At 37.9% G+C, this 72,089-nt stretch overlaps 1 protein-coding gene and 1 long non-coding RNA gene across 11 annotated transcripts; one reads left to right on the top strand and one right to left on the bottom strand.

Annotated features, from left to right (window-relative positions):
* Positions 1 to 34,946: 34,946 nt before the first annotated feature.
* Positions 34,947 to 50,166, top strand: LOC110926514 (flavin-containing monooxygenase FMO GS-OX-like 4). 2 transcript variants are annotated; one of them, XM_022170289.2, is made up of 7 exons: positions 34,947 to 35,710; positions 47,995 to 48,069; positions 48,714 to 48,863; positions 48,935 to 49,017; positions 49,374 to 49,507; positions 49,594 to 49,769; positions 49,882 to 50,166. In XM_022170289.2, the coding sequence occupies exons 1-7, from the start codon at positions 35,189 to 35,191 to the stop codon at positions 50,011 to 50,013; spliced, it is 1,272 nt and encodes a 423-aa protein (XP_022025981.1). In that variant the 5' UTR covers positions 34,947 to 35,188; the 3' UTR covers positions 50,014 to 50,166. The 2 variants fall into 2 exon arrangements, with proteins under 2 accessions (XP_022025981.1, XP_022025982.1); XM_022170290.2 differs by lacking the exon at positions 47,995 to 48,069.
* LOC110926515 lies at positions 36,303 to 41,271 on the bottom strand. 9 transcript variants are annotated; one of them, XR_004885812.1, is made up of 8 exons: positions 40,927 to 41,271; positions 40,718 to 40,785; positions 40,213 to 40,515; positions 39,813 to 39,920; positions 39,256 to 39,349; positions 39,063 to 39,123; positions 38,796 to 38,975; positions 36,303 to 38,458 (listed from the first exon to the last, which is right to left on the bottom strand). It is a non-coding gene; the product is annotated as an uncharacterized LOC110926515 (long non-coding RNA). The 9 variants fall into 9 exon arrangements; XR_004885815.1 differs by lacking the exon at positions 39,063 to 39,123 and having other exon boundaries at positions 36,303 to 38,014; positions 38,101 to 38,458; XR_002585276.2 differs by lacking the exon at positions 39,063 to 39,123 and having other exon boundaries at positions 36,303 to 38,014; positions 38,197 to 38,458.
* Positions 50,167 to 72,089: the final 21,923 nt, after the last annotated feature.

Below are 72,089 nucleotides of genomic sequence, written 5' to 3'. Positions count from 1 at the left end.
CAAGATAACCACGACTTAATCCCTGTAATTATAACACTTTGAAAATACTTTGAGGTATTGTAAAACAGTTTGATAAAAAGAGAATGACTCACATTGCAGTTTTAACGGGCAAGGTATAAGCCTACTGATTAGCCTTGATTATCCCTGTTTTGCGGCAGCACTTCGTGAACAGTGTGTGTTTAATTGTAGTAAAATGATCTTAACTCGACGTACAGACAACGATTTTACGTCGTTCCAACTCCCAGATTCAAGTCCCAAGGCCCTGTATTTATACTGAAAATTGGCATCTCCTGCGTGTCGCGGCAGAATTCGGGGAATCTCCCGCTACTCGCCTGGGAAGTCATTTTTAGGGTAGGGTAGGTACGTGTCCAACTAGCTCAGGTGAGTCGACAGTTTTTATAAATTCAATTTCGACAGCGTATTATATGGATAATCGTAAGCTAGGGTTTACCCCCCCTGAGTTTTAGGGGTCCTGATCCTGATTCTGATTGTTCTAAAAATTTTAGGGTTAGTGCAGAATTACTTGGGTTTCTCAATTAGGGTTTTCTTATGGACTAATTATCATCCTAATTATTAATTTTAATGAGAGTTGTTACATCCTCCCCACCTTAATAAAAATCTCGTCCTCGAGATTTACTGGAATAGATAAGGGTACCTCTGTTTCATTTCTGATTTTAGTTTTCAAATATATTCGGGTTCTTTCTTTGAGTCCTACTAATACTAGTTGTTTATGTGTAAGAAACTTGATTCTTTTATCCGTAGCGGCTTTTCTATGAACTTTAACTTTTTATTTACTTTTTCCCCTTGAAGAGGTATTACCAGAGATTTGTCTGCTAACTATTGCTTGAGATTGGATATATGAAATATATCATGTATTTTAAATAATTCTTTTGGTAGTTGTTGATAATAAGTTACTGGTCTTATTTGTTGGATTACTGGAAATGATCCTACGTACCTTAGACTTAGCTTTCCTTTCTTACCGAATCTAATAACTCTTTTCCAAGGAGATTATTTTTTATAACATTTTGTCTCCAACTCGAACTCCAACATCTTTTGTTTATAATCGTCTCCAGTGATACTAGATATTGCAGTTGTATTTACTTAGGATTTTCTAATTCTTGTTGCTCAAATATGTATCTTAAATTCTTATGACCCATATAGATAATAAACTTACCTCTTTTCAGATAATGTTTCCAAATCTTAAGGGTAAATTTATGGCTTCTAAATTTTAGATATAGAGGTGGAATTGCTTTCTTCGTGCTTTTGCAATTGCCTTGATGCATACACAATTACCTTTTTGGTGTTGCATTATCATATCTCCGAATTCTAGCTTTGAGGCATTACCGTATACTTTTAAAACCTTCTGTTCCTTCTAGAATTGGAACCCTTGTTAATTTATACTGTAAAAATTTTAAAGGCTTCTTTTGGTTTAGGTTCTTATTCAGTCTTAACTGTTTTAGCTTAGTTTAGGGATATATCCTACCTAGAAAAATATTCCAAATAAACTGTCTACAGTATCTGTCTGAATTTACATAATTCCTAATTTCTCTTTAGGGATTGCGGAATCTTCCATTTAGTCATTTGCTGCTATCGTAAACAAAGTTATCGTAAACAAATAACTTTAATTCCCTATAATTGATACACCTTCTCCTTGATCCGTCCTTTCTATTAACACGGAAGCTTTTATTATAGAGAATTCGAGCAAGATTAGTTTATTTAACCAATCTATTCCTATAACATCGAATCCGGCTAATTTAAAAAAAAAATTTACGTCTTATTAATTCAATATTCGCAAAATATTAACGAAATCTGTGTCATCTGTAGAAGTCAGCCTAAGGTTTGGTTAAAAGTAAATTAAGGATTTGGCAAAAAGGGAGTATTTGTAAAACTTTGGTTTGTACCAGAATCAAATAATACTTTTGCCTAATCGTCGGGAACTAAAACGTACCAACTAGGATGTCAGGAATTAGTTCAGCTTCCTGAGTAGTCAATTGAAAAGTTCTTGCGTTTCTCTTGGCAGTCCCTTCTGCAGGTTTCGCCTTTTCGTTTGCTGGGTTGCCTAATTTCGGGCAGTTCGTTCTGTAATGTCCAGCTTCTCCACAATTGTAACAGGTTATTGCCTTCTTTTTCCTGCAATCCTCTTCCCGATGTCCTGGAATTTTGCAGAAATTGCAGCATCCTTTGCATTTTCCAAAATGCTTTCCCTTGCAGGTATCGCAAAATGGAATAGTAGGAAATCGCTCATTTCCTCTTTTCCTGAGATGGATATGACTACCTATGTGAAATTCTTGGGAAATTTTCTGGGCTAAATCTTTCCTCCTATTTTCTTCCCGAGTGCGTACCAGTCCATCAGTTAGAGTGTTGGCTAATTCTACCGCATCGTCAATTGTACGAGGTCTCGCGGCTTTAACAATGTCACGAATTTCACTAATCAATCCCCAAATATAGCGAGATATAAGTACCGGTTCTGGCGAAGCCAGAGTAGGTACAATTCTGGCATACTCAAAGAATTTTGAAGTATACCCTCGACAATCTACGTTCACCATTCGGTGACTTAGAAATTTATTTGCCATTTGCTCTTTCTCATATTCGGGACAGAATTTTCTTTCTATTAATCGCTTAAACTCTTCCCAACCCATGGCATAGGCTACGTCACTTCCTTTGGCTTGTAACACTGTATTCCACCATTCTAACGCTTCTTCCTTGAAAAGGTGCGAAGCATACATAACCTTATCTTCCTCAACACATTTGCTTATTCTGATCACTGCCTCGGTTTTTTCTAACCAACGCAGTGCCGCAGTTGCCCCTTCATTGCCTGCGAATTCTACAGGTTTACAGGCAAGGAACTCCTTATAAGTGCAACCAGGTGTTGCAGCTTTCCTTTTCTTAGGGAGCGGAGCTTGTCGCGGTTCTTTATCATGATTAACATGATCATTACCTTCGTTTACGTTATTATTGAAATTATCTTCAGAAATACGTTTGCTAGCAATGATTTGCTGTGGTTCTACGGGATTTTTAACAGCAGCAACAATTGCTGGAATAGCGTTGGCTATCCCTTGAGCAATTATTGTTGGAATAGTGTTGGCTATCCCTTGAGCAACGATATTTTCTATATCCTGCCTAGTCATATATTGACCCCCTGACTGTTGCTCAGATTGATTACCCTCGTTAACTGGTTCGTTATTAGCGTTTTCCATTGGATAACTGATTTATAGATAAATAATTAGTATACAAGAAATAATCCAATGTTACACTTAATTGCACATAATCACGTGAACCTAATTCTGTAAATTTTCTAAGTTTTTCATTATATCATGCTTCTATATACATCCGTTTTATTTTACACATACTGATTTTACTTATTACTATTACATAATCGTAATTTCATAATTCCTTTATCCTTTTGTTAGATAATAGTCTAGTAACGGTGTTTCCTTGGATCGTAATTCCAGGAGATTTGTTTCCCAATCTCTTGGATTCTATTTCCAATATTCATTAGTTCTTGATCCAAGTAGTGAAGTCTAGTTGTATTCTCGTTACTCTTTGGTGGATTTGGTAAAGGTTCTAGATTGAACTGAGGAAAAAGCTTATAGGGATTGTTCTATAACTGTATTTCATGAGTCAACCATTCGTCTATGTCGAAAGGTCGCGAATGTATTGAAAGGTTTGGAGTAGCTGGTTCTAAGTTCATTGATAGTTGTGTTTCATTAATATTCTTGATAGTACTATCGTCTGTTAATGTAAGGTCTAATTCTTCTTGAGATGGTAACCCTTTAATTTGCCTAGAGCTTTCCCCAATGTCTATTTTCTTGGGCTTGGGTTTCTTGAGAGGTGAAGCATCAAATTCTATAGGTTCTTCTCTATCTGGTATATATCTATTGAAATCTCTGGAAACTTCTACTCTTACTGGATAGAGATTTAAATTCTGAAGGGCATCAGACAAATCACTCATGCTGTTTAAAAATACACACACAATTTATTAAATCAGAATTTATAACAGATTTTGATTTTATCTACCAAAACAACTAGAATTTAAAGCACCCTATGTTTTATTTATAAGTTTATTTATTTACGGAATAAAGCTTCTAAACTGTAGATAATGAAAGTACTAAAACTTTGGTTCAAATTTATTTAAAAATTTGTATTCATTGCTACGTTGACTAGTATATAAAGATCTGTCCATAATTAATCAGATAATAAAACACATAATCACAGAATAGCAATTCATAAAATTAAGTATTTTCTAAATATTTGATAGGCTTAAATCAGTGGCTTGATTAGTGGCTCTGATACCACCTCTTTCCTGTCACGGCCCCCGCGCCCGGTTTGACCCGGTCCAGGAGCCGCGGGACAGGAAACACGCGGTAGTCAGGTTTACAGCGGAAGTCTTAAGAGGATCGTTTAAAATTTGAAAATGCCCGAGTATTATTTATTTACATTTCGGGATAAACCCCGTAAATTTCATCATTTCATTATTTTACAAACATGTTTATTTATTAATATGAGCCACTACTTCAAGCTTGATGGTGCTCCGTAGCACGTGTACTGAATTCACAGTATGTCACAATGGCAGTATCTTATTTCATATCTGGTCTTGCCACCCGTGTGACGATGGTCATACCACTATTGGGTCCAGTCACCCAATTAGTGACGTTTTGTCACTGCTAGGTCTTGTAGCCTAACCCCTGTTAGGGCTTATTGCCTAACCGTGAGAAATTAGTAATGTGCACAATACCCCACTAACCAGCGATCAAGATAACCACGACTTAATCCCTGTAATTATAACACTTTGAAAATACTTTGAGGTATTGTAAAACAGTTTGATAAAAAGAGAATGACTCACATTGCAGTTTTAACGGGCAAGGTATAAGCCTACTGATTAGCCTTGATTATCCCTGTTTTGCGGCAGCACTTCGTGAACAGTGTGTGTTTAATTGTAGTAAAATGATCTTAACTCGACGTACAGACAACGATTTTACGTCGTTCCAACTCCCAGATTCAAGTCCCAAGGCCCTGTATTTATACTGAAAATTGGCATCTCCCGCGTGTCGCGGCAGAATTCGGGGAATCTCCCGCTACTCGCCTGGGAAGTCATTTTTAGGGTAGGGTAGGTACGTGTCCAACTAGCTCAGGTGAGTCGACAGTTTTTATAAATTCAATTTCGACAGCGTATTATATGGATAATCGTAAGCTAGGGTTTACCCCCCCTGAGTTTTAGGGGTCCTGATCCTGATTCCGATTGTTCTAAAAATTTTAGGGTTAGTGCAGAATTACTTGGGTTTCTCAATTAGGGTTTTCTTATGGACTAAGTATCATCCTAATTATTAATTTTAATGAGAGTTGTTACAACAAAACCCATTAGAATCGTGACAAGTTATCAATGCCTAAGATGATGTACTTACTATCTTGACAAATGTCTATTTGTTCATCATCAAGAGTTCGGTTTGTTGTATATATTATATAAGTTATATGAATATTAATATGTCATAATGGTCAAGTATGAGGTAGAGGGATAAATCCCCCATTTAGGAATCTCTTAGTATCATAGAAATCATGCATGAGGTAGGAAGAATCAAGTCTTCCATTTAGGCACCTCTTTGTTCACCACTACACTTGTCATTATAAACAACAAGGAGGGTCAAGAACATACGAATAAGAATGAAATAAGAACATCTAATCTATGGAAATCATCAAGTAGTGGGTGGATTTTCAAGTGGAATAGCCCAAGCTTATTCCATAATCACACAATCATCAAGCTTTGAACTTGAACACTACTTGTGGGTAAAACCCTAAACAAAACAGAAAGTTTATGAGGTTTTAACCTCTGATTTTACTTGTCTCAGCCTTGTTTTTAAGCCCAACTTACCATTCAATTGATTATGAGCATAAGGACATTGGTTTGAGATGAGATAGACTCAAGTTTAACTAAGATTAACAAAGTTTAAGTGAAAACAGAAACTTCAGTCCACTTTGGAGCCTTTTTGGTGACATTCCAGACCTTGGTCCATGGAAAACCTGTGGAAATGTCCCTAAGGTCAATCCAAGAGTATAGGAAAAAGAATAAAGACAAAGGACTAAGTGTTGACTGAGTTATGCTCACTTGAAGAACTTGTTGCAATTCTGATTATGTTCTGATTTCCAGCAAGTTTAGAGACTGATTTGAGAGTGCTTAAGATGAGTTGCAAAATGAAAAATGCTTGGAGAATGATGGGTTCTTATAGGGAAGTGTTTAGGGTTGAAGTTTGTGACAACTCGAGTTTCCAGCTATGCACCGCTTCTAATTACATCTCGTCGAACATTATAATTTTCGTGGTACATTATAATTCTGCGCTCGTCATGTAAATAAATAGAGTTGATTAACGTTGTGAATGTTGTGATCGAATCAAAGTTACTTTGGGGTCAGGTGATACAGTATTTAACCAATCGGGTCCTGGGTCGCACACCTCTTGTTTATACCCTCGGCCCAAACTCTAGGAGATAGTGTAGTATTATTGGGCCCAAGTGTGGCCCAATGTGAGGCCCGGATGTTAACGCATGCATATATGGTTGGGAATGGTTTTCCATAATCTTACTAACACTAAATATATCAAACCCTAACATCCTATCCCTCCCCTCGTGACCGACGGCTGCCTTTATCATGCTTGAAGCACTCCCACCTCGATCTAGACACCCTATCTTCCGGTTAGTATGTTAATCACTCTTGTTAATCGGCATTCCTTTTTATTCTTGAAGATGGAATAAATTAGCTCTTTGATGTTTCTTTGGTGTTGGTATGATTAAGATGTAGTAGTGATTGAAAGCTTTCTATGCAAATTGCATTATAATCCGAATTAACATGTAGTGATGTAAGGGCTCGATGTTGATTGATGATCATTGCACGTAATAAGGGTTCGATGGTTTGTAGGTTATTAGATAGGCTGCATGATTAGTTGATGATATGTGAACAATACTTGTTTCGGTCGAATCTGGATAGAGATATGAGAATTCTTGTCTACTAAACTGAATTTTGGAATGATGATTAGGACTTATTTGGATCAATAAAAACTCATACGATGTTCGGATTGTGATTTGGATTTATATGATGTTATGAAATTGCTTGTTAATTGTGTTAATCATGTTATAAAATTCTTGCTAATGATTAAAGTTGTGGGGATGATTATTAATTGAATAAGGTAATGGGTTTTAACATGTGTCTTGGGCCTTGGTAGTGAATGGGTTAATATGGTATGACGGGCCGCACACTCTGGGCCCACTCGCACATCACCTGTTTGGGCCAAACATGTTACCGGGCCTTAAATAGTAAGGGAACCGAGTAACCTGGGGCGGATCGCACACTATGGTTGGGCTGTGTGCTGATTTGGACCGCCTACCGTTACGACGAATGTATGGATGGATGTGTGACATAGGCACTTGATTTTGTGTGAATTAGTGGACTGTGTTGTGATATGATTGGCTATTGTGACTTGCATGATAATAAGTGATATACATGTGCGCCACTTGTGTAATGTGAGTGAGAAACTATGTGGCTTGGGTCTATGTGAACTGATTGGCTTTGATAATCATGCTAAGACTTGATTGATCAACGTGAATACGTAAATAGACATACCGAGCAAACCAAAGGTGATTTCATTTCTCTTGAGCATGCGTCCCGGTGGTTGGGGCAGTCATTGGTCATCCTTGAGAGGGATAGGTTTGGGTAAATCAATTGGGTATTCTTGAGAGGAATACGTCTTGTGGTAAATCTGGAATGTTGGATAATATACTCGTCCTGTAACACCCCGCACTTTCGTGCGTTGTTACTACTCGTTATACTCGTTACGCCTAGCACCAGAGATTCGGATCATAATGCAACTATATCAGATACATCGCTATATCGCAGTATAATTGAATAATTACGCATATTCTATCACTATTACAAAGCTATTTTCACAAATACTAACTCTCACGATGACATTGAGTGAGGACCTATTCTACCCTCCTCGATGGCCGTGAAGTGTCGGAACGTAAACAATTAACGCTAACAAAGACTTTCGGGTGAGTACCATGCCTCCAGCCGTCGTGACGATGATGGCAATACGACTAAGTAGTACCCCGTTAATCATTGTGGCACAACACATCACCTCGAAGAACGCACTCGAAGGCACGCGTAACTCGATCATCGCAGGATTAAAATATAGATACGTATATACGACCCTTTTTGTGATTAATTATAATAAATAAATAAATAATAACTGAATACGAATGAAAATGTGTGCCCAAAATGATCGCAACGCACAAAAACGAGGATCGAGATACCTCCGAACGGACAGGCCGTCCGGACGGACAGGCCAGCCGATCGGACGGGCCATCCGATCCGGACCAGCCTTCCCTCCTTTCCTCCCTCCTTGCCTATAAATACCCCATTGTCACCTCAAGCACACTTGTTGTGACTGTTGCTGTTCGACCAGACGTTCCAACCCCTTCATCTCTCGATTTCTCGCGTTTCTTGTAAGTTTTCAACTCAACTCTTGTACTTCTTTGATCTATATGCACTCCTCCACCTTTCTGTCTTTTGAATCTCAACTCTTAACCGTGAAATCAACGGATTTGGGGGTGTTCTAGAGTGATGTCATCATAGAGTTCTTATGAACTTCAAGTGTTGGCCTCATTCCACCGAGAACAACTCAGATTCGAAGGATTTCCACAAGAATAAACAGCATTTTCGTAACAGATCTACACTTAATCATGAATAAAAGGATTGAAAGATAGTTTTCCAATTTTCTTTCAACTCTTTTACTCTCAAAGCACTCAAAAACGGTGGAATCGGAACTTATACCGACCTTCTACTCATTTCTAGTGTCGTCTTGGTCCAAGATCTGATTCCTAACGATGAGACAACCAATTTCGGGTTAAACATGGAAAAACCGCCAAGAATGGCTAGTTCTGGTGAAACGGGGTGATTCCCGGCCGTTAAAATAAGTCGGGCTTGACGGGATTTCAGTTGTTTAACACGTCACAGCAACGTCTCGACCAAAACCACCGAAAACCTTCAAAATATTGTCGAATACAGCCGGACGGGCCAGCCGATCGGGCAGCCCAACCGATAGGACATGCCAACCAATCGGACAGGCTAACCGATCGGACAGGCTAGCCGATCGGACAGCCCTTCCGATCGGACAGCCCATCCGATCGAACAGCCCATCCGAAGGGCCAGCCTTCTGTCTGATTATCATTTGTTTTTGTGTATTCCGTTATCTTTTAACGCGCCATCAAACGCTCATGTGATCAATCTATAATCACGGCATTCTCAAACATTATCCTGCCAAACCAACCATATACGCACTGTGAGTATATTTGACCCCTTTTTATTGCATTTCGAGTGTAACATACGTTCCTAACAACTCGAACATATCAAATGAATTATTCAATCAATCAATTTATCACTTGTGAATAACTAATATGCATAGATATACGTGATGCTAGTTGCATATGTGCTAGGACTTATACTCGTGACGTCCCACCACGACTAGTATAGTACTATTGCGCCCGACGGGGCCTAGTTTTGCCATCGAAGAATCGAGCATCGAGGACTTAGCTTGTAGTATCAGTTTTGTGAGTATATATGTCGTGTATTACGTTTATGCATGTGGAAATTCGCAGCACTTTTTAATCTATTACGCTACTATATATATATATCAAACCTGTATACTCGCCAATACTTTAGTATTAACATTATTTTAACGTATGTTGCAGGTTAGTCGCAGTCTACATCAATATCAAGCTAGGAAGTCTAGAAACTCACCTAAAAATCTAGGTTGTCAGATTGTATTGTTCGAGAAGACAAGAAATCTATGATAACTTATGTGATTGTATTATTTGTTAGTATGGGATAACGAATGTAATAAATATTATCGCAAGATAGTTGTTATGGATTCTCTTGAGCAATCTGATTCGCCTAGTGCCGCGTCCCGATGATTCCGCCATCGGTTGGGGTGTAACAGATTGGTATCAGAGCCATAACTATAGGGAATTAGGTAAGACTCGACCTAGTCCGGGTTGACGTCTTAGAGATTGACCTAGTCTATAGTCTAAGCACCCACAGGCCGACTCGTATGAACCTAGTAGGGTTTGTATTGGGCCTACTTGATACATTCCATCGAGATTGCTAAAACTACGACTTTGTGTGAACCCCGCCTACTACAGCTTCACACGGAGAAGCCTTTCCTAAGGCCGAAATACTACTTAGCCTTTCCTAAGGCTGACACAATACACATGTTTTCGAAAATACTCGCATCTCACAACCGAGTGATCCAGTCGAGATCAGGTGTGAAAACCAATAACTCTCGATAGGATTGCTCACTCAGCGCATTTTCCTTCACGAGAATCTTTCGTTGAGTTAGGAGTGACATCCATACCTTGACGAAAGCCTCCATTTTGAAATTCTAGTGGAGCTCTCGAATTCATTCGGTGAGCACAACCACAATTGGGAACGAAGCTGTTAAGTCAGGGGTGAAACCCGTACCTTGATGGGTCGTTCCACTCTCTAAAATGGTTTTTTGAAAAAGCTCTCACCAAGGACTCGACCACCACAATGACTCGAGCCACACGATGATTAAGAGGACAAATGCCATGAGCTGCATCCTAGTGGAAGCATAAGTCTTCTAGGTCAACGCGCGTGCACGAACTCATTGAGTATAGTCGGGTTACCTTGGGTAGTCGACGCCTAAACACCCGAAACACCTGAGGCACTCAGATTACTTTACTAAGCCTACGACTCACCGGTTTTACGCTTCAATGAACTTAGCTACATTTTATGTGTGTTTAATTTACGATTATCAATTTTCGCTCCCTGTTTTACAAAACGCACAACTCGCACAGCCATCTCAACCTAAAACAAACACCAAATGTTCGCAACAAAACTAATGTCTAATTGCCCACTTTTCTCTCGCATTCTCTCTCTCTCTCAATGCGTCCTCACGCATTCTAAACCATAATATATGTGTGTAAGTATAAACTATAACTATCTATATCTAAATACAAACAAGTCATCGTGTGAGAACCTAGGGAGTTTCGTGTCTCCTATGTGGCTCCTATGTGAAATCTCTTTTATATTGCACGTTACAAGTTTTGATCGCGCTCAATCGCATCGCAAACTCAAAAATCATTATGATCGAATCTCATTCCAAAAATCTCTCTGTCTAGATGCCTTCCAACAACTCTACCTCGAGACGAACAGCTAGGAGAAGAGCCAAACGAAGCGCCGATAGGAGGATTGCCTCGCCTGTGACCAAGGAAGTGGTCAAGATCATTCCTCAAATTGTCGCTCAAGTGCACTCTCTCAGCAACTCTCGAACCATGGAAGACGTCAATACGGAAGCGCCGCAATCTGCTTTTCTCTACAAACACTTCAAAGCCTGTGACCCGATGGAATTCACAGTTGAAGGAGGTGTGACCCAACTACTCTAGTGGTTCGATTCTATCGACGTTACCCTTCGTCAAAGTGGGTGTCCCGATAGTTTCCGTACTACGTGCGCTACCGGAGTATTTCAATCACGAGCACTCGACTGGTGGACTGTCGAACGCAACAAACGTGGGATCACCGCAGCTTATGCCCTCTCCTAGGATGAGCTGAAGGAACTCATGAAGAAAGAGTATTGTCCTCCTCACGAAGTCCAGAAGCTAGAAAACGAATTTTGGGAAATCAAGCAAGACGAAGGTGACAATGCTGGCTACACCGCAAGGTTCAAACAGCTTAGAAAAAGCCATTCCCAAGTACATCCGCGGCTTGCCTGAGTGTGTGGGTGATTTTGTCGAAGCTGCAAGACCTGCTACCATCGAAGAAACTTATCGCTTGGCTGCAGAGATCAACGACAAACGAGTCTTGGACGGATTCTTCTCCAAGAAGCCTGTCAAACAAGCTCATCAAGCAATCATCATCAACTCTTCTGACGATTCTTCCAGTGAGTCTACCAATGATCCTTCTGAAGGCTCCACTAACGATGTCTCCAGCAAATCACCAGACGAATCTGCCAACGACACTGCATCATCTCAGGAAGCTCAGCACAGCTGTAAACGAAAGACCGTAAGCCCAGACTCTTCAACAACTGGACTGTCGCAACCAGAACCTCTCCGAGCAGTCCCAGTTCAACTGAAACGTGCTTACAATGGGCCCCATCCCCTGTGTCTCAAGTGTACGTATCATCACCCGCCAGAAGCTAACTGTCGTTACTGCGCAAATTGCAATTGGTACGGGACCGCAGCTTTGAGGAAATTCAGCAACAACCACAGTCTCCGCAGAAGTCCTCCACAGCAACGTCATTTTGTTTCTAATGTTGTTGTAATAATACGACTTATCGCCGTTAATCCCTTTTATGTGTAGAACTTGTTTCATCTATCTTCGCGTGTGGATTCTATTTCTCTTATACTCACGCACCATCTAAACGCTAGCACTATGTACTATATAATGTATTTTACCCCCCACAACACTCTTAGAGCGAGGTACGATAGACGTGCAAGGAACGACTAATCGCGGGTGCACACGGGATTATTTTGGTCAGTTCACGGAGATCGTAGTGAATTCTAATGGTGCCATAACGTTAAAAAGCATGGTCAAGCGTGGTGGATACGCCGCTGGTACTTCATATATATAAGCGTCTTGGCCATGTCAACAAAGCGTGACACCAAATCACGGGACATAATTAGTAGGGGTAACGCAAGGTGTGCTTTACCATACTACCAAAGTTTCGTGAAGAAAGTGCCATGTGGAGTTGGACGTTATTAGACCTATTATATTATTATAGTTATTTTCGACAAACTACAAATCGATCGCAAGGCGTAACAAAACTAAATCGCATCGCTACGAGACTTTTCGTAAGTCTGCGAACGCAACGCAATTGCCACATCGATGGACTTGGGTAAGTTCACCCCGAAGAGCAATTGGAGCAACGCAAGACTGGTCGTAAGTCTATATCGCAACTCAATCGCAGTTTTGCTAGATCTATCTCGCAATCTAAATCACTCGTTATGTGGCTCGAAATCGCAATCGCATCTTGTGCTGATCTCGCAATCTCTACCACTGGTTATTGACTATTGTGTGAACCTCTATCGCTTGGTGTGGGTCGCTTATCGTGGATCGCTAGACGAGTATCGAAAATCACTCGCCGCTTTCGCTTTAACGCATTTCGCGCCTATCTCATCACCTTGATACTCTTATCGCGTATCGCTTTCTCTTATCGATGTTCGTGTTATCTGTGTTATGTTAGCACGCACGACCTCGCTTCACGAGACAAAACTAACAGGGCTGAAACATGGTGGTGTTTTAACCATATTAGCAGACTTTCGTGGAAAAAGGCCATGCGGGCTAATATTAGTTAATGTTTGTGGTGTATTCAACTCAATCGAATCGCATATCGCTCGTAATGCAACAATTGTCACTTATCATTCATTAGGTGTCAAATTGCTTATCGCTATTCAGATCATCGCTCATCGCTTGGGAGTCATCACAGTTTGTGTAGCATTAGGGTACATGACCTCGCTTCACGAGACAAAACTAATATGGGAAACATGGTGTTTGCCATATTAGCAAACTCTCGTGGAAACATGCCATGTAGGTTTTTTTATATGGGAACGAATCGAGATCGCATTATTCACAATCGAAATCACGTCATTCGCCATCGCTTATCGATCGTCGTCTATCCCAACGCGCCATATCAATGTTTCGTATGATCGAACTACTCGCACTCGCTATCGACGCTTTGTTTGCATCTGACTCGCTTCTATTTACGACTTGGTCTAGCATCCTATCACTTGGACCGAGGGAAACGAAATTCTATCTGTGCCTTATCGACACACGTGACACCGCCTCACGAAACAGAAGTAATATGGGCAAAACATGGTGGATACGCCGCTGGTACTTCCTATATATAAGTGTTTCAATCATATTAACAAACTTTTGTGGGAAAGTGCCAAATGGGGCTCGATGTAAATTATTTTTCCGTACTATTAAAGAAAACCAATTTTTATAAAATTTTATTAAAACCGTTGGACAAGTGAAATTTCCTTACAACATGGAGAAAACATTGAATCAGCTTAGCTCCATGCCTAATGGAAGTTTCATAAGTCCAGTTTTCCTTAAAACTTTTGCAATAACAAATAGAAATCTTCCTGAAAACGATGGTTCGACAATCGAGTTTCAGCTCGAACCCACGTTATAGGAGAGTTTTTCTTAAAACTAATTTTACCACCGAATTCTTTTAAAATGTATAACTCAAAATCTTTTATTAAACTAACAAAAAGCCTTCTCATAGCGCTAGGTGTGGACATCAATACAGTTAACACTGCGCTGTGAAAAGATTTTCATAAACATGTCTTCATACTTAATCGACTTTTCAATGGTTTGAAACGCTATCGAATCGCTTTTGTGTGTGTTATCGATTTTGGTTGTTCGAACGTATCTTCTCACCGCCCTCGCTTGACGAACCTCCGCGGAATCGCTCGCATACTTTGACGCATTTAAATGCCATACTCTATCGCATCAACTCTCGCGACCCTACTAATGGATTAATTTCGGGACGAAATTTCCTAAAGCAGAGGAGACTGTAACACCCCGCACTTTCGTGCGTTGTTACTACTCGTTATACTCGTTACGCCTAGCACCAGAGATTCGGATCATAATGCAACTATATCAGATACATCGCTATATCGCAGTATAATCGAATAATTACACATATTCTATCACTATTACAAAGCTATTTTCACAAATACTAACTCTCACGATGACATTGAGTGAGGACCTATTCTACCCTCCTCGATGGCGGCGAAGTGTCGGAACGTAAACAATTAACGCTAACAAAGACTTTCGGGTGAGTACCATGCCTCCAGCCGTCGTGACGATGATGGCAATACGAGCAAGTAGTACCCCGTTAATTATTGTGGCATAACACATCACATCGAAGAACGCACTCGAAGGCACGCGTAACTCGATCATCGCAGGATTAAAATATAGATACGTATATACGACCCTTTTTGTGATTAATTATCATAAATAAATAAATAATAACTGAATACGAATGAAAATGTGTGCCCAAAATGATCGCAACGCACAAAAACGAGGATTGAGATACCTCCGAACGGACAGGCCGTCCGGACGGATGGGCCAGCCGAACGGTTGGGCCGGCCGAACGGCTGGGCCAACCGATCGGATGGGCCAGCCGATCGGAAGGGCCGGCCGATCGGACGGGCCATCCGATCCGGACCAGCCTTCCCTTCTTTCCTTCCTCCTTACCAATAAATACCCCATTGTCACCTCAAGCACACTTGTTGTGACTGTTGCTGTTCCACCAGACGTTCCAACCCCTTCATCTCTCGATTTCTCGCATTTCTTGTAAGTTTTCAACTCAAATCTTGTACTTCTTTGATCTATATGCACTCCTCCACCTTTCTATCTTTCGAATCTCAACTCTTAACCGTTAATCAACGGATTTGGGGGTATTCTAGAGTGATGTCATCATAGAGTTCTTATGAACTTCAAGTGTTGGCCTCATTCCACCAAGAACAACTCAGATTCAAAGGATTTCCACAAGAATAAACAGCATTTTCGTAACAGGTCTACACTTAATCATGAATAAAAGGATTGAAAGATAGTTTTCCAATTTTCTTTCAACTCTTTTACTCTCAAAGCACTCAAAAACGGTGGAATCGGAACTTATACCGACCTTCTACTCATTTCTAGTGTCGTGTTGGTCCAAGATCTGATTCGTAACGATGAGACAACCAATTTTGGGTTAAACATGGAAAAACCGCCAAGAACGGCCAGTTCTGATGAAACGGGGTGATTCCCGGCCGTTAAAATAAGTCGGACTTGACGGGATTTCAGTTGTTTAACACGTCACAACAACGTCTCGACCAAAACCACCGAAAACCTTCAAAATATTGTCGAATACAGCCAGACGGGCCAGCCGATCGGACAGCACAACGGATCGGACAGGCCAACCGATCGGACAGGCTAACCGATCGGACAGGCTAGCCGATCGGACAGCCCATCCGAACGGGCCAGCCTTCTGTCTGATTATCATTTGTTTTTGTGTATTCCGTTATCATTTAACGCGCCATCAAACGCTCATTAGATCAGTCTATAATCAGGGCATTCTCAGACATTATCCCGCCAAACCAACCAAATACGCACTGTGAGTATACTTGACCCCTTTTTATCGCATTTTGGGTGTAACATATGTTCCTAACAACTCGAACATATCAAATGAATTATTCAATCAATTAATTTATCACTTGCGAATAACTAATATGAATAGATATACGTGATGCTAGTTGCATATGTGCTAGGACTTATACTCGTGACGTCCCACCACGACTAGTATAGTACTATTGCGCCCGACGGGGCCTAGTTATGCCATCGAAAAATCGAGCATCGAGGACTTGGCTGGTAGTATCAGTTTTGTGAGTATATATGTCGTGTATTACGTTTATGCATGTGGAAATTCGCAGCACTTTTTAATCTATTACGCTACTATATATATATCAAACCTGTATACTCGCCAATACTTTAGTATTGACATTATTTTAACGTATGTTGCAGGTTAGTCGCAGTGTACATCAATATCAAGCTAGGAAGTCTAGAAACTTACCTAAAAATCTAGGTTGTCGGATTGTTTTGTTCGAGAGGACAAGAAATCTATGATAACTTATGTGATTGTATTATTTGTAAGTATGGGATAACGAATGTAATAAATATTATCGCAAGATAGTTGTTATGGATTCTCTTAAGCAATCTGATTCGCCGAGTACGCGTCCCGATGATTCCGCCATCGGTTGGGGTGTGACACGCCCTATCACCAATAAAGTCCCTCCGTGTTGTTTGGTTACCTGAGAGGTAACAAGGAATTAGTTGGTAGCGCTACTTAGGTTTGGCACCCTCACCCCGTACCGGATAGGACGGGTGTGAACTAATGACCTAGTCATGACCAATGCTTTGATAGGAGCATTGGGGAAGGGCAAAATAAATCAGTAGCCGTCTTGTATCCGAGGCATTATCAACATTGTAATTGTCACGACCCCCGACCCCATCTGGCCGGAATCGGTGCCGTGAGCAGTCCAGTGGTACCGGTGATTATTTTGAAAAATATTGCAGCGGAATTTCATCAGGACCGTGAGTTAGGAAAATTATCAGAGTTTTAGAAACACCGGATTTTTATTTAAATAGATGGAATAAATTCCATGTTTTACAAAGGTAGCTTTTAATACGGGATAAACCCAAAAATAATATTTCTTAAGTTGATTTAATTAATAAAATAAGCCACTTCTTGAAGTCCTTCAGTGTCGGATCCAATCCTTACTCCAATCTATTGTAATTACCTGAAACGCGTTTTAAAAAGGTTTTATCAGCGGGGAAATACTGAGTGAATCATTCATTTACTAAAAACGACACATTTGTTATAATTCACAGTGTTAAGATCTTTTACATATGTTTCTGATATCAACCAACTACCCATAGTATTTGTCACTCGACCGGATCTGTGACAGTGGTCATATCACCATTGGTGCCCCAATGAATGACGTATCACTTAATTTTAGGTTCGCCCACCTAATTGTGATAAAAACAGTAGTAATGTGCACAATACCCCACATACTGGCTGTAATTTGGTGATTACATCAACTTAATCACTGTAATTATAATTCTGAAAATAATTTGGGAGTATTGTAAAACATTTAATAAAAAGAGAGAATGACTCACAAATCAGCATGCAGGATTGAGTTAACAAACTTCTTGATTCTATTTCTTCCGATAATTAAGCATGCACTTTATAATTCTGGATCTTCTGATAATTTAATAGTTTGTTTGATTGTAAGGGTGTAGTTGGGAGTATTTTTGGTAGTTAAATACATAGTTTAACAGAATGGAATACGTATTGGTGTAAAACCCAAATCAAACCTTAACGGTAGTCATGAGATTCGAACCTTAACGAATTTCACAAAAACCGGGTTAATGATCAATACAGCTTTTACGATAACTCACGAGATCAAATTCTCACAACGAACGACAAAGTGCGATACTTAAACATTCATCGAATTAATGACGAACGACAAAGTATAACCCTAATGTGGGCGGCACTTAAACATCCATTGGATATATTGATCGGTCGGAAAAAGAATCGTAATAGCGATTGCATGATTATTGGTTAGAACACCAACGTATAGAGAAAAGAAGAAAGAAATGAGCAAAGAAAAATGAATCCTAAGCTTCCTATTAATAGGTAGGAAATAGGAAATTTCTAGGAAGTTTCCCTTGTATTTCTAGGAAGTTACTTACACATCTTCTAGGAAGCTTCCTATCCACAGATATTTATCCTCTTATACCTTCCTAGCACCTTCCTTTGGTATTATCTATTATATTTTTATATATTTCTATTTAGGTGATTAGTAGATCTTACTTAGCTTAATTAATCTTGCTTAACTTAATTAATCTAGTTTAACTTAATTAATCTGGATTAACTTAATTAATCTTGATTAACTAATTAATTAATCATACTTAATTTAATTAACAGATTAATTAATCTACTCAGCTAACTTAATTGCTAAGTTTATTTAACTATTAAGTATTCTAGCAGTTTCCTGATTACGAGTTCTAATTTCTAGACACAATGGAACTCGTATTAGTGTATTAACTTAATTCAACTTTAACGATAATCACGAGATAAAACCCTCACAACGATTTACAAGTGCAATACTTAATAATTCAGCGGATTTACAACGAATGAAAGAGTATAGCCCGAGTTTGGACAGCACTCAAACATTCAAGTCGAAATCTTAATGAATAACAAAGTATAACTCAATTTGAGCAGCATTCAGACAATCGTTGGATAGTTATAATCGATCGGATAAAGTATTGTACCAGTGATTAGAGTTATTACCCTAATAACGGGCAGAGTTTAGGGATTTAGAGGGTAAAATCCCGAGCTATTATTTACAAAAATAAAAGCTTGCCGGAAAGAAAAGAATTGAACAGCGATCGAGTTAATACCCTGATTGCGGCAGCGTTTCGAGGTTTGTGTGTGTTAATTGTGGTAAACAGAGCATAACTCCGTCTAATTTCCGACTTTGTTCGTCGTTCAAGTGCCCAGAATCAAGTGCCAATGTTCTGCTATTTATACTCGATTTTGGGCATGCTTACGGACCGTAAGCCTTATCCCTTACGGTCCGTAAGGGACACCTAAACACTATAGGCTTGCCACGACTGGGACTAGCCTTGCTGAGTCAAAAATTTTGTCCAATCACAATTCAACAACGATTATTTTAGATAATCATCAACTAGGGTTTACCCCCCTTGAGTTTTAGGGCCCTGATCCTGATTCCGATTGTTCTGGAAATTTTAGGGTTTGTGCAGAATCACTTGGGTGTCTTTAATTAGGGTTTCCTTATTGGATAATTATCATACTAAGTATTAATTTTAGTGAGAGTTGTTACATCCTCCCCACCTTAATAAAAATCTTGTCCTCGAGATTTGGACTATGATATTTTCTTGGGGTTATGTTTCTTCTTCTAATTAAGAGAAACAATGTATCGTGGAATGGAATCAAAAGATATTTTGAGGGGTATGAATTTTGAAATAAAATGACTTGGAGAAACAATAGGATTTAATGTCCAAAAGGAACTTACTTTGATCAATTGAGGGAGATTCTGAATTGATAAATATCTATTTGTGAATGGAAGTATGGAAAATGATTTGTTAATGATTATCCAAAATCAATATCGTTTACTTAAAGGGTACTGGACAATAGAATTTTGTGTATCGTAATTTGAGTACATAATTGTACCAAGAAAATGACAAATCAAACGAATGGCGTATGAATAGGGTTTAGCACAGGCTACAATCTATTCGGAAGCTACAAAGTGTTTAAAATGATTGAAAGAATTCAATAAATATGATGACCGAATAAATTCACCGTTTTTGAAATTGAGAGTTTCAAGGAAGCGAATCTAGATATTTCAAAAGATGAGATATTCCGATGAAATGATATAGTTTCCAAGGTGATTATATTCAAGCCAAAAGATATATGATCAATAGATTTTTAAAATGAGTGTGAAGAACTTGTTGGAATTAGTAAAATTCTTTGTCAGAAGAAAACTTACTTGATTGGTACCTAAGGAAGACTTAAGATTGACAGGTTCAAAATGAAATGAAAACATGAAAATGTTTTGTCATATATTGAATTATGATATGAGAAAATCAATGTGCTGAGATGGGTGATTTGTATGAATACATGAAAAGATAATAAAGTTAGTGTATTTTTGTCTTAATCATAATTGTATTAAGATGACTTTAATCAAAAGGTTTGATTAAAGATAGGTGATATTTTGATTTATTAAATTCCTTTTATCATAAAGTAGAATAATAAATAAATATAGATAGGTTTAAAATATCAAAACCCGTGGTAATTTTGACAATATAATGATATATGTTTTATAAATTGGTTTACCCAATATTCTAAAACTCACGATTATCATTTTTAAAATCAAGTATGTTTAACTATAAGATTAGGGTATTTTAAATCATAAAAGTGGAATAATAAATGTTTATTTTAATATCGAGCATACTTAAATATTGGCTTGCTTAAATGACATTTGATATTTTAATATGTATATATTATAAAAGAATATTTCTATAAGTATTTAATAGTTGTGAAATATTAACCAAGATAAAATTTATTTATAACATATCTTATTTATGAATATTTAAATGATTATTTAGATAATTTATTCGTCCCTTTATTTGTTTTATGAAAATATGTTTTCTCTTTATAGTACGAAGTATATATATATATTTCTATATATATAATATAAAAATATTTTTATATATATAATTGAAATTTACTAAATAAGTATGATGACTTAATTTATATATTAAATAGTTATTATCATGGTTGGATATTGGTTAGTGCTGCCTTGTTTAAGCATAGGTGATCAGTCCATGCCTAACTAAGGCTATGCTATCCAATACCTGTCTTGATAATACCCTTAATACCTAAAAATAATATTAATACCTACTATTTAATATTTTATTACAAATATTTACTAAAAATAAATAATTTAAACGAGATTAGCGCAATTTCAAATGTTGTGAAAAATGTCACCACAAGGTGATCGAAATCAAAGAAATGATTTGATGAATTCGAAGACTAAACAAGCATGTTATGGTTCAAGAGAATTGAAGTGCTTGTCGGGACTATTTTGAATATGATGGCTTCAATCCATCATATGGGACTTTGAATTGAATACGTAATGCGAGCAAGTTCAAACAATAGAACTTGGTGTAAACAAAACGAGTTCATGTATTAATAAGAAATTTTGGATATGGTTACAACAAAAACCATGTATGCTAAAGGAAATTGAGTTTTTCAAGAAACTTATTGACTCGATATCAAAGAGTCAACGTTTTGCAATAAACGTGGTTTATAAATGCAAAGATCAAGTATAGTGATACGATATTTGAACTTTTGATAACAAATTGGAATAAAGCCCTCCAGTGGTCTTCATAAATCAAACGAACCACATGCGCAACAAACAATGCATGTGTAAAGTGTGGATTTACCAAGAAATGAAATAGATCAATATTTGCTACTATGAAAGAAATCCTCATGGTATGATGACTATTAGAGGAAGTAGAAACACGAAAGTCAACTCTTTATAGGCAGAAGTCAGAATTGCAACGAAAGAAATATAAGAACTTCTTATCTGGAATTTCGTGTGATAACTATTTGTTAAATGACATTATCAGAGAATGTCGAATGAAGTGAAATGAAATAGGGAATTTGCAAAACTATATGACTTCTTTTGTAGTGCTAATAATTATGACTCAGGTTAGACTATGCACCGATGTTTGTGAAATATTGTTCCAACGTACCTCAGTGAGATTTTGATTGTTTGTAAGATCATGTGACAAATTACCGCTTTTTGATTAGGAGTTCTTTTAGTATTGGTATCATCGTGCCCAAATTTATATTTTTCAAAGGTCTTGCCTTGGAAATTGTATGTGATACACTTTGTTGTCTTGCGGACGTGAAATTTTAGGTTTCATGTGTTTTCTAGTGCATTAGCACAACTTTAGATGTTTCTTACTTGCGTTAATAGTTTATGGTAGTGTATTGGAAATTCTTATATTTTTGATGGTGTTCCAACTTATAGAATTTCCATTTATTATTATCGCATGAGTTACTAGACAGATGATCAAACGAAATAATGTTTGATATCGGAATTAAAGATATATGCGAGAGATTCCTGATAAAGAAATCTATATACATATGCTTGTGCTTTATTCTTAATTGACTTTTGGAATTCCTTATAGATATACATATCTATATTATATATTTCACATGTTGTAATATACATACCTTTCATAGGGTTAAATGTATATAATAGATTCATATTTCCAAAAACCAGTCAGATATTTGGTCATGATACTATTTAGGGAAATCTTGTTACTGGTTTGACATACCATTTATCCCGTCTTATCCGGTTCGCGCCGGAGCGGTAATTTCAGTATATCCGGACAAGCTGGAGAGTCTGCTACTCTATACCCAGGTTTGCCGGAGAGAATTTCCTATTTCCCATAAATAGTATCTTTTCAAAAAGTGCCTCTTTTTTTTATTAGGACTTTAATCCAGAATCAAGAAAATTTGTATTTCCATAATATATCTTTATTCTTGACCAAGTAATACTAATAAACAAGAATAAATAGCAATTAAATGCTATTGCCTGCTAGTCGTTATTCTTATTGAATACCAATTATACTTATTTATACTTATATAAGTAATTTTATCTTGAAGCTTATATTAAGACAAAATTCTTAAGTTCGAGTCTAAATATCATTCAGAGTGCTATCAGATAATATTAAGTTTCTAATTCTCCGTTTAAACTTAGGTATTATTATAACACCTATTTGCGTAAACAAGTGGCTTAGCTTATACTAAGGCATCTTTTCTTATGTTCAAGTCTAAATGCTATCAGATGTGCTACCAGTTAAGTTAATAGCAATCTCCTAACTCTTTTATTTAAGCTTAAGTATTGTTATCACAACACTTATAGGCTTAAAGCAGTGGCTTAGCTCTGATACCACCTTCTGTCACGACCCCCGACCCCATCTGGCCGGAATCGGTGCCGTGAGCAGTCCAGTGGTACCGGTGATTATTTTGAAAAATATTGCAGCGGAATTTCATCAGGACCGTGAGTTAGGAAAATTATCAGAGTTTTAGAAACACCGGATTTTTATTTAAATAGATGGAATAAATTCCATGTTTTACAAAGGTAGCTTTTAATACGGGATAAACCCAAAAACAATATTTCTTAAGTTGATTTAATTAATAAAATAAGCCACTTCTTGAAGTCCTTCAGTGTCGGATCCAATCCTTACTCCAATCTATTGTAATTACCTGAAACGCGTTTTAAAAAGGTTTTGTCAGCAGGGAAATACTGAGTGAATCATTCATTTACTAAAAACGACACATTTGTTATAATTCACAGTGTTAAGATCTTTTACATATGTTTCTGATATCAACCAACTACCCACAGTATTTGTCACTCGACCGGATCTGTGACAGTGGTCATATCACCATTGGCTGCCCCAATGAATGATACATCACTTAATTTTAGGTTCGCCCACCTAATTGTGATAAAAACAGTAGTAATGTGCACAATACCCCACATACTGGCTGTAATTTGGTGATTACATCAACTTAATCACTGTAATTATAATTCTGAAAATAATTTGGGAGTATTGTAAAACATTTAATAAAAAGAGAGAATGACTCACAAATCAGCATGCAGGATTGAGTTAACAAACTTCTTGATTTTATTTCTTCCGATAATTAAGCATGCACTTTATTATTCTGGATCTTCTGATGATTTAATAGTTTGTTTGATTGTAAGGGTGTAGTTGGGAGTATTTTTGGTAGTTAAATACATAGTTTAACAGAATGGAATACGTATTGGTGTAAAACCCAAATCAAACCTTAACGGTAGTCATGAGATTCGAACCTTAACGAATTTCACAAAAACCGGGTTAATGATCAATACAGCTTTTACGATAACTCACGAGATCAAATTCTCACAACGAACGACAAAGTGCGATACTTAAACATTCATCGAATTAACGACGAACGACAAAGTATAACCCTAATGTGGGCGGCACTTAAACATCCATTGGATATATTGATCGGTCGGAAAAAGAATCGTAATAGCGATTGAATGATTATTGGTTAGAACACCAACGTATAGAGAAAAGAAGAAAGAAATGAGCAAAGAAAAATGAATCCTAAGCTTCCTATTTATAGGTAGGAAATAGGAAATTTCTAGGAAGTTTCCCTTGTATTTCTAGGAAGTTACTTATACATCTTCTAGGAAGCTTCCTATCCACAGATATTTATCCTCTTATACCTTCCTAGCACCTTCCTTTGGTATTATCTATTATATTTTTATATATTTCTATTTAGGTGATTAGTAGATCTTACTTAGCTTAATTAATCTTGCTTAACTTAATTAATCTAGTTTAACTTAATTAATCTGGATTAACTTAATTAATCTTGATTAACTAATTAATTAATCATACTTAATTTAATTAACAGATTAATTAATCTACTCAGCTAACTTAATTGCTAAGTTTATTTAACTATTAAGTATTCTAGCAGTTTCCTGATTACGAATTCTAATTTCTAGACACAATGGAACTCATATTAGTGTATTAACTCAATTCAACTTTAACGATAATCACGAGATAAAACCCTCACAACGATTTACAAGTGCAATACTTAATAATTCAGCGGATTTACAACGAATGACAGAGTATAGCCCGAGTTTGGACAGCACTCAAACATTCAAGTCGAAATCTTAATGAATAACAAAGTATAACTCAATTTGAGCAGCACTCAGACAATCGTTGGATAGTTATAATCGATCGGATAAAGTATCGTACCAGTGATTAGAGTTATTACCCTAATAACGGGCAGAGTTTAGGGATTTAGAGGGTAAAATCCCGAGCTATTATTTACAAAAATAAAAGCTTGCCGGAAAGAAAAGAATTGAACAGCGATCGAGTTAATACCCTGATTGCGGCAGCGTTTCGAGGTTTGTGTGTGTTAATTGTGGTAAACAGAGCATAACTCCGTCTAATTTCCGACTTTGTTCGTCGTTCAAGTGCCCAGAATCAAGTGCCAATGTTCTGCTATTTATACTCGATTTTGGGCATGCTTACGGACCATAAGCCTTATCCCTTACGGTCCGTAAGGGACACCTAAACACTATAGGCTTGCCACGACTGGGACTAGCCTTGCTGAGTCAAAAATTTTGTCCAATCACAATTCAACAACGATTATTTTAGATAATCATCAACTAGGGTTTACCCCCCTTGAGTTTTAGGGCCCTGATCCTGATTCCGATTGTTCTGGAAATTTTAGGGTTTGTGCAGAATCACTTGGGTGTCTTTAATTAGGGTTTCCTTATTGGATAATTATCATACTAAGTATTAATTTTAGTGAGAGTTGTTACAGTAATCAATGAACGGAACTAAACACTTAGTAACTAACGTTTTCATAAAACTATGAACTCACCAGCGTTGTCTGATACACGTGTGTGCATGCTCGCAGGTTATAGGTATGTGTGGATGTGAAACTTGCTGTCTGGGAAGTTGGGGTGGTCATGGGTCAAGATACAAGGAAATCATGAGACGAGTCTAATGGTTAATATACATATGGATTATGAAACACTTGACTAATGATTTATGCTTCCGCTGAATACGATGATTTGTAATTACTGTTTGTAACACTTTATATTAATGAATGACAATTTTATTTAAAATCTTGTATGAGTTCAATGTGATTGGTGGCTAGATCCTGATACGTCACACGCCTCGCGGGGGTTTCCGCTTGGGGTACTTTTCGGGGTGTGACAAAGTTGGTGTGTAATTAATGCAAGAAATGAGTTTAAACATCAATTAAAACACAAAATCCCGCTCAAAAACGCGTCTGATCACAAATCTGTGAACTGGGCCACTCTCGCGGGCCGCGAAGATGTTCATGGGCCGGGTCGCGGGTCGCGGGCCGCCAGGATGTCTGGTTGGGCAAAAACTTTGATTTTTGTTCATTTTGGCCCCTAAACTTTCATAAAACGTTACTTTAAGTTGTAATTAGGGTGTTTTTGATACAAGACTCATATGTGAAGGTATGTTATGCAGTTGAATCATAAGATAGGTATAAAACAAGTATAATTATGTTTATTTGTCGAGAAATAGTATCGAATTTGCGTAATTTAGCATATAGGTCACAAGTTTGCAAGTTTGACATTTTTAGCACAAAGTATGAATAAAGTGTCACATGAATAATGTTTTAGTACGTATGAACATGTATGGAGTGTAGGTAACATAAATGTAACGAAAATGTGAATTCATTATGATTCAAGTCTCGGATTTTACATCGATTACAATGAAAGAATGATTTCAAGATTACAAAGTTTCCAAAAATAGGGTTACAAGCAAGGGTTTCCAAATATAGAAAGTATGAAAACGCAGGGCGTTACATCTCATTTCCGTTAATATTTCAACGTATATATAATTAATATATTTACGTCAACACTGTTAAAGTATAATTTTTGTGTTATGTAGCCAACCGTGTATCACAAGGGTACTTAGACTAGTAAAATAATAAAAGGTAATCCACCCTCAAAAATTCCACTAGAAGATGTGAAAATCTTATCTTTTAATTTAGTTTCTCATTACACATAAACTAGGTAATTGGATTTTAATAAGCCTAAGTTTATTAGATTTTAGTTACTCTAAGTTTCACCTATTGGCTGATAATAATCGTAGCTTAAAAAAATTCCATTTAACAGTTTTAACTTGTAAAAAATTGTCCTCCATCTATCATTTTCTAACCGGGTTATAAACCAATTAGTTTTTTTGCTGACGTGGACGATTATGTGATGTGGCAGATGCCTTGGCTGCTTATGTGGCACCACCACCACCTTCACCTCCACCACCACCATTAGTCACCATCACCATCACCAGCCACTACGACCATCCCCACCACCACCTACTACCACCACCATTAGCCACCACCACCATCCCTACCACCAACCCCCACCATCCACCCGTCTGCCACCATCAATTCACCACCACCACCATTAGCCACTACCAACCATAACCACCATCCCCACCACCACCATTAACTACTACCACCACCACCAACCCCCACCATCCGCTGTCTACCACCACCAATTCACCACTAGAAAAAAAACACTATAACCTCCGACCATACATCACCACACCGTCATCAACCCTATCACCACACCAACCCAACACTATATCCGTCCACCTTGTTTGTCCACCAGAAAACTCGAAACAACCATCGGAAACCAGTAATCTACGGCGTTATCAACACTCTCAATCCTCTCCGTCACAACCAACCTAACCACCCACACAATGTTCAACAACAATAAAACCTCCTTCACTCCAACACCACCTATAACCTTGGACCATCCATATAACACCCCGTCAAAGTCAAGATTGAAGTCAAAGGAAGAAAAGATTGCTAATTGCGATCTGTCACTCCTTGCTTAATTACTGATTTGACTTGTTTGACTTGTAACAGAATCTTTATTTTTATCGCTTTAGTCGTATTATGTGGAGTATCTAACAATAATCGAGATTTAATCGATATTTACCGCACGTTTTATCGCTTTATCGCTAATCGCATCGCAATCGCACTCGCGCCTTGATTAATAGATTCTGAATATTGTTTTACGTTTGTGTGTTACTTATGTGTACTTGTGCATGTTTACTTTATGTTTGTGGTGATTAATCGAAACGCAATCGCAACTCTATCGCAACGCAACTTAAACGCAAACGCTAAACGCAAGTTATTTATAGTGATTGTATGTTAAACATAGTATTTGTGTGTTTATTATTAATCTATCACATCGCATAATCGATACTCGCTTAAACGCATCGCAACGCTCAACACGTGAAGCGAAACGCCGAAACTCAAACTCGTCAGACACTTCAATCGAATGGCCAACCAATCGAATGGCCATCCGATCGGATAGCCATCCGATCAGTGCCATCCTATTCGAACACTTATGAACCTTTCCCTTTTTGGCAACCTTTAAATACCCTCCTGTCACATCATTTGTGATGTGACAGCTCTCTCACTCGACCAGCTCGCTCAAGACCCTCTTTCTCTCGACTTCTCGCGATTCTTGTAAATTTTCAACCTAAATCTTGTACTTCTATGATCTACACACACTTCTTCATCATTTTCTCTTTTGAATCTTAACTTTTAACCGTGAAATCAACGTATTTGAGGTGTTCTAGGGTGATGTCATCATGGGGTTCTTATGAACTTCAAGTTTTGACCTCATTCCACCAAGAATAACTCAGATCTGAAGGATTTTCACATGATTTTCACAGCGATTTTGCATTGATCTAAACATTTCAGAGATAAAAGGATTAAAAGAAGCTTTTCCAACTTTCTTTCAACTCTTTTACACTCAATGCACTTAGAACCGATAGAATCGGAGCTCGTTCTGGTCTTCTCCTCATTTCTTAGTGAAGCATCGGTTTGAGATCTGGATCCTATCAACGAGACAACCGATTCTGGATTAAACATGAACAACCATCAAGGAACAGTTAACTGGTCGGATTAGGGTGATTCCTATTCGATCGAACGACTTAGGACTTGACGAAGTTCCGTTGTTTAGAACGTTGTCATACCGTCTCAAGCAAACTGCAAAACTTTCAAAAATAATCAAGTTCAAGACGATCAGGTTCGTTGGGACGGATTGCCGCCCGATCGGATAGCCATCCGATCGGACTGCCATCCGACCGAACTGCTATCCGATCGGATTGCACTTGGTTCCACACTTAAACATTTTTCTTCCAACTTGCAAAGCTCTGAACGTCGAACGGAATGTCGCCCGATCGGATAGCCATCCGATCGAACGACCATCCGATCATCTGACATTTGGAACTTCGACACTTAAACATTTTTCACAATTTTCAAGGATCATCAGTAACTAACGGATTGTCATCCTATCGGATTGCTATCCGATCGAGTGACAATCCTGCTGTGAACTTGTTCCCACTGAGTGTCCTGCCAATCGGATCACTATCTGATCGAACGACCGTTCGATTAATCGACCTGAAGGGTAGAGATACTTCTCTGTTTTCAAAATGCTACAACAAAAACTTCAAAGCCATCGTACCCAAACACATCCTTACCAAACGAATGTCAATCTAATCGAATGGCCATCCGATCGGATGACCATCCGAATGGATTGACATCCGATCGAATGGCCAACCGATTAGATAGCCATCCGATCGGATTGCCACTCGACACTTAGTCACTCTTCACCATTTTACGCGTCGTTCATCGCTTATGCTTATGCTATCGTTAACTGTTCGGGCTAATCTCTCAGCGCTCCCTTTGATCCAAGAGAGTGTTTACTTGTTAAACGCTATCTGTGAGTATACTCGAACCCTTTTTGCTTTACGCATTTTTGGGTGTTACAACTATTACTTATTCTAAATCACAATAGACACACAACGCAAACAATAATTATACGCTGACTGTTATTGCATGCTACGTGTTATTCGATGAATGCTTGGATGTTATGTTAACACAGTGATTGTTCCCTGACACCTTAGCAACGATAGTACTATAGTTTGGACTCAGCACCTGTCGTGGACAGGGGTTGTTAAGGGCTTTACTTCACGTGTCCCAGTGGGGATATGTGTTGCGCATTCTACAACTCGCAGTCACGTCTGTGCATATTTCTCTGTCGATAACCTACTTGCCTTCACTTTGTACATGTTACATACTGGTTATGCGTAAACGATTTTGAACTCTATTATAGTATCAAACTTGTATGCTCACCTTTACACTATGTGTATTGACCTCTATTTTAAAGTATGTGACATGTGCTTAGGATGTTGTGCTTTATCTGCTTTGTGGAATCAAGTAGGAATGAGAGTCTATAAACAAAGACAATTTATTTACTTATTTAAATCTGAGTTGTCGGAACATGTTATTTGTCTTAGAGATATCGATGTCTGTAATAATTGAATTATTTGATGGGTTATGGTATGGGACATAATATTAACTATCCATTAATTTAGTTGTTATATTTCTTCTGGACAATGTGTTTCGCTCAGTGCCATGCCCCGATGTTTCCGTCATCGGTTGGGGTGTGACAATCCACATTAACCACAACTTGTGACCTGCTTCATTTTGTTTAAAGGAGATGGCAGCGGTAGTGGGCGGTGTAGATTGAGGTGAGGTGGTGGTGGTTATGCGGTGGGAGGTGGGTGGCTGTGGTGGGGGTTGTAGAAAGAGAAAGTAAAGAGATAGTGGGTTGTTGGTGGTTTGTAGGTGGCTGGTGGTGGTGATGTTGGAGGTAGTGGGAGAAAAGGGTGAGAGAGACATATCCACATCATCATCCATGTCATCGTATATCCATGTCGGCGTCCACATTAGCAAAAACTATCTAGTTTATAACCCAGTTAGAAAATGATCGATAAGGGCCAAATTTTTACAAGTTGAGATTGTTGGAGGGAATTTTTAAAGTTGAGATTATTATCGGCCAACAAGTGAAACTTAGGATTATTAAAATCCAATAACCCTATAAACTATAATTCTTTTATAACGTTTACTTATTTACTTTTTCAGAATAGTTTATAATCCTAGTCTGCTTTATTAGTAGGGTACAAAGGGTACCAAGGATCCCTCTTGCGAATTATACGGGTATAGCAACTACACCACCGCATGCATATCAGGTAGTGGTGGGTTGGTAAGGCTGTAGGAGAGTAGTCCCCAAGCCAGGTAATGAATTTGGGTGTGTGTTATTTGACCATTGGAGCTTGGAAGGCGGCATGGGGGAGGGGGTAGCTTATGAACACCAACGCAAGTAGATGCTGGTTCTGGTTGGTTTAGAAAGAGAAGTTGAGGTGTCAAATGGTAATTGGGTGATGAGCAGGTTTTTCCCCTTTGTACCCTTAATTAACCACCTAAGCTATACACCTCTTAGACCATCAACAACGCAATGGGGAGAAGGTAAATGCAAACATGCACATGCCACATAAGCAACCCAAAGAAATGCAACCCTACAAAATCATTCTCTCTTCTCTCTCTCTCCTTCCCTTTCCCGAACCACTAAATGCAATGCACTTACTCAACAATGAAATCACTCTTTTTCTATTCCCTCTTACCTTCACATCATCTCTAACTCATCAAATACATTCTAAATACATTTCGGGATGGTCTTAGATTAAGGGGATATACCTTATCACCAACAAGTAAATATAATTTTGAATACTTGAGATGTGTTTACTTTTGTGTATAGTATAAGTTTTATTGCACAATATATAAAGTTTTGTCAAAAAGGATTCGTTTTATTTATATGGATGTAAATACATATTTGTATTGAGAACTAAATCGAATAAAGTGTAGTATATGGATACACGAATGGTCATAAAGCTATTCACGTCCGTATGATTACACGTACCATAAAGCATACTAATATTAAATTGTCGATAGATGAATTACAATGTAAGTGACCAAGTGTTAAACGAAACTACTTATTCGATCAATATAAAAAGTGGTACACTCAGCTTCACAATCATGTCTAGAACATACTCACTATAATATAATAGTAGGATATAATAGTAGGCACCTTCTATCAAAGAAGATTTTAATGTCCCAACATTTTAATATACTATGTTTTATACATGTTTAACTCTTTTATTAAATCTTTTTTTTTATCTTGAAGTCATTCATCCCACCAAAATTATCGTCACTTTTTACCGAGTATGATTATTTTTGACATAATTGACCAATTTTTACTGTTTGTTTGACTGGGTATAGCTATGTTTGACTATTTATGAATATTTTTTACGTGATGAGCCAATTTAAATTGTGTTTGACCAAATATAGCAATGTTTGACTATTTATAGTTATATTTCGGTATTGCCTCATGCGGAATATCAGAAATAGATACGTGAGCCCTCACAATTAACCGTTTCAAGCAACTGAAACACGGCTTAAAAAATTTATTTTAATATGGTTTAAATCTTTTCAACATGGCTTAAGCCTTTTTAGTATAGCAGTTTGAGATCTTTCAATACGGCTTGACTTGCTTTGAGATCTTTTAACACGGCTTGAGATCTTTCAGTGTAGCGGTTTGATTTGGCTTAAGATCTTTCAAAACGGCTTGAGATCCTTCAACATAGTTTAAATAAAACGAATAATTAAAAATAGAGTTAATTACTGTTTTCGTCCCTGTGTTTTGTCAAAAATCACTATTTCAGTCCATTAGTTTAAAAATTGCGATTTCAGTCCCTGTGGTTTCACTTTCGTAATCATTTCAGTCCTTGTGGTTTCACTTTCGTAACAATTTCAATTCATTTATTCTGTAAGTACAGGGACTGAAATGGTTACGAGGTGGACTGAAATGGTTACGAAAGTGAAACCACAGGGACTGAAATCGCAATTTTTAAACTAATGGACTAAAATAGTGATTTTTGACAAACTATAGGGACGAAAACAGTAATTAACTCTTAAAAATATAAATGAATAATTAAAAAAATCTCAATTAAATGTGAGAACTTGAAAATCTCAATTAAAAAAAATCTGAAAGTTTTAACTTGAAAATAATAAATACTTAACTTGAAAATAAAAAATTAATAGGTTAGAACCCCGTGTATTACATGGGTTAAATAAATGTAATTTTTATACTAAATAATAAAAAAGATAACTTTAAAAATCTCGTGTATTACACGAGTTGAATATGTGTATTACACGGGTACAATACACGAGTTTTTTAAAGATATTACTTTTTTACAATACACGAGTTTTTTAAAGATATTACATAATTATCATTTAGTACACGAAATTAGAATTATTTAACCCGTGTAATACACAGAGTTTTAAAGGTATAACTTTATTATTTGGTATATACAATTATATTTATTCAACTCGTATAATACACGAGATTCTTAAGTATATAACTTTTTTTATTGCTTAATATATAAAATTACATTTATTTAACTCGTGTAATACACGAGGTTTTTAAAGTTATATTTTTTATTATTTAGTATAAAAATTACATTTATTTAACCTCTGTAATACACGGGGCTCTAACCTAGTAATTTTTTATTTTCAAGTTAAATATTAATTATTTTCAAGTTAAAACTTTCAGATTTTTTTTTTAATTGAGATTTTCAAGTTCTCACATTTAATTGAGATTTTTTTAGTTATTCGTTTATATTTTTAATTATTCGTTTATATTTAAACTATGTTGAAAGATCTCAAGCCGTGTTGAAAGTTCTCAAGCCGTGTTAAAAGAACTTAACCGAAGCCAAGCCGCTACACTGAAAGATCTTAAGCCGTGTTGAAAGATCTCAAGCCAAGCCAAGCCGTGTTGAAAGATCTCAAGCCGCTACACTGAAAAGGCTTAAGCCATGTTGAAAAGGCTCGACTAAGAAAACAATAAAAATATCTCAACTGGACACGTGACAATCATGAGTGGGTTGACTTGAAAGGATTTCTTTAAGCCGTTTCAGTTTCTTGAAACGGCTCCTTATGAGGGCTCACATGACTATTTTTTGATATTTTGACTAGTTAACGGCTATTTTGGAGATTTTCCCTACTAAAAACTATACAAGCAAAGACATTTACTGTTGAAAAGTTATTCCTACAGAATGTATCTATCGTGTAATCAAATTAGGGTTGAAACAAAAGGAAAGGTTGCTGCCGAAGGTTTGTTATTGATGAAGAATTTAAACAAAAATGTTAGCTTAGTAATGTCCATCTTTATATTTTGGTAAGGTAATTAACTAATTATCTGTAATTATTTCCACAACATTATTATACTGGTTATACTAAAGGCTTAGAGAGTTTTCAAAATAAATTTGATATTATACTTTTAATTAAAAAGTATTTGTTTTTTTTTTACTTTTAATCCAACAATATTCATTTTTTACAAATTTAACCTCACAACTTTTTTACTTTCAACTTGTACTTTTCATGTTTTGCAAATTTTTTATTTATGTTTCACTCGAAATTTTGCGAGTTCACACGGCGCAACGTGCGTATATGGTTCAACGTTTTTACGTTTTCTTCTGAATTTTTCGACTTAACACAACACAACGTGCGTGTGTGGTTCAACGTTTTTACGTCGTCTATTATCTCCTGTTTGACAAGTTCGTCGCAATGTGCGGGTTCTAAATTGACTTAGTTATTACTTTTCATACTTTACGTTTCGGTCTAATTTCTTCGCATTAACACGCTACAACTTCAGTGTTGGTGGTCGTTGTTAGTGGTGTGGCATTGATGCTATATCTCACGGTTTTACACCCTTACCGCAACGCGAGGGGCTTAATACTAGTTTGTGATTAAATAGTATCATTTTCCAATATTTTAAAATGCAACCTCTTACATCAAAACAAGAACAGGAGATTTATTGGTGTTTACTATTTTTGTGTTGATAATATGATTCATGCTTTTACCTGTTTCCTGTTCTATTAATGTATGATACTATTAATATTAATGCCAAAGCGTATAAAAGCCTTTCGTGCTATAACTAGGCATGGAGTAACATAATTTCTTAACATATGTAATCAATTACGCATGAACAATATATATAATTATCTGTATGTTACGATTCCTTTGTACGTTAATTCACCTCGTCTTTTTATCTTTTTTGCATCCTCAAGGAAAAAAACAAAAATAAAGTATCTATCAATGTTTAAAAGAAAACAGTCTTTTATAATGTAATAAATGGCATTGTAGCCGAGTGTTAATGTGTCATCTTAAGGGTGAGATAACACTTATCGAGCATTAGGTCATGGATTTAATTGTCATAAGAGAGTTTTTTCTCTGATTTATTGTGTTTTACTTCTAAGTTGGTGTATAGACATTTTTCTTTAGCGGATATGGATATCGGATGGTTCCGTTATTGGCACGATAATACTACAATGGTTCGTCAGTAATCCAAATTTACCGTAAAAAATAAAAATAAATAAGATTATTACCATTTTCAGGATCTCCCCAACTAATAATTATACCTTTCTCCAAATTTAGACATATGTAAAAGCTAAAAACCAAACAGTGGGATAAGGTTAAACCCAACTCACAGCATTTGCAAACCACCTACCCCCACCATGACGAATTCTGTCAACGTAGCCGTGATCGGAGCTGGCGTCGCCGGCCTAACCACCGCACGCGAGCTTCTCCGAGAGAACCATCGAGTCACCGTCTTCGAAAAATCAGGCCAAATCGGCGGAACATGGGTCTACGACAACCGAGTCGAAGTTGACGACTGTCTCCACCTCAACCCCAACAGAACTGTTGTTCACAGCAGTATTTACAAATCTCTGCGAACAAATCTTCCTCGGCCACTGATGGGCTTCTCGGACTTCTCACTTGAAGAGAAAACGTACGGTGATCCGAGGTTGTTTCCCGGTCATGAAGAGGTTTTAAAGTTTTTGAAGGATTTTGCTAACGAGTTTGGAGTAGGTGAGGTGATTCGGTTTAACTCGGAGGTGGTGCGAGTTGAGTCAGGGGTGGTGAGTTTGTGGTGGAGTGGAAGACGACGTAGGGTGGTTTGGTGGAGGAGGATTTTGATGCGGTGGTTGTTTGTAATGGTCATCATACCGAACCACGAGTTGCCGATGATGTTCCTGGTATGTTCTGAAACTTGTGGTGTATTATTTTTTTCTCAGATTCCTTTTATAATATAACTAGTGCTAATACCCGCGAATTTCGCGGTGTTGATAAATGATATGTTTCTTGTTTTTAGAAAAAAAAAAATACGTTTATACTAATTATAAAGAAACTGTACGTATGGACTTATTATCGAAATCTGAAGTTGAAGATTAAAATACAACGAAGCATCATACTATAGATGTAACAAAACCGAAAATATAAGTAAATGACGGAAATTCGTTTTTTTGTTCGAAATATAAATTGAAAGCCTATTACTCTAATACTTCTACTTGCTAGAGTTTCGTAACCAATAACCTCTGAATTTATTTTTGACCAATTAAAAAAACAATCATCACCAATATGAGTAAATGAGAATCATAAAGAAAATACAGTTTCATAATAATTGCTCATAAAAGAAACTCTTTGTAAGATATTATAACAAATGCAAGTTTTAGTTAGTAAAATGTCAAATTTATTGGGTTCGATTCCCACAAAGGGGGTTTTTCCCAGATTTATTGGGTTTCCTCCTGAATTTGTGTATAGGCATTATTGCCTAGTGGAGATGGATATGATCGGGTGGTTCTGCTGGTGGCACAATGATACTACAGTGGTCCGTCAGTGATCCAAATTTGCCGTTCAAAAAAAATGTCAAATTTACCCTTACAATTAAGAATTCTATCAATTGGAAAATTTACATATATGATACGGTTAAAGGGTGTACTCAGGAAAAAAGGTAATTATTTGACACGTAGTACTTCGAGTATTCCAATGGTTATGTGAACCTTTTCTTCATTGACAAACCATTCATAACTTACTTTGCTAACACTCTTGTATGTTCAAATATTGAAATTCATTCAGCATATCGAGATTGAGACAACATTTACGTTACCACCTAAAACATTATGACCAATAAACAATAACTATATACCTTCCCTAAATGGCTTAAAAAACGGAAAATAAACAATATTAATAGATAAAATACATACTCAATTTAATTTATGACGTAAATCATATTTTAAAAAATATAACATAATATAAATAACGGGTAAGCCCTCCAACCCGAACGGGTTGTCACAAACCCGGCCTGTTTAGCTAAACATGTTCGTCGGTTCAACCTGAAACTTACCCGAATCCATTTAAACTAAACCAAAATTCACGAATTTCGAGTTAGGTTCGTGTCTAATTTACATGAACGATTCTTTATATATATTATGTTTTTCCTTCGCGCATTATTAACTTTGAATAAAGCTCCAACCTGGACTTCCAAAATTTTTAGATGTTTCACTCTAACCTAGGTTTAGAATATGTTCAATACATTAAACAATATGTAAACCTCAAAAGGTAAATAGACAAAAATATTACCATTGAACAGGTTTGCAAGCGCACATGCACACGAGCATACATATAGGTTAGAATGCTATATTCAAGGGCAGGCAACACAATCAGACTTAAATTTCAAGTTACCACAATCAAGCAATCCTAATATAATAAAAACAAAATAGAAAATAATAGTCAAATACTATTTGTTTCTTGCTTCAGCCAACTCACCAGGTTCCTTTCCAAGTTAGCAAAACCTCATTTTCCGGACCTCCAGTATTGTAAAATGCTTGCTTTTTGATGGAAAGAACTGCACATGCATTTGAAGATAATTGTGATGTCAAAGAACGTGTTTTGGAGAGTAAGCCCGGAGTGAGGCACCGTTTTGTCCAAAGGTCGGATTCTAGTGAATGCCACAATGTATCTTTAGTTAAAACCTGAAAAGATGGTGCTCGAAAGAACAGATTGCCTTCATATGGATAAACACAGTCACATCTTAGAGAACTCGGTTTTCGATCAGACCGACACGGTTTGGTCCCAAAATCTGGGAAGCTTGTAGAATATCCCGAGATAGTCAGATAGATTGTCTGAGTCGGAATACTGAGTCTGCTTAAGGGTATTACTGCAAACTGGGTTCCCAAAAAGTCTGAAACAATCCTAAATCTGGTCAAAATTGCACAATCATATAGAGATATTTATACAAAATCTTGTTCATACAAATAAGGATGACAAACATGTCAAATAACAAAAAGTTGCTCGAACTAAAACGGGTCACTCTATTATGTTTTCAAATGATTAGTGTCCTAGATTATTTAAAACCCAAATAGCGCCCATCCGATACTCTTTCATAACAGCCCACTTTAACACACTCATTATTCTTACAATGTGTACTTTTTGTGGGTAGTGCTTCGGTATCCATCCATGTAACTTATTGCTCTTGGGCCGTATCCAAGTATATAATCCACCTACAAAACCAAAACCAATCCAAAAGTTTAGATTTTGATTACTACCCTATTGTTTTTTACCATTTGTCTGCAAGGGTGTTTCTTACCTTGGTCGCAATAATCATTTAAAAAGTTTCATAAAAACTATAGTAGCTGCAGCTGACTTTTATGAAGTCATAATGTATATTATAACTTCTGGGTACCTGAGATTTGCCAAACGCTAGCAGCTCAGGTGGGGTGACTGTGCCGAAGTCAAGTAGTCGGAATAGACAGTAAGTAGGAAAGATGAAGTTGTGAAAAGCTGTTAATTGTTCCATCTTTGCCTGAAAATTAACCCTCTGGGTGTCTTTTGAACATCTATACTACTTTTTCCCAGGCATTAACACATGAAATTCTCTGTAACACGGGTCAAAAAGAGACACTTCGAGATTTTCTCATAATCTTATCTTCAACAACTCTGATTCTCTGGTAGTAAAAAGAAAAAATTATTTTGATATTATTAAATTTAAAAATAATTAAAAATACATTTAAAAAAATACTTCGTATACGTATAACGGTACATATGATTATTCTCTAACAGACTGTAACAGTCCAACTTAATCAGATAATATAAATAGTGAAAACATGCCAAAACATCATAGATCATTTTATTCAAGAAAAATGAAAATACTATAAACTAAAAGTGATTTGGGTCAACCGAATCGAAAGCCTGAATCCATATTGACTTTTTACCCAACTACTTTGATCCGCCCATTTTTCCACATCTACCTATGACTAACATTAATCAGAAGATAATACAAACCTTCGATAATTTACCGAGCAGCTTTGATATCGTCGGGATTCTCTAAAAATTTTAAAACACGTAATGAAAGATAGATGAAGTTGGATTAAACTTCTATGATGATTGCATCTTCAAGATAACCCACAAACACCCATTGATTACTAATATCTTTCTGCAAGCAACAGAAGCTTATAGCAAAGCCTGAAAAAAATTAAACTACTCTTAATAACGAAACTTAAAAGAACATATATTAATTTATATAGACAAATTTTGCGAATAAAGTATCACCATTAGTATCAAAAAGTAAGAATATGTAAGACTTGTGTCATTCCCAACCATAGTAACTAACCTGTATGGATATAAATATATCATACATATACATATATACGCATATATAATAAAAATATAGAAGTTATGGGGATATAATGCATAAATATCTAAAACTTATTATAATATAACGAAAATGGGGAGATAAACTCACGGTACTTATCTGGCATGTTCCTGAAGGAGACGATATTTGAATTGTCCTCTGTCGCCTTCAATTTGCTTTGTAGCTTCCGTATAGCCCTATGCCTCTGCTCCATTTTTCCAATATATCACATAGCAAAATTAGATTTAATTAAGACGCTATGTCAACAAAAACTGACCACATTAACTTAACTGGTTTGTAAAAATGATAATAGTTAATTTTTAAAGTGATAATTTTGACCCATGATAGACTGGGGTTGATTTAGGTTATTTTTCACCTTGAGTATTCAAATGGGTTAAACTAAAAGATTTAGTTAAAAATGGAACATGTCAAGAAGCTAAAAGGCATTAAAAATGAATTTCAATGCTTAAAACCTCCTAAATCTCCCTTTCTTTACCAGAACACAAACCTGTTTTGACGAATGACCATTTATCTGAGTATGACCTACTCATCTAAAACGACCCGAATTATACAAATCCTTAAATACGGTAGAATCGACCAATTATCTCCACAATATACAAACAAAATCTATTAGACGAACATCAAAAACTGACATATCGAAATTATACCTTTGGGCAGACGACATTTGTTTGTCAGAAAGTCTCCTCTGCCACTACTTTTGCAGATAAGAATACATGTCGTATTGTCGGTCACATAAGCTCACATTTACAATAAACCTACAAATCAATTTTTAGAACACAAAAAGAAGCACTAAATTAAATAGAAGCATACAGATTTATAAACCCCCAATTAGGGTTTAAGAATTATTTAAAATTCCCAAATTATACAAAGATTTAAACAAACAACATCATATTGGGGATTTCAAATAACAAACAAACGTCAAACATTAGGTTCCCTGATCTGATGGAAAACCATAAACAATACAAACTGATTCAAAACATACAATTAATCTACATATACAATCTACAATAATATAATATCTACAATGGATTGTTAAATGAAAATTACCTCTTCAAAAGTCGTTCAAGTAACCAAAAGCATCAACAGATCATCGATATTTGAAAAATGAATCTCACAGATCCACAATTTCTTCAACAAAACAACACAAAACACACTTAATCCACACTTTAATAGTTCATTTACATTTCTAATCCTGAGAAGGGCTTCGGCAGTTCTTATAGGGCTGCCAAAGACATACATATAGCGGATAATAATTCAGATCATGAAAACATACCTTGACGATAATCGATGAACAAAAAAAGATTCGATGGTGGCGTCTGAAGATATGATTATTGCAGAGGAACACGGCTGCTGAACCAATTAGGTCAAAATCAAAACAAATAGAAACACATCAATAATCATAGATGAAAGCAACACAAATGTATAATCGGATTAAATACAAATAGCAATGGATGGAATTATAATGCATTTTGAAGAAATTAATAAAAATTAATATAGATAGTCATCAGATCAATACAAATCGAGCATCAAGTCAAGTAATTTTAAATCTTACTATTCAATTAAGCTTTCACGTTTTCAATCTGCAAAACCACAGTGCCACCATGGAAACAAAAATCCCATCTGCGAAAATCGTCAACACATGGAAACTAAACATCCGTAAACCGATTAATCAATCATCAGGCCCTAGCTAAACAAAATATCAAAATAAAAAAAAACACACATAATCAACAAAAATGATGCGAAAAAAGAACAGAAACATACCAAAACAACAATCAGATGAAGGAGAGAAAAGTGGCAACTTGTTGAAATTGGGAGAGACTGAGATTCCCAAAGGTATGGTCCACATTTCTTGGGTAACCAGATGAAGATTCTTGAACCCTAGCGACTGATTTCAGTTTAATCGATTGATCGATTGAATAATAAAGAAGAAAAAGGAATTAATCTGAAGATCTTGATGTTGGATTCTTCAGTGAGAAGAACAAAGAAAAGCTCTAATCGACTTTGCCGTATGCGAGAATTAGAGTATGATGTCGATGATTATCGAGTTGTGCCGTCGATGATGATTTTCTGATGAGAAGAACAAAAAAAAACCCTAATAATCTCAAAGAGTATGAGAGAAGAAGAAGAAGAATGGAAACAAAGAAACGGTTCCTTGTTTTATATATGGAAGGAACAAAATTGACCCAAAACACTAATTCGGATCCCGTGTCGGGTTTAACTCAAGATAAATGAAGGGATTAGAAAAATGGCGGGAAAATGAGGTTTAGAGGCCTAGGAGGAGGACATGTGTCCTCTAATTAAGGCTTTTATTAGGTTGTATAGATATAATATAATATAATATAGGGTAGGGATATGATAAAAAGTGTCTAAAATGTAAGAAGGGTAAGAAGTGTTTTAAACCATTGGATATTTGATCTAATGGTTGAGATCAATAGGGTATAAAAATGTAAATTGTGTTTTAATTAGAGGGACCTTATGTAAAATTGAAGGGCAAGAGTGTCTTTTTCAATGTTTGAAATATGGTAACCATATCATACACGACCAAAACCTCCTACATTCACTCCTTTTTCCTTAAATATAGGAATTAATGATTCACCTTAATTGTAGGAGGTCTTTGGTTACATATTCGTCATACATTATCATAAAGAGAACTGTAATCAGATTCATGGCGTGGTGTTTTAAAACAATTGGATAAAATTGACTATGATTCAAGTCATAGTGTTTTATCTAGAGACATTGTTCATGGCGTGGTGTTTTAAACATCTATGATTCAAGTCATGGTGTTTTATCTGGAGACATTGTTCATGGTGTGGTGTTTCAAACATCTATGATTCAAGTCATGGTGTTTTATCTGGAGACATTGTTCATGGCGTGGTGTTTTATCAAAACAAAACATTCCCAGATTTTAAAACACCATGACTATGATTCAAGTCATGATGTTTTATCTGGAGACATTGTTCATGGCGTGGTGTTTTAAACATCTATGATTCAAGTCATAGATAAAACACCACGCCATGAACAATGTCTCTAGATAAAACACCATGACTTGAATCATAGTCAATGTCTCCAGTTTTTTAAAACACCACGCCATGAACAATGTATGATTCAAGTCATAGATAAAACACCAGCCATGAACAATGTCTCCAGATAAAACACCATGACTTGAATCATAGTCAATGTCTCCAGTTTTTTTAAAACACCACGCCATGAACAGTGCATGATTAAAAGATGTTGCGATTAAAAGATGATAAAGAATATAAAATAATCAGATGTATAATGTTTCCTAAAATTTCTCCTAATTCAAAATTCAATTCAAACCTTAAAAAACTCATCGGCAGTTTTTTTTTTTTTGGCAGTTATTCTTGGAAATCAATTAAATGATAAAAATGTCAAATTACTAATATACCCTTTTGAATTAATTAGGATAAAGGACACTTGTCACTCCCAAATTATTTCTCACACTTCTCACAAAAGTCCCACTTTTTACAGGATCCTCTACCATATAATATTACGTTACGTCACGTCACGTCACGTCACGTCACGTCACGTCACGTCACGTCACGTCACGTCACGTCACGTCACGTCACGTCACGTCACGTTACGTGGTAGAGGATCCTGTAATGTAATGTAATGCAATGCAATGCAATGCAATGCAATGCAATGCAATGCAAAAAAGGGTAACGGCGCAGCTTGTTGGCTGTTTACCAACTATGTAGATGTAAATTATTAGAACTAAAAAGTAAATCTATACTATATAATAAAAGAAACCACTTTTGGGACACTTGTCATCATATTAGACCATCTCCTATAGATAATTATTATTTTAGTTTAATCTCTTTTAGTTAATTATAGATAACCCTCCTATTAAATATTATTTAGTGTAATAACTTATGAATAATTATTATTTAGTTTAATCTCCTTCTCATTTATAATATTATTTATTTGAATTAATTAGAATTAATTACTGTTTTCGTCCCTATGGTTTGTCAAAAATCACTATTTCAGTCAATTAGTTTAAAAATTGCGATTTCAGTGCCTATGGTTTCACTTTCGTTATTTCAGTCCACATCGTAACCATTTCAGTCCCTGTACTTAACAGAATAATGGATTGAAATTGTTACGAAAGTGAAACCACATGGACTGAAATTGCAATTTTTAAACTAATGGACTGAAAGTGATTTTTGACAAACCAAAGGGACGAAAACAGTAATTAACTCAATTAGTTATTACTTTTATATTTATCTATTTACTTCAAATTCAAACTTAGTTATCTAATTTGATCTTAATATATATTTGAACGTTTTGTTTAGTTTGGTATCAAATAGATTTTACGAAATTTGAAATAAAATTAACTAATATTATTTATCATTTATATATTTACGGAGTTTTTAATAAAGGGTTACATTTATTGAGACTTCGTTAACAAATTTTGCAACAACAGAATAATCTATTTTTATCACGAAAACCAAACTTTGTATTAATATATTAAATATTTTTATTTTCACTATACAAAATTACATTTACTCGACCCATGTAATACATGAGGTTTTTTAAGATATAACTTTTTATTATTTGATATATAAAATTAGATTTATTCAATTCGTATAATACACGGGGTTTTTTAAGGATATACATTTTTTTATTATTTAGTACAGAAAATTACATTTATTTAAACCGTGTAATACGCATATTTTTAAAGATGTAATTTTTTATTATTTGGTATATAAAATCACATTTATTCAACCCGTGTAATAAATGAGGTTTTTTTAAAGATGTATTATTTTATTATTTAGTAAAAAATATTACATTTATTCAACCCATGTAATACACGTGGTTTTAAATATATAACTTTTTATTTGTTATATAAAATTACATTTATTCAACACGTACAATATGGTTCTTATAGATATAACTTTTTATTATTTAATATATAAAATTATATTTATTCAACTCGTGCAATAGAGGAGGTTTTTAAAGATATATCGTTTTATTATTTAGTATATAAAATTTATTTATTCAACCCTGTGTAATACACAGGGTTATAACCTAGTGATATAATACAATAACGGTATTTGATGTTCATCTCACAAATGTTGATGCGTCTTTTCAAACATCAAATTAGGTGAACCTTAAAAGTAGATTTTAAGGTGGGGGTGTGTATGCATGTGTTTGCGTTTAAAAGAAAAAGTTCTTGTTATGATATTTCTTGTTATGATAATTAGTATTATTTACATGAAAGGAAATATTTGCTGTTATATTAATTAAGTTTTGTGGTGTTCTAGTAAAGTGCCTCGTTCTTTTTGTAACAAAAAAAACCATTGATGTTAACCAAGCTTTTTCGTTATGCAAGTTATACATGAATGTACATAGTTTTAAAAATAGTACAATAACGTTATTTAGTATTATCCCATCTATAGTCAAGTTATTGACAGGATTTTGGGAGGGTATGACATAGACAAACTTTACCTCTATTCTAGAGGACATAGATATTGCTTCCAGTAAGATTTGCGGCTCTAAAAACCACAACCAAGACATAGGATTCCAGAAAACACACATCTACCAAAGAAAAAGTAGAAACAAAAAATTAATAAAATGCACACATAAATAAAGAAGTATTTCTTAGTAAAATTACGACATCGGTAAATGGTGAAAACCTATAAAAATGCCATACAACTCCTCAAAGAAACTGAAAGTTAATCTCCTAAGACAAGAACCTAAAACAAAACTAGGACAAACTCATGAAACTTCTTAACCTTAATCCTATGTCTCCACGGAGTAAATAGTTTTAAAATAAGAGATATAAATCTAAATGGAACATAATAAATATTGGTTAATATTAAGGTAAGAGGGGTGGGTGCGGCAAGGGTTTGCGGGGACTCTTTTTGCCGCAAGGGGATGTGCCGCCAACACGGTTTTGCCGCGCGGTGAAGGGTGAATGCGGGGAGTTGTTGCCGCATGCGCGGAAGAGGAGGGAGAGGGGGTAATGGTGGGCCAGGGGTCCTTTTTTTAATGCACGAGCTATCTTTGTTAGGATTTCTAAAAAAAGTCTAAAAAACACCCAATTTTTTTTTTATTTTTTACTATTATTTTTGGAAAAATCGCTATATTTTGTTAATAAAAAAATCGAGTAACAGTTATCCATGCACATGTGCATATGTATCATTTCTTTGACAAATTCCGTAATTCATTACAAATATTAGTCAATTGCACTTTCATTTACACTACCACGTGTAATACACTACTTTTTACGTTAACAATATTAGAAATGCACATGTGCATCTATATGTAGGAACATGAAATAAGGTGTTTTGGTACACTACTTTGAATACACTTTCTCTTTCATCTATCATTCCATCCATAAGATTCGCGGCTCTAAAAACCACAACCAAGACATAGGATTCCAGAAAACACACATCTACCAAAGAAAAAGTAGAAACAAAAAATTAATAAAATGCACACATAAATAAAGAAGTATTTCTTAGTAAAATTACGACATCGGTAAATGGTGAAAACCTATAAAAATGCCATACAACTCCTCAAAGAAACTGAAAGTTAATCTCCTAAGACAAGAACCTAAAACAAAACTAGGACAAACTCATGAAACTCCTTAACCTTAATCCTATGTCTCCACGGAGTAAATAGTTTTAAAATAAGAGATCTAAATCTAAATGGAACATAATAAATATTGGTTAATATTAAGGTAAGAGGGGTGGGTGCGGCAAGGGTTTGCGGGGACTGTTTTTGCCGCAAGGGGATGTGCCGCCAACACGTTTTTGCCGCGCGGTGAAGGGTGAATGCGGGTAGTTGTTGCCGCATGCGCGGAAGAGGAGGGAGAGGGGGTAATGGTGGGCCAGGGGTCCTTTTTTTAATGCACGAGCTATCTTTGTTAGGATTTCTAAAAAAGTCTAAAAAACACCCAATTTTTTTTTTATTTTTTACTATTATTTTTGGAAAAATCGCTATATTTTGTTAATAAAAAAATCGAGTAACAGTTATCCATGCACATGTGCATATGTATCATTTCTTTGACAAATTCCGTAATTCATTACAAATATTAGTCAATTGCACTTTCATTTACACTACCACGTGTAATACACTATTTTTTACGTTAACAATATTAGAAATGCACATGTGCATCTATATGTAGGAACATGAAATAAGGTGTTTTGGTACACTACTTTGAATACACTTTCTCTTTCATCTATCATTCCATCCATAATACACAAACATGCACATGTGCATATGTATCATTTCTTTGACAAATTTTGTAACTCATTACAAATATTAGACAATTGCACTTTTATTTACACTACCATATGTAATACACTACTTTCTACATTACCAATATTAGAAATGCACATGTGCACCTATATGTATCAACATGAAATAAGTTGTTTTGTTACACTACTTTGAATACACTTTCCCTTTCATATATCATACCATCCATAATACACTACCATTACCTCCTACCATCCATAATACAATATCATTACCTCCTACCATCCATAACACAATACTATTACCAATATTTTCACTTTATTACATGTATATCAACACCATTTATACCATCCAATCATCATATTACATTATAAAGTAACAACTACAGCCAAACCATCAACCACTAGATATAACTAACCAAAAAACATGTATATGGGTCTATTTTTCCATTCAAAATCACAAACTTTTTGTACCAAAAAATGGTATATCATGGTTATACCTAATGATGCATATGTGCATTTTGAATATTGGTAATGTAAAAAGTAGTGTATTACAGATGGTATTGTAAATTAAAGTGCAATTGTCTATTTCTGGTAACATATTACGGAATTTGTTGAAATAATGATACATATGCACATGTGCATGGATAACCGTTACTCGAAAAAAAAGGGGTTTTTTTTTGGTAACTAAATATAGCGCTTTTTGTTAAAAAAATATTAAAAAAAAAAAAAAAATTTTGAGTGCTTTTTTGATTTTTTTTAGATTTTATTTTGTGTTCACATTGGTTCTTGCGGTTCTCGCAATAAGGGTTATATATATATATATATAGGGAGCCGTTAGAATGAGAACCACCTCGAGTTGTAAGAACCGCGAGAACTACACCCCACGGAGCGCCGTTCGCCATGATTTTTTTTTTACAAGTAGATGTGTATATTATAAACACAGCCGTAAAAAATCATGGCGAACGACGCTCCGTGGGGTGTAGTTTTTTACACCACAAGTTTGGTGAAAAAAAAAAGAAAAAAGAAAAAAAATTAAAAAACACCAAACTTGTGGTGTAAAAAACTACATCCCACGGAGCGCCGTTCGCCATGATTTTTTACGGCTGTGTTTATAATATACACATCTACTTGTAAAAAAAATCATGGCGAACGGCGCTCCGTGGGGTGTAGTTCTCGCGGTTCTTACAACTCAAGGTGGTTCTCATTCTAGCAGCCCATATATATATATATATATATATATATATATATATATATATATATATATATATATATATATATATATATATATATATATATATCATTTTAGTCACTTACTTTTAAATAGTTTTAATACATAAAACAAATTGCACAGAAACAATAATGAAACTTTTAGTGACTTTTGTAGTTTAAAAAAGGTATCAGTAACTAGACTTGGTTAATAATTCATGACTTAATATGTTATATTATTGAATTTGTTAGCTTGTTTATTGAAGAGTTTAAGTTAACTATGTTTTTATTGAGCTCGTATAATTGTGGCTCGATTGAAGTTCTTAGTAAGTTTCTTTTCAAGTGTTTCACGACACGTCTATTTTTCACGTATGTATATTTCATTTATTATTCCTAAATCAAGGCAGGTATCGAGAAATGGTCACGCAAACAACTACATAGTCACAATTATCGTATTCCTGAACCATACCGCGATCAAGTTCGTATCTTTACTGTGTTTTTGTTTTTTATTTGAGTTAGATGTCATTTTAGTGCTTGTGGTTTGGGCCATTTTGCCAGTTAGTCCAAATATTTCATTTTTCGCCTATGGGTCCAAAAAAGTTTCACCGTTGATTTTAGTCCACTAGGTTAACTTCATCCATTTTTTCTGTTAACGAGAAGGGCAATTCGGTCATTTTATATGGCCTAATTTTCCTTCTAGTTAATAGACTTACATATAAAATGACCGAATTGCCCTTCTCGTTAACAGAAAAAATGGATAAAGTTAACCTAGTGGACTAAAATGGCAACGGTGAAACTTTTTTGGACCCACAGGCGAAAAATGAAACCTTTAGACTAAACTGACAAAATGACCCAAACCACATAGACTAAAATGACATTTAACTCTTATTTTATTTATCACGTAATATATAAAGGAAACATATCAAATAGATTAAAATAGTTATAATGTCGAACAAAGTTTATTTTGAATGTATACAAGTTTATTTTGAACAATATTCATAATTTTGATCAGCATAGTGTTTGTACTTATATAGTACTCTGCGTTAATTCATTTTTATTAAAAGTGTTAGATATAAAAGTGTTTTTTGGTTAAGTGAACAAGTCTACCCGTTTTGGGACCAGATAGTGGTAGTGATCGGGAGTGGGGCTAGCGCATTTGACATATCTCGAGAAATCGCAACCACTGCAAAAGAGGTCCATCTTTCTTCAAGATCTTTAGACGTCAAGGTCACTAGATTGGATGGATATGAAAACATTTGGCAACATATGATGGTATTTAAACAAAGACTTGGTTTAGTTAATTCTTCATAAGGTAACGGTATGATATTTGACATTTGTAACAGATTAAACGTGTTTTTAATGACGGAACAATAGAGTTCCAAGATGGAGACTCTATCGTTGCGGATGCTATCTTACATTGCACAGGGTATGAACTATATAGATTATTTTTTTAACATGGGTTACTTTCAAAACTCTTGATAACAAATTTTAGTTTTGGGTTAGTTGCTATCTAAGATAACAATTTATGTGTCTTTGAGTACCCAAAACAAAAAGACACCATACAAGGATGGGACATATTAGTAATCAAGGGTTTTTGTTACAAACTACTCTTCAAAAAAAAAAAAGGCAAAATATAATTAACACTTTTATCCTTTCCCTTCCAAAAAAAACCCATGTTTTAGTTTCTATATTTTTAGAAAAAAGGAATATGTAAACTCTGGTTTTGATTTGGTAGTTGTTAGGTATAAGTTTAAACTATTATTTCTATTTGGTGTTTGTTAGGTACAAGTTCCATTTCCCCTTTCTAAGAACAAATAACATGTTACATGTTGATGATAATTGTGTTGGACCACTATACAAACATGTTTTCCTTCCGCAACTCGCTCCTGGACTCGCGTTTGTTGGATTAACCTTTAGTATGTCATTCACTAGACTCTTTTTTCCCCATTTATTTTACTGTCATAATATGTTATTTGTTGTTCTAACTATTAACGTTGTGAAGATAATGGCGTTATCTTTCGATTGCTTGAGTTGCAAGCAAAGTGGGTAGCACAGGCCTTGTCCGAGAAGATATTGTTGCCCTCGAAAGACGAGATGTTGGCCGATGTTTACAAATTTTATCAAGAAATGGATGAAAATGGAATCCCGAAGCGAAGGACTCATTCACTAAGTTTTCAGGTTTTCGCCTTAGTTATTTTTTGTACCACAATAATGAGTGTTTCGTTCCACTTGACTTTAATGTCAAGCAAACTATGTCTTCTAACTTCAACATTGATGCTTTTGATGACAGTTTGAATACGTAGATTGGTTAGCTGATCAAGTAGGATTACATGTTGAGGATCGACTTAAGAAGATGATTAAGAAGCTTTTTGAGAATTGGATGGCCCGTCCTAAAGGTTACAGAGATGCGTGGGTATCATAGTCTCCTCGATATTGTTGTTTTAAGAAGCGATTATTGATTAACTTCGATATATCGAAAGCAAAAAATGGTATACAAATCATTTTACCAATAAGTATATTGTGTAATGTTTTGATTCAAGTGAAAATTGACTGTAAGGGTGTTGTTATTGGCCAACTCAAAATGTTCAAAGTGTGATTTGAATCACGGAAAAAAAAACAAGCCAAACACGCCTGGGGGGTGGATCCTCGGCGTGATTTGGCGTTTTCGGGCACAAAAAACGCCCCAAATGGAGCCACTACGAGTGGTCTTGGTCAAATTTTTTTTGAAAGGCTAAACGTATAAAACATCTCAATTAATGCTATAATTGTTTAGTTATTAACCATTATCATAAGATAATTAATGCAAGCTATTATTGAGTTATTTTTTTGAACATCAAATTTCTTTACTCATGCCGTCTGTGTGACTTGAACCTAAGATCTCCCCCTCCCAAGGTGTTTAAATTAGGCGTGTTCAGAATTCGTTTCGAATTCGAAAAATTAGAAATTCGATTAAACTCGATTCGATTATCAAGAATTCGAATTCGATTCAATTCGAGTCAAGTAAATCAAATACGAATTGAATACGAATTTATAATTTCAAATTGTATTCGATTCGAAATTCGAATAAAAATTATACATTTTTATTTATTATTTTTTATATAATACACATAACTTTTATTGGCTATACTATAAATTATTTTCAAAATTTATTCAAAGTATTAAAATTACCCATTACCAAACCCACAACACGGCTAATAATTAAACCCTAAGTAACAAATCTATCAATTGATTTCTAATCCTAAAAATATTAACTTGTAATGTGAAGTGGTTATTTCCGACTTCTCATTTTGAATGTTAGACTTATGGTACTTTATTTGACACTTTTTAATGTGATATCGAGCTTTATAACTGTGACAACCCTCACAATTGCAGGTGCTGTACAAATTAATTAACTCTAATTATGTGCTTAATGATTGTGCTTGATTACATCTGACGCTTTAAACTACTTACTGATTTATGTTATATACATACATGTGCATTCTTTACATACAGTCACTTCAATTACTTCATATAGACTCTTAGTGACAAACCTGATGCACAAAGCACAGTTAGTACAGTGAGCGGGTAACTCAAACACATGCTGACAATGCCAGCACATAGACAGACACTATTTTTAGGCCAGTATGGGCCAGGGATAGAACACTACACCAGTATGGAGTGTAGGGAAGTGAGGACCATAAGACTATGTCACTAGGTGATAGTTTGAGTGCCGGAAAGTGCCTAAAACGCAATTTAATTACAAAATTCCGCATTTTTAGTAACAATTCAGCTTTTAACACACTCATATTATACAGAGTATTGACTAAATGGTCCTGGACACTTTCCTAAGTGCTGGAATTAATTTCGTTACAAAAGGATGCACAAAAGACGCTATACGGTACAATTAAACGCTTTAACGGAACGATACGTAACCGAACAACCAGACATTAACCGGGACACCAAAAATTTTGTCAGAAACATTATTTTATTATTCTTAAATAATTATGGTCATAAAAATCCCCACACACTATAGAAACATGGCATACACCCACTATTCTAATAAATACCCTTAACCTCCTAATTATTTACCTATTAGTTACCAAAATTTTACACTTTAAACCCCCCCCCCCAACCGAATTTGCAGCCTAATTATTACCATATATTTTGTTGAGATCTTTATTCCTTGTAATCTTCATTTGATTGGCCAAAGATCTATGTAATTATCACAATAGGGTAGGAGGTTCATGGTTCCAAGATTTCTCATCATGACCTTACGATTCACACCCCACCTCACTCTCTCTCCCCTATTTCGGTTCTCCATAACCGAAACCACCACCATCACCTTCCATTACCTCCATTTTCTTCTCCAAAAACTCTCATTCAAGTTTGAGGATTCAACCATAGAAGTGCAAGATTGAAGGGTTCTCAAGGAAGCTTGATTCAAGCTTTTGTCACCAACATTTCACCATCATCTCATTCTAAGATTACTACCCTAGTCTTGTGATAGTAGTAAGTCTCTTCACACTCTTGTTCCACCATGATTCTTGTTATGTTTTGTTTAAATGTTCATGTCACCCAAAAGCTAAAACACTAAAATGTGAACTTAAAATTCTGCCTAAAAACCATATATAAAAAGGTTGTGTGAGGTTGAAATCTGAATGGTTTAGGGTTGGTTAAAGCAAGATTGAAGTTTTAACATTTGTTCATCAATAAACCATGGTTAGGGTCCTTGTTTACGCATTTTTTAGTCACTCCTACAATGTAAACAGCTTGCTGAGTTGGATTTCCAGCCAACTTCAACAGGCTGTATCGGGATCATTTTAAATCGAAAAACGGATTTTCTGAAGGCTAAAATGAGTATTTTGGAATAACTAAACAAATGACACTGGAATCGTAATTTTTCGAGACTGTTTACTATTTTTAAAAGACTATTTTTGGACAGCAGCTCAAGCTGCATTTTTACTGCAGAAAAAGTGTGTTGTTTTCGAAGTCATAACCTGAAACCTGAGTAAAACCGACTCATGAAATTTTTACAGTAGATGGACACCATTGTCAGGACGACCCTCCAACTGGAATTTCGTCAAACGGACTTACGGTTAATTTTTAGTGAATATTTCCGTAAACTGCAATCAGAAAGTAACAAATCTGATTGCAGTCGAGAAAATGATTTTCTATAAAATATGGGTAACGAACTGGACTTTGATATTTTTACACAATAAATTTTGGAACATATGTGACATTCTGTAAAAATTTGGTAATTTTTAGAAAAGGTTAACTATTTTATAAAAATCCTCGAAAACAGTCCGGTTTTGAGTAATGAAGCTGAAATAAAGTATGTAACGTTTTGTTTGTCGATATGTCGGTTTGATTATTGAAAATTAATTACGGGATATGTGTAAAAGAAAATGATATGCTAATTAAGCATGGACACCTCCGTTTACAAAGGAGACTATGACGAAATTTTCCGAAAATCCCAACACTTAATAAATATTTTTGAGACGGGTGTTTACTAGTATACTTTAGATTTTGTTTTCAAAAATAAAACTCGTCATAATATTTATCACAAAATACAAAGTATCGGAGGTTGGTTTCTGAAGGGGTATGGTCCCAAAACGACCATTACCCGCATCAAACAAACCCCTACCAGTAAGCAAACCGCACCCATGCGGTCACATCCTTCGAACCCATTCGGTTCGAAGATGAATAGCTTGACCCAAATACGAAAGAAGATGAACATATCGATGCGGCTGGCACCGCATCATATGGCCATTTTCGTCACGACAAGGGAAGCGAGCAAATAGTCTCCACATACGATGATGCGGCCAACACCGCATCTCGCGTATTTCTTGATCACAAGTAGGAGACGCGGTAACTTCAGACGTTACCGCATGCAGCGATGCGGCTCGCACCGCACCCTGCATATCCAGCAAGTGGACTGACACGCCAGGCAAGTGGCTGACACCACGAGGCAAGTGGCGCCGGCGACAGTCCCCTGTCAGAGCTATTAAAGCAATGGGCTGACGTGGCGTAACCCCCACGGCCGGCGAGACTGACACACCTGCAACGGTGCAGCTCGTCGTCAGCCCATCCATCAATCTCCTCCATCACTCCTCGGCTATAAATACCGACCCCAAACCAGGTTTGAGGTATCTCTTCACAACTCTCTCACTACTACTATAATCTTGCTTTGCTTCCCAAGCAAACTACTGATTCTCACGCCGGAGAGTGGTAACAAGGAGCACCCCCCACCCCATCCTCCTTGTTACGAGTCACGGCTTGTTTCCTTGTGCAGGAGATCATCCACCGGTGACCCAGCCAGCGATCTCCGAGAGGAAGGGATTAACCCTTCTTGACGAGACCAGTGTGTTAACCCTGCCCGGTTAACCATTGTTTCATCATTGGCGCCCACCGCTACTCTTAGCACTTTTTAATCCATCCCTCTCCCTCTCAAGATCATGACTGATAACCAAAACACCAATGCGGATAACCCAAATCCCCCGGTCCCAACAGGGGTCCACCCTTCGACCCCCCAACCCGGACACATTGGCACGTCCACCCAAAGGATCCCATCCTTTGCGTTCGGACACGACTTATCACAGGCCCCAACTGTGCTTCCACCAGGCGTGGACTTACACTCCTGGTACCAACAGCAGACTGATCTGCTGATAGCGGCTTACAACCGCGCTTGTACGGAAGCAAACGTACAAGCTGGGCCTACTCCAATACAACACACACCTGCCAACCGTATACTCCAATACGATGGCAGGTTACACTCACGTCCGGCTTCCAGAAGCCGACATGACGACCGTGGATCATCTTACTGTTCGATCCATACACTCAATGAGGACACTTCCTCATATGAGTCCCGCTCCAGAGGGCCAGTGCATACCCGCCTGGGCCCCTATGGGGAAGATAGGAGGCGGTCAGCCTCCAGGCGCGGCCCAGGCATCCTGAGCCGACTGGGCCCGCAACCTTACACGGAAGGGTACGGTCATACCGACCCTGACGATCAAACCTACCGCGGGGAGTCTCACGACACCAACAGCAGACCGGGGGGACGCAACTATGTTCCTCCCAGTCACCCCCGCACTACATACCTCAGGGCGGCAAAGCGCCCTGTGCACGAACCATATAGGCCAAGGGCCGCGGCCGAAAATTCAAAATTCGTCCCGCACATCGCCAACGCCGATATCACAACGACAAAATTCCCAGTCAACATTGGGAAATACAGTGGCTCGACCGACCCGGACGACCACATGAACATCTTCACAGGCGCAGGCGTCAATGGCAGGTGGGACGAACCCACCTGGTGCAATTTTTTCCCCCAGACCCTTATCGGTCTGGCGAGGGCATGGTTTGATTCTTTGCCAGTGGGATCACTGGATTCTTTCGAGGACTTGCGCGCCAAGTTCCTCGCCCACTTTAGCCAACAGCGACGCCACGAACGCGATTCGTTGGACGTCATGAACATCTGGCGAAGGGATGACGAATCGCTCGAGGCATTCGTCATCCGTTACAATAAAGAATGCCTAGAAATAGGCGACGTGGCGGACCAAATGGCGCGAAACCATTTTATTCGGGCCGTCAAAGACAGAGAGATGGTCATGACCATCTCTGGCAAGGAGGGTTTGCCTAAAAAATGGGAGGATGTCATGACCGCAGTCAAGACATACGCCCAGACACAGCGGTCGCTCGAACCGCACGTCAAAAAGGCAAAACCTCAAGCCGAAACATCCCACCAAGGGTCCAAACGTAACAACAAGCGAAACCGGGAGGCAGGAAATCGGGATATTACTAAACCCTATTTCCCGCAACCCAACACGTTTGACCCACAATGCTACAACCCGGCCCGAGACACTCGGGCACCAAGAAAAGAATCTCGGGACCGCAAATGGACCGAGATCAACCAGTCGCCAAGAGAGGTCCTCCTCGCGGACCCACAATTCTTGCGACCGGCCCAACCAATGAAGTCCAAGAAAAGTCAGGACCTCGCACTATACTGTGAGTACCACAAGGACTCGGGCCACACCACCAACAACTGCATCAGTCTCCGGCTGGAGATTGAGCGGGCGTTGAAAGAGGGGAAACTGCAACACCTTTTACCAGGTGGACAAAAGCCCACCAAGCATATCACCCCTCACAACGAAGGTACCTCCTCCGGAAAGAAAGCCATGTACGTGGCTTCCACCCACATGATTTACGGAGGCAAGGGTAGGCCGCGCAAAGCGGCACGAAGACCGGACAATGATTGGAAAGACGAGCAAGTCGTCTTCCCAAAAGTCCGAGGCGGACCGCGTGACAGACGCGCCGTCGTCATTTCAGGCCAGCTGGCCCATTACTGCACCGAGCGTCTGTTCATTGACCCGGGCAGTACATCCGATATAATCTACGAGCAATGCTTCAATCAATTTGACCAAGAGGACAAAGATCGGTTGCAAGCCGTAGATTACCCGCTGGCCGGATTCGCAGGGGAAACAGTCTTTCCCCTAGGCCAAATTACATTTCCCGTGCGTCTTACCAATGGTAAACACACGCGGACGGAGGAGGTAAACTTCATGGTTTTACCCCACACCTCCAATTATGATGTCCTCCTTGGGAGAGAATCCCAAGGAGATTTCAATATGATCACATCCGTCCCCCACTCCGCGGTTGGTTTCCCAACCGCATCGGGGGTTGCAATCATCTACGCCCGCAAGGACGTCATGATGACGGACGAAGCACGTCCGACAAAGGTCGCAAGGCCCACCCCCGTCGACCAACCGGAAAAATGGGTTCTCAACCCAACGCATCCGGAACAGAAGGTCACATTGGGTCACGCCTTATCCTCGACCACCAGAGCGCACCTGAAGGAGCTCCTCTTCAGGAACCAAGACATCTTCGCGTGGACTCCCGCAGACATGACAGGGGTCCCACGCGAAATAGCGCAGCACTATTTGAATACCAAACCAGGTATCAAACCAGTGATCCAAGGCCAACGCCACCTTGGGTCAGCTAAAAATCAGGCGATGCAAGAGCAGATCGAAGAACTGCTCTCCGCATGTATACTGCGGGAAGTCAAGTACCAGACTTGGTTATCCAACCCTGTCATGGTAGAAAAACCATCCGGGGGCTGGCGCATGTGCGTCGATTACAAGGACCTTAACAAGGCCTGCCCCAAGGATTGTTACGCGCTTCCAGAAATCGACGAAAAAGTCGATAACCTCGCGCCATTTCGGTGGAAGTGTTTCCTCGATTGCTACAAAGGGTACCACCAGGTACAAATGGCACTTGAGGATGAAGACAAAACGGCATTCCGGACCCCAACCGGAAATTACTGCTATACAAAAATGCCGTTTGGGTTGCGCAACGCGGGCTCAACCTACCAGAAACTGATGAACGACACTTTCCGCGGTCAAATAAGCAAAAGTGTCGAAATCTATATGGACGACCTGGTCGTCATGAGCATGGAGGAAGATACCATGCTCACTGATATAGAAAGAACATTCCAAACTCTGCGAAGCGTCAACATGAAGCTCAATCCAGGGAAATGCTCGTTTGGAATGGAAGAAGGCAAATTCCTTGGGTTCATCGTCACCAAAGATGGATTCAAGGTAAACCCGGAAAAAGTGCAGGCGATCGAGCGCATGCCATCGCCTGCATCGATGAAAGATATGCAACGCCTGGCCGGAAGGCTGGCGGCACTCAACAGGTTCTTGGCTAACCACGCAGCCAAGTCATACCCTTTCATCAAGACCCTGCGAAGCTGTTCAAAGAAGGAACAATTCCAGTGGACCACAGAGGCCGAAAAGGCCTTCCAGGAAATGAAGGAATGTTTGATACAACTCCCAACACTAACCGCACCATGCAAAGATGAGCCACTCATCTTATACCTATCCGCTGCAGACAACGCAGTGGGCGCGGTATTAATAGTGGAACGAGCGGGGGTTCAAACACCCATCTATTATATCAGCAAAATGCTCAACGACCCGGAGACGAGATACTCAATAATGGAAAAATTGGTACTAGCACCGGTACATGCTTCAAGACGGTTACGACGCTACTTCGTAAACCACATCATCACAGTGCTAACCAATTACAGGATCGGCCCGATCCTGTCCAAACCCGACATCTCTGGGAGGTTAGCAAAATGGGCAATTGAGCTGGGCGCACATACAATACATTACAAACCGCGCCCTGCCATCAAAGGCCAAATCTTAGCTGATTTCGCCGCTGAAATACCAGCGGATCGCATCCAAGAATGCGAAGCATCCCAAAATCCTGCGCCCCCACCACCCTCCTCAGAAGTATGGGCACTATTTACCGATGGTGCATCCAACGAGGACGGCGCGGGCGCAGGTCTGCGACTCGTCAGCCCTGACGGCCAAGAGCTTACATATGCCATCCGCCTCGATTTTAAAAGCACCAACAACGAGGCAGAATATGAAGCACTATTAGCCGGGCTACGTTTAGCAGTCAAAATCGGCGTGCAACATCTGGAAGCGCACGTCGATTCCTTGTTAGTTGCGGGCCAGGTACGCGGCGACTATGCCGCCAAAGGGGATATCATGATCCTCTACCTCGAGCAAGCCCTGCAGCTAAAATCCAAATTCGCTTCATTCAATATTCGACACATTAATCGAAGCGAAAACAAATCTGCGGATGCACTATCAAAACTTGCATCCACCAGCTTCCAACACTTGGCAAAGGAGGTACGTATCGAGATTTTGCAAAATCCTTCCGTTCCTTTGCGCCAGGTCAGTGTCATCCAATACGGAACAACGTCATGGATGACACCAATTATCGCATACCTTCAGTCAGGTGTGACTCCCGAGAGCAAAACAGAGGCACGTAAGTTGCAATACAAAGCGTGCCACTATCAAATGGGAGACGGTATCTTATACCGAAAGTCATACCTCGGACCGCTCCTCCGATGCGTTAATCCACAAGATGCCACATACCTTATCCGAGAGATACATGAGGGCATATGCGGCATACATGCCGGACCACGCATGGTCGTGGCAAAAATCATGAATGCCGGGTATTACTGGCCCGGCATGCACCTGGACGCCGTCAAAGAATTACGCAAATGCATGGACTGCCAGCGCCATGCACCAAAAACTTTGCGGCCAAAAAACAATCTGGTCCCCGTCACTACTGCATGGCCTTTTCAAAAATGGGCGATCGACGTAGTGGGACCATTCCCGGACGCACCAGGTGCAGTTAAATTTATCATAGTGGCGGTCGATTACTTCACAAAATGGGTAGAGGCGAAACCACTCGCTTCCACCACTGCTATGATAACAAGAAAGTTCATTTGGGAGCACATCATCTGCCGTTTCGGTTTACCAATGTACATTGTTACCGACAACGGCACCAACTTCGCTGCCGACGAATTCCAACAATGGCTAGAAGAGCTGAACATCAAACACATATTCTCGTCAGTCGCACACCCACAAGGGAACGGCCAAGTCGAGAGTATAAATAAAGGCTTAGTCGAAGGAATCAAAGCACGATTGGGAACAGCCAGGCGTGGCTGGGTCGATGAACTCCCAAGCATCTTATGGGCTCACCGCACTAGCCCAAAAACAAGCAACGGGGAAACACCTTTCAGCCTCGTCTACGGGTCTGAAGCGGTGATACCCGCGGAAATGGGCCTCCCATCTCCTCGAATGTTGGCTATCGAAAAGCTAGACAACAACCGGGAACGTAGGATCGATTTGGACCTCCTAGAAGAAAGGCGCGAGAACGCCGCCATCAACGAGGCCAAATACAAATCCAAACTGGAAAAGTATTACAACGCGCGAGTTCGCGTTTGTACTTTCACTCCAGGGGACTACGTCCTACGTGACAACGAGGCATCTAATGCCGAGCGCCCAGGAAAACTTGCCCCCAAGTGGGAAGGACCCTACCTCATCAGCGAGGTCTTAGGGAAGGGCGCATACAGGTTACAAACACTAGAGGGCGAACCTATCGCCAGAACATGGAACGCACAACAGCTTAGACGCTGCTATATGTAAGCTATGTTCCTACACTCTCTATGTAACCTATTGGGCCGCAGGCCATTTGCAAATAAATAAATAAGCAATTTGCTACATTATTGTTTGTTATTACTATTACAAATGCGTGTTCCACTTTGCGGTATCCCAAAAACAGATTGGCAAAATCTTCATTCATGATACCCATACAAAGTGGTAACCACACACAACTATTGTAATAGGCCAGCAAAAGACAAACAGACTTGCATGTTTTATCCGGCCGGATACACAAGTTTTTGTTAAACACAATTCCTGAGCCCCAAAAAGGCAAACAATGGAATTGACGCGGACTCATACGACAAAGGTATGGAGTACACTCGACCCCATTCACAAATGGGTAGAGTTCCGGTAATACAAGCTTTTACAAAGCTTAAGCAATTCTAAAAACCCTCGCACGGTAAATAACAGAATTGATGCATACCCATACAACAAAAGTATGGAGTATACTTGACCCCGTTCATAAATGGGTAAAGATTACGCATACACACGTTCAGACATGCAAGAATTAAAAACACTTGTACAAACTGAACAAAGAAACTTTATATTCAAAAAATTCAAGTATCTACATGATGCTTACGGAATTTACATAAAGTTCTATTCTATACAAGAGGAATACAAAAAAGGAGGCACACTAGCCAACCTAAACCCTATTTTGAACCACTGGTCCCCGCGTCGCCTCCGACGTCACCAGCGGGTTCTTCCTCTTCCACATCAGGGTAAAGCATCCGCAAGCGGTCAACATAGTCCGCAACCTCCAAACATTCGTCCAGCTCCCCTACACAGGCAAGGGGCGTGTCATAAAAGGAGGCTACGGCCGCTTTCAGGCGACCCTCGGTATCTACATCCCGGAACCCGGATGCCTGATCAGTATAACCGCCTGCGGATAATACATTGATATGCCCAATGCAGCGGTTAAAACCAGCCTTGAAGCCAGCATCGCGCGCACGTTCCTTAACCAGGTCCAAACCTGATGAGGTCTCAGGGGCATTCATTATGGCCTCGACAATCTGCAGTAAAAAGATCATAAGTCTTGCGTGCTAATCCAAGCAAATGTAAAGGCAAATGATACTTACACGCGCGATGCCGTGAGTCCGCAACCACTCACGGTCAGCTTCCAGTTGGTTAAAAGAGGACACCAAGGCATCCTTGGCCTCAGTAGCAGCGTCGGCCCGCTGCTCCGCAGCAGACACGCGGGCAGTAAGGTCCGTAACCGCGACCTCCCGCGCCTGCACCTCAGCCTGTTACAAGAACAGCAAACGGTTCACCCGATAAATATTTTCAAAACAATAAAGGAAATATAAAACGAAGGTAACGAAACGTACCTGCAGGCTTTCAACAACTTTGCCTAAACGAATGCGCTCCGCATTCGCCTCTTCAAGAGCCTTAGAAGCACGGCTCTCCTTCTCTGCGGCCTCTTCATAGGCCTTTGAGGCACGAGCCCCGGCTTCTTTGGCCTCTTCAAGGGCCTTCAAGGCATCGGCCTTCGCCTGCAGCGCCTTCACAGAAATGGCCTCAGCCGCAACCTTCTCTTGGCTCAAGGTAGCATTCGCTGCCTTGGCATTCGCCAACTCCTGCCGAGTATGAAACAGAACGTTATTCTGCTTAGCCCAAGATTCATTCCATTTCTTGCGCTCATTGGACAACTTTTCATTCCAACTCTTGCGCTCATCAGCAAGGAGTTTAGCAAGGGTACGCACCTGTTTCAGCTGGGCAGTGGCAGCCCACTCAGAAGTCTGTTGCTGCTTTTCAAAAGCAGCCTTGTCTTTCTCGAGCCGCTCCGCACCCACACGAGCAGCCTCGATTAACTTTTCCGCTTCTGCCCGCATGCGAGCAGCATCTTCCTCGCGGCGGCCCAGCACCTTATAATCTTCCAAAATGGCATTAGCCACAATGGAAGTCCCCACCAGCATCGATGAAAGCTGGTTAATACGCAGCTCTCGGGGCGCGGCACGGGCACGCTCGACTTCAAACGGGGTCCCCAGACCACCCAAAATCTCCCTACATGCCGCAGGGTCGTTAGAAATATCATCCCCCTGCATAACAGTCCAGGGGGGTCGGTGGTACACCATACTGCGACCCGGGGAGTAGGTGCGGTAATAATACTCCAATTCAGACTCTCCAGGCTGAATTGGAGGCCCGTCATAACCCGCACCATCGGCAGACGAGCCGCTACCTTTCTCCCCAGCAGGAGACTTCTGCGGCTCAGCATCCTGCTGCCGCACCTCAGCATCAGACTTCTGCTTACCGGCATCTGAAAACCTCAAGTTCAATCCGTCACCCTCATCAGGAGAGATCAGATTGTCCGAGGAGTCCACAGTGTCAAAAATCCGGTCAGCAGTCGCCTCCACCGTCTTCTCCAAAGGGGGATCACGAACTGGCCCAGCAAAAGGGGCCGCAGGCTCCTTAGGCGCGACCTTCTCCTTCAATACACCCGCACCCGCGGCAGCGGTGTGCGGGGGAGACGCAGGAATGTCAACAAAAGAATACCCCGCATCTCGGGATTCTGCAATCCACAGAGTATTCAATGAGTATTACCACCCATGGTACATACAAAACAAAGAAAAGGGATATACTTACCAGCAGCAACTGCAGGTTTTTTCTGCACCGGAGCAACTCTCCTGGTCGGCAGTCTCCGCCTCTTCGGTTCACCACCACCAGCAGCTTTCTGCTCTGGCCCCCTTTTCTCTCCAACAACGGGGGGGAACCACACCAGTTCCACCCGCGGCCGCACCACTACCTATAACACCCAAACCCTCAAGGGTGTCAGATACTACGACGTAATCGGTATATCCCCGAGAACAAGATTGATAGGTACCTGCGGCTTCGAAAACGGAAGAAGGGGCAGCTGAGCCTTCAACACTCCCCTTACCACGACCCCGCACGGTCTTTTTTACCGTTTTCTTCTCCACAGTCTTTTTGGGGACGCGTTTTTCAAACTTCCCCAAATCCGCAAGAACACCTGGATTCACACAATCAACAGAACCAGTGTTGTTCTTTGGACTGAACCGCATCTCAGGAACAGGCAAAGCGCATTGCCTTCCTTTTCTTCAAGCTTCAAATCCCTCCTGTCCGGTTCACAACCACAGAGGGTGCATGAACAACTTCTTCAGAAGACAGAAGGAACGGAATCTACGCGCCCGCACATCAGCAGCCCTGACTCCTGAACCTTCAAGAGTTACATCCGTGCAACAAGCACACTTTGAGCGAATATGGGACTGCAACATCGCAGACACCCATAAAGAGCTACAGACATAACCATAGCTTCCGCAGAGTGGTTGCTACGGAAAAGCAAAACTCACTCCACATCACCGAACGAGGCTACCTCGTTGTAAACTCGGTATTGGAGCGTGAAGGTAAGTGGCTCCAGAAAGAACGCAGATACGTGCTCTAAACAAGCACTTATCAAGCAGCAAGTGTCCGAACAGCGGTAACAAGTCTGCCTATGACTTTGTTTACCTGCCAACGGACCGCGGTAACAAGTCTGCTTAGGACTTTGTTTACCTACCAATGGATCGCATGGAATAAACAACGATGGGCATCCCCTTGCCTATGACCATGTTTATTTACCCATAGTCTAGATCCACATTGTTCGACCAAACACGGCCAACAATGACGCAACGAAGTAACCGCAAAGAACGTACGGTTACTTGAGAGCTATCAAGATGAACACGAACACCCAACAAAAAAGGGATGGTCATCTCATCATAGGATGCTGAACATAGAACTTGAGCAAAGTTCTAACACAACATCCAAAACCTTCAAACCTGACCGCAAAGGTTGGTTTACAAGTTTTTCTTTTCTTCTTCGTGCACCATTCTGGCAAATGGTTCGAAGAAGAAACCACCTCCAAGAGGTTCGAAACATGTGCAAACCTTCGAACCACCATCCAAGAGGTTGGTTCGAAGTTTGTGCAGCATTACTATGAAGGTCCCTAACAGGCCTTCAACACAACAACAGGTGGCAACCCACCTGACGACATGCAACGGCTGAGAATTTCGCATCAAGCGAAACCCCTTCACCGGTACGGAAGAGGCATAGCCGGATTTTTTACCAGATCACCAGGTTGATCTGGCCTAAAATTTTCTCCAGACTGCCACACTACCTTCCTACACCATAAGTCCAGTACTCCTCCCACGTGCAACTTGCACAAGGGAGCAACACTAGACTGGGGGGACTTGAAGGGGTATGGTCCCAAAACGACCATTACCCGCATCAAACAAACCCCTACCAGTAAGCAAACCGCACCCATGCGGTCACATCCTTCGAACCCATTCGGTTCGAAGATGAATAGCTTGACCCAAATACGAAAGAAGATGAACATATCGATGCGGCTGGCACCGCATCATATGGCCATTTTCGTCACGACAAGGGAAGCGAGCAAATAGTCTCCACATACGATGATGCGGCCAACACCGCATCTCGCGTATTTCTTGATCACAAGTAGGAGACGCGGTAACTTCAGACGTTACCGCATGCAGCGATGCGGCTCGCACCGCACCCTGCATATCCAGCAAGTGGACTGACACGCCAGGCAAGTGGCTGACACCACGAGGCAAGTGGCGCCGGCGACAGTCCCCTGTCAGAGCTATTAAAGCAATGGGCTGACGTGGCGTAACCCCCACGGCCGGCGAGACTGACACACCTGCAACGGTGCAGCTCGTCGTCAGCCCATCCATCAATCTCCTCCATCACTCCTCGGCTATAAATACCGACCCCAAACCAGGTTTGAGGTATCTCTTCACAACTCTCTCACTACTACTATAATCTTGCTTTGCTTCCCAAGCAAACTACTGATTCTCACGCCGGAGAGTGGTAACAAGGAGCACCCCCCACCCCATCCTCCTTGTTACGAGTCACGGCTTGTTTCCTTGTGCAGGAGATCATCCACCGGTGACCCAGCCAGCGATCTCCGAGAGGAAGGGATTAACCCTTCTTGACGAGACCAGTGTGTTAACCCTGCCCGGTTAACCATTGTTTCATCAGTTTCATACATGAATATGGTTAAATATATATTTCCGGCATCCCATCCTTGGGAAGGAAACGCGTATATAAGATACTTTAGAAGTATTGATACTAGAATATGGAACGAACAAATATTCCAACACGACATATGATTAAGTTGAAATACAAATTATTTTGACAAATAATTATCACTCGAAATAATGTAAGAAACGTAACTCGAAGACATAAATACTAAGACAAGGCACGACCCGTTCGTCTAATAGACGTTAGACCATTGTAGGTAGTCGTGTTTGCTGAAGAGATTTGGGTTACGAGTACCGAAGACGCAATACAGTGAGTTCATGTCCCCCTTTTCTCTTTAACTGTTTTCAGTTTTATACTTCGGGGGTGAAATACATGTTATAGACATTTACAGACATTTACAAACATTTATTTACATGGTATGGTTAGCTTAAGGAGGGTTTTTAATACGCGAACATGTGAGTGGTGGGCATGACACTTAAGGCCATTAATCCTCGTTGTAGGACCGAGGGACATTAGTGATAGATCTATTTGGGTGTAGCGAGCCCCACTCCTGAGTCCGCTGAGTGGACCATGAGTTGACTAAGTGCCCGACGCACAAATCCGCTAGGGTTGAGTCTTCCTGCATCACTTCACACTTATCATTGGCTTTGCAACCCAATGATGGTTTTTCCTTATTGCTACATACCAGGGATCTTCATACATACAGACATTTTTACAAAGGTTTATACATACTTACTTACACATGAACTCGCTCAACTTTTGTTGATTTTTCAAACTACATGTATTTCAGGGAATTAGTAAATGGATCTGGCGGGCGTTGGAGTTTTTAAGCTGCGTTGTGAATAAAGATGTCATCCAAGTCATTAGGGCTTAGGAGGCGTATCTTAATCCTGGACGAGATACGTGGTCCTAAACTCGGGGTTGTTTTAAAAATCTTTTGTTGAGTCTTTTTGAACTCCTTAAACATGTTATGGTTGGTAACTTGAAATTGGTCTCGTCGTTTCAGACAATTATGTTGTACTACTTTTAAACTTAAATTAATGGATGTACATCTACTGGTTTTATCATATAGTGTTGTTATGATCATATGCAATGGTATTAAGAAGTCACACCAATAATCACGCTTCCGCAAAAGTCAGGGTGTGACAATAACTGCTTTAAAATTTATATTTCATTTTGATGGTTTTCTTAACATGTTTTAAAAGAATCTGAATTAAATCGAATTTATTCGATTTCGATTCGAATTCTAATTTTTAATCGAATAGGAACTGGGTTTTTTATCCGAACACGAATTCGAATCGAATTGTGTAGGTTTTAACGATTTCAAGAGAAAATAAAAATTATTCGAAAAATTCGATATTCGATTCGATGAACACCCTTAGTTTAAAGGCATTGCCTTTGCCAATGGACCATCACCCCATTAGTAGCTATTATTGAGTTATTATCCAATACTAAAATACTAAATGAGGGTTTTTTTTTTTAAAGACATCTATATATGATAAAAAGGAAAGTGAATGAACTGTGTTTATTATTAAATTAAAAAACAGTGATTTATTATTAAATTAAAATTAGAATTAGATTAGAATTATGTAAAATTAGAATGGAATGAATAGTAACATCATTAAGAGATGAACAAATGGTATCAAGTATAGGTATCGGTCTCAAATTTACCAAACCGGTGTATTTTCGTTACCGGTTCTGCACAGGTATTCACCGGTTTTTACCCTCAAATACCGGTGCCGTACCAGTACCGACCGGTACCGAACCGTACCATACTAGGTATATTCGGTACCGGTACCCACTTTTGGGGATTTCGGTAACGGTATTTTCGGTAACGGTTGGTACCGAGCTCATCAAATCCTGCAGCAATGCAAGTAATTGCACCGTTTAGATTACTTTTCATACACACAGTAAGTAAACTGTATTTCGTTTGAATGAGGTTTTATGTACACAACAACTTATTTTGCTTTCTTTTTTGTCCTTTTCTGTAATGAATGAATCGTGGGATGTAAAATTAACTTGGATATTTAGAATATTGATGAGCAAATCGTATCAAATCCTGTAAACGAACCGGTATCGTATCGGTACCAAATTTACTATACCAAATCATTTTCGGTACCAATTTGGTACCCACCTTTTGGCGTTTTCAGAACCGTTACTTTCGGTTCGACACCGGTCTAGCACCATACCTGTATTTATTGATTTTTACCTTCAAATACCCTACCGTATTGTACCGAGCATTTTCGGTGCCGGTACCTAATTTCGATGATTTTTCGGATCGGTACTTTTGCTGCCGTTACTGGTACCGAGCTCATCCATATTTTAACGTGTTAGCACCGTAATAACTGAACTGAAAACAACCAAATTTCCAACGTGTAGGACGTGTGGGTCCTATCATTATATATTAGGTTATTTAAAATCGTTTTTTATGACGGGGTGATTATCCTTACCATGTCATTTTATTTATGTTTTGATATTCGGTATCTGTTTGCCGTTGCTGACACGCCTTTTGTAGTCATTGGGTCCCGCCGCAACGCGCGGGCGGAAAATAACTTCTTGGTAGAAAAAGACTTTACCAAAACATTGTAACTTCAAAAATACTCTATAAATATATTATAGGATTAATGGTGCATTTTAATTACGTATAATAAACCTCCTACAGGGTTATAGTTACCATCTCTTGTGAAAAGAAAGTTAAAAACTATTAGGTTGAAACTAAATAGAAAATAATAGAAACGATTAACAGTGAAAAATAAAAATGTTTATGGTTTGGAAAGCATGTAAAAAGGCCTTTTTAAACAAATAAAGAAATTAATTTAGAAAATAATTTCAAACGAAGCTGACTTGATAAAATAAGGTCAAGAAGAAAACTTGAAAAAACAATTCAATTATATAAAATACTAGGTTAGAACCCCGTGTATTACACGGGTTGAATAAATGTAATTTTATATACTAAATTCAAACAATTATTCTTTAAAAATCTCGTTTATTACACGGGTTGAACAAATGTAATTTTATATATTAAATAATAAAAAAATTATATCTCTAAGAACCTCATGTATTGTGCTGAATAAATGTAATTTTATATACCAAATAATAAAAACCCGTGTATTGTACGGGTTGAATAAATCTAATTATATATACTAAATAATAAAAACAAGTTATATCTTTAAAAACACTGTGTATTACACGGGTTAAATAAATGTAATTTTGTAACCTTGTATATTACACGGGTTGGGTAAATGTAATTTTATAAACTAAATAATAAAAAAAAAATTATATCTTTATAAACCCCGTGTATTATACTGGTTGAATAAATCTAAATATATATATACTAAATCATCATCATCATCATACTCAGTAAATCCCACAAATAGCAAAGCTAAGGTAGGGTATGAGGAGAGTAAGATGTAGAGGCTGCTTTCAGTAAGACCCCCGACTCGATAGTAGTTTTGCATCAAGCTTTGGACATAAGGCGCATAACACTTAGCAACCGGGACAAAGGCCGATTAGTGTATGTTCCCTTTTGTCTTTCTGCTGTCAACGCCACCACATGATGATGATGCATGATTAACCGTCCGCTGCTTTTAACGTTATTTTCACAAATTTAGTGAAATAACGTTAACATTAGTGCAATTTCACTTTCGCCCTCCGAGCGTTCACACATGTATACATTATTAAAAGTTAGATTAGATTATATATGAAATTAAGTGTATAACAAAAAGTCTTTATAAATTTCACGTAGAATTAATTGGAATCCTTTATTAAAAGTAGGTTAGATTATATATGGGCTTATACGTGTGAGTAATTGTGATTATTGAATGGTTGAATTTTGAGGATTTTGAAATGTGAATTTGATTATGATAGATTATATTTTAGTTTTAAAACTTCTAGAATGATTGAATCAAATAAAAGGATTATGATTTCCTAGAAACAAAAATAACTGAGTTTTTTTTTTCTGATCATTTTGAACATGAGCAAATAGAACGATAGCATCTTAATAAAAAAATAACTAATTACAAATGTGAAACCCAATAATTTTACTTCTGTCCCATTTGAACGGAAAAGATAAGTACAAACTAAATTTAAAAAAAAAATGCAATATGAAAATAAGAGATAGAATAATTGATTTTTTTTTCATAAAATATGAGATAAGGGTAAACTAAATAAAAAAGTGTCAATTTGGTAAATAATAATACAAGTATGAAAAGGTAGAAAATTACAAATGTAGACATTTTTAATAAATAACATGTGTCCAAAATTAGGTTTCTTTTATTATATAGTATAGATATAGATATATCCTTTCGTCTGTTTTTTTTAAATGATTTTTACAATTACTTGGTCGATGGTCATGGTTTTAATGCCACAAGTAATAATTTTTAATTTATTATTTTGGATAAAAACATAAAAATACCATGAAATGAATATATAAAAATGTTGAAAAGTCAGAAGGATATAACCATGTTATTTCAAAACTAATATATATATATATATATATATATATATATATATAAGATTTGTACTTCAATTTTGATGTCCGTCTCCTTTAAAATACGGTTTATAGATAATCACGAATATGAGAAAAGGGTAAATTGAATAAAATATGAGATAAGGGTAAACTAAATAAAAAAGTGTCAATTTGGTAAATAATAATATTAAGTATGAAAAGGTAGAAAATTACAAATGTAGACATCTTCAATGAATGACATGTGTCCAAAATCAGGTTTCTTTTATTATATAGTATAGATTTTTATTGATAAGAGTAAAATGTCCAGATAGTCCATGTGGTTTTGTAAAGTAACACCTATAGTCTCTAACTTTTTTGAAATTTACACTGGTGCTTCCTGTGGTTTAGTTTTTGTTACTCGGATGGTCCCTAGAGAGAATGTCAATTAGTTTTCACCGTTAAGTCCATGTAAAATTACTTATTTACCTCTCTCTTTAAAAAAATAAAAAAAAAACAAATATTATACACACTCATGACATGTTTTAACATCATGTATTTGGTTGCAAGTGATGCTTAAAAATCATTATTTTATAAAGTTTTATTATAACCATTTTTATATCATGACATGTTATAACATCATATATTGTATGATTCAGCTTTATTATATCGTATATATTCTCTGTGTTATTATTTATCATAAAGATAGTTTTAAATAGAACAACTAAACTAACTAAACTAAAGTTATCATTTATTGTTACTCTTTAAAAGAGTTTAAATATACTTAGATATGACACCCAAAGTGTTATACTCACTGAATCTCATTTTCTAGTATAAAAGATCGTAACATGTTAGACCGAAAAATCTTATATTACTCGAACATTTAGTTACTTCTCAGCAATGTTATTTGAAAGAAGATTTATATATACAGAAGAATCGGATAAAATAATTTTTATTTGTCACACAAGAGATATGCTCCTAAAGTGTCGATATCATTTAGTGAGTATGAAAAGTTAGAAATGATTTTATATCTGTTTGACGGAGTAAATAATGGAAAGTTATGAAACTTGTTTTGATTTTACTCCAATCTTTGAAGTGAATGTGATTAAAGATAGTGATAGGACATAATTGTAATGGTGAACATGTTGATAGTGAGATCGACCACCTTAATAATAATATGGGAGTGATCATACGAGGAAAATGTGGAAAGGATACAATGAAATAACATTGATAGTGTGAAACCACTAAATTCTCTCATGTTGTAGGATCGTTTTCACGATCAGACGAGTCGTTCAGAAGAGTTCTTTATCAATTCAAGAGGCGGAAACAGATGAATTGACTTGTAAACAGCTTGATTCACTTCTAATTGTCTTGTATATTGATTATAACACGTTTACAGATCAGCAGACACGTCGGCAGCACTTCGGTACCGGAAACATGACCGTTACAAATGAAATCACATAAAGGGTATTTATAGGGATTGGTATTTCGCACGAAATTGGCAATTGGTATTTCGTGCGAAATTACCATATGCTATTTCGTACGAAATAGCCTTTTGCTATTTCGTGCGAAATTACCCCTTTACACACAAATCTTGTTTTTCTCGAACTACGTGCCCTGATCTAACATTTCTAATACAAGACTCGATACAAGACGAAGTCGACAGACGTATGCACCAACAGACTCCCCCTCGGATGTTGACGAGTCTTCAGTGTCGAGTCTTCACAGTCTTCAGCCTTGATCAATCTTCGGGCTCTTTCAAAGTAACTGACAGAGTAAGTATCCTCAATCTCTGTCTCTTCTCTTTATCAACAAATCTCCCCCTCGGATGATGATCTATCAATCTCTTGCATCTTCAGGATCAAATTCCTAGCTCTATCTTCTTTTGATCAGGTCTCTTGATTCCTTAAGTTCATCAGCATCAGCAACCAGCGTGAACATCAGGAATTGAATCTGGCTCCTGCATCTTCAGACTCCCCTTGCAATCTCCCCCTTTAATTGTGCTGGGATCGTAGTCTTGCTTTGCGGAAAATCCTCAGGCATTGGAACCTGACTGCTTTCAAGCTTCATTCCTGCATAATCTCTTCTCAAAATAAGATTTTCAAATTTAATAATTTGACAAATTTTATTCTTTGCTAACCACTTGTAGACATACACTCATAATGATTTAATCATTCAAAATTTCTGATGACCACTTGTAATCATTTTTCAAACAAAATTTTCCCAAACCTGTTCGTCATGTTCAGCACTTGGAATTTTGAAAATCTGCTTTTCAACATCAGTCGTCGAAAATCTTTTTGTATTTTTCAAAAATTATGCTAAAACACACTCAAAATCTTTTTTGATTTTTTATAAAGAAATGCAGTAAAGAAATATTTACAGACAATATTTTTTTCGAGTATGTGTAAGAGGATCATATCAGTTTATGAGACAAATCACCAACACCGTTAAGCTTTAAACATTTTAAGTTCTAAACAATTCACTTAGATTGTCAGTATACTGATCCACTTAAAATTTCACACAAAGTTCAACTGTTTCGAGATACGAGATTAGTGTTTTAAAAGACTTAAACTTATTCGCGTGTCCCACCTCAGAATATACTCCCGTATCCAGATCTCAATATTCAGTCTTACAGGTGAGTATACCTATATGATATCTGTAAAAGGGTGAATGTGAGGCCATGAGAGCTTAGGTTAGAACTTCCGTTCGTATAGAGAGATGATGGCTCGACTTTTGGTGTGTTCCCTTTAGAGAATCTTTTCTTCAACAGCACATGATTAACATTTTGCAATTATTCATCATTTTTTATGCTGAGGGTGGTGCTTATATTTTAAGCAAGCGAAAAGTATTATACGGGGACTAGGCCATTGCTTCCGCAAAATCAGAAGTCCCGGGATAATACCCCAGATATCACTAAGCATAAAGACCTAGTATCTCAGAAAGAGGGGTCTTTCAAACAAGATTTTGGGGGTTACCCATATATCCAAGAGATGTTCCCCACGAGATAAGTAAGTTTGATTTTATGTTTATATCTAGAACACAATCTACTAAATGTGCAAAAACCTACTGGCATAT

The sequence above is a fragment of the Helianthus annuus genome, chromosome 17 (assembly GCF_002127325.2).
Source record: "Helianthus annuus cultivar XRQ/B chromosome 17, HanXRQr2.0-SUNRISE, whole genome shotgun sequence".
Lineage (NCBI taxonomy): Eukaryota > Viridiplantae > Streptophyta > Magnoliopsida > Asterales > Asteraceae > Helianthus > Helianthus annuus.
Note: the sequence above shows the minus strand (reverse complement) of the source record. Positions and strands in the feature narration are given on the sequence as shown.

Excerpts from the sequence above, each read along its gene's own strand:
- LOC110926514 (XM_022170289.2), top strand. The coding sequence starts at position 35,189 with ATGACGAATTCTGTCAACGTAGCCGTGATCGGAGCTGGCGTCGCCGGC. Across the intron at positions 48,070-48,713 it reads CTGAACCATACCGCGATCAA|ATAGTGGTAGTGATCGGGAG; the intron begins GTTCGTATCTTT and ends TTTTGGGACCAG. Across the intron at positions 49,018-49,373 it reads GCTATCTTACATTGCACAGG|GTACAAGTTCCATTTCCCCT; the intron begins GTATGAACTATA and ends GGTGTTTGTTAG.